Here is a 56,224-nt window from a genome sequence, read left to right as displayed (position 1 = left end):
TAGGGCCCCATGATGGTTGCTAGGGCCTTGCTAGGGTACCCACGTGTTGCTAGGGTAATCAGGGTGGTGCTAGGGCGGTTGCTAGGGTCCCCATGATGGTTGCTAGGGCCGTTGCTAAGTACCCAGGGTGGTTGCTAGGGTAATTGGGTGGTTGCTAGGGTGTTGCTATGTGGTTGCTAGGGTACCGGGGTGGTTGCTAGGGCGGTTGCTAGGGTCCCCATGATGGTTGCTAGGGCCGTTGCTAGGGTACCCAGGTGGTTGCTAGGTATCGGGGCGGTTGCTAGGGTGTTGCTATGTGGTTGCTAGGGTACCCGGGGTGGTTGCTAGGGCGGTTGCTAGGGTCCCCATGATGGTTGCTTAGGGCCGTTGCTAGGTACCCAGGGTGGTTGCTAGGGTAATCGGGGTGGTTGCTAGGGTGTTGCTATGTGGTTGCTAGGGTACCCGGGGTGGTTGCTAGGGCGGTTGCTAGGGTCCCCATGATGGTTGCTAGGGCCGTGCTAAGGTACCCAGGGTGGTTGCTAGGGTGATTGGGGCGGTTGCTAGGGTGTTGCTATGTGGTTGCTAGGGTACCCGGGGTGGTTGCTAGGGCGGTTGCTATGGTAACCTGGGTGGTTGCTAGGGCCGTTGCTAAGGTACCCAGGGTGGTTGCTAGGGTAATCGGGCGGTTGCTAGGGTGTGCTATGTGGTTGCTAGGGTACCCGGGGTGGTTGCTAGGCAGTTGCTATGGTGACCTGGGTGGTTGCTATGATGTTACTAGGTGGTTGGTAGTTGTTCACAGATGGTCACTATGTAGTTATTATAGAGTTCTTAGCCCATTTGAGCACTTAGCTAATCACTATTAGCATGTAGCTAATCACTGCTAGCATGACTAGCATGTTGGAAGTCCAGTGTGCTAGCATGAGTCAAAAAATCCAACCGCCATGTCTGTACGATGTTCTGTTGCAGAGATATAGGTAGTGCAAAACGGTTGCTAGGGTACTCCGTTTGGTTGCTATGGAGTGGCTTGGCAGCTGCCAATGGTGATATTCCAAAGGCTGCTCACCAATATAAACCAACCCCCATGCCTCTACGATGTTCTGATGTAGAGATATAGACCTTGCAAAACGGTTGCTAGGGTACTGTGTTGGTTGCTAGGGAGTGGCCTGGCAGCTGCCAATGATGATACTCCAATGGTTGCTTGCTAATATAAACCAACCCTCATGCTTCTATGTCTTTTAGATGTTAAGATATCTCTATATACTTTGGGTTGCTAGGTAGCTCTTAATGGTTGCTAGGGCGTGGCTAGGTGGTCTTGAAGGAGATACATGATTGGCCGTTTGCTGCCCGAGTCAAACGAGCCCACCCTCATGTTTCTATGACACTTCTATCAAAAGTTATTCATTTTATATTTTTCAATGGAAGTCTATGGAGCTTGTTGCTATGGTGCTCTATATGGTTGCTAGGGCGTGGCTTGATAGCTTCATAATGATCCTGAGAGTCTGATTGGTTGCCTGATTCAAATGAGCCCACCCCCTTGTCTCTATGACTATGTGATCCATAGTTATGTTCAATGCAAAATCCCTATGTAATTTCCCACAGTAGGAAAAACACATTGTTCATGGGGGATCCCTCCCCATTGGCTTAGTATGGGGCAACTTTGGGGGGCTCTTGCGCCCCAGGGGTACAACTTATACCCCATTGCGGGGGTATGATCGCCGCACAGCCTGATAGCCTCTCCAAATGTGGTGATTCACATGTTTCTGCGAAATTCTCTCTCGGAGCTACGATCCGTCAAAGTTGGCCGTAATGCATTGTCTATGCGATTTTTCGGCCGTTATTTCGCCCGGTGTACGAACATCGTACGCCCGATCGCTTATAAAAGTCATAGCACACCATTCCCGATTAGGCCGCACGATTTGACGCCTGTTTCGTTGGTCTGTGTCTAAAACTGCGGGACAAGTTACGCGCCGAAATTTTGGCGGAAGAAGAATAAGAATAAGAACTAGAAGGTACATTTCCTGAAGAAAATGTGAGTGGTGCTTGCAGTGGCAAAACTCGGCGCCCTGTTGCTAAGGTGTGGTTGCTAGGGTCCCTAGGAAGGTTGCTAGGGCCGTTGCTAGGGTACCCAGGGTGGTTGCTAGGGTAATCGAGGTGGTTGCTAGGGTGTTGCTATGTGGTTGCTATGGTATCCGGGGTGGTTGCTAGGGCCCCATGATGGTTGCTAGGGCCGTTGCTAGGGTACCCACGGTGGTTGCTAGGGTAATCAGGGTGGTTGCTAGGGCGGTTGCTAGGGTCCCCATGATGGTTGCTAGGGCCGTTGCTAAGGTACCCAGGGTGGTTGCTAGGGTAATTGGGGCGGTTGCTAGGGTGTTGCTATGTGGTTGCTAGGGTACCTGGGGTGGTTGCTAGGGCGGTTGCTAGGGTCCCCATGATGGTTGCTAGGGCCGTTGCTAGGGTACCCAGGGTGGTTGCTAGGGTAATTGGGGCGGTTGCTAGGGTGTTGCTATGTGGTTGCTAGGGTACCCGGGGTGGTTGCTAGGGCGGTTGCTAGGGTCCCCATGATGGTTGCTAGGGCCGTTTGCTAGGGTACCCAGGGTGGTTGCTAGGGTAATCGGGGTGGTTGCTAGGGTGTTGCTATGTGGTTGCTAGGGTACCCGGGGTGGTTGCTAGGGCGGTTGCTAGGGTCCCCATGATGGTTGCTAGGGCCGTTGCTAAGGTACCCAGGGTGGTTGCTAGGGTGATTGGGGCGGTTGCTAGGGTGTTGCTATGTGGTTGCTAGGGTACCCGGGGTGGTTGCTAGGGCGGTTGCTATGGTAACCTGGGTGGTTGCTAGGGCCGTTGCTAAGGTACCCAGGGTGGTTGCTAGGGTAATCGGGGCGGTTGCTAGGGTGTTGCTATGTGGTTGCTAGGGTACCCGGGGTGGTTGCTAGGCAGTTGCTATGGTGACCTGGGTGGTTGCTATGATGTTACTAGGTGGTTGGTAGTTGTCACAGATGGTCACTATGTAGTTATTATAGAGTTCTTAGCCCATTTGAGCACTTAGCTAATCACTATTAGCATGTAGCTAATCACTGCTAGCATGACTAGCATGTTGGAAGTCCAGTGTGCTAGCATGAGTCAAAAAATCCAACCGCCATGTCTGTACGATGTTCTGTTGCAGAGATATAGGTAGTGCAAAACGGTTGCTAGGGTACTCCGTTTGGTTGCTATGGAGTGGCTTGGCAGCTGCCAATGGTGATATTCCAAAGGCTGCTCACCAATATAAACCAACCCCCATGCCTCTACGATGTTCTGATGTAGAGATATAGACCTTGCAAAACGGTTGCTAGGGTACTGTGTTTGGTTGCTAGGGAGTGGCCTGGCAGCTGCCAATGATGATACTCCAATGGTTGCTTGCTAATATAAACCAACCCTCATGCTTCTATGTCTTTTAGATGTTAAGATATCTCTATATACTTTGGGTTGCTAGGTAGCTCTTAATGGTTGCTAGGGCGTGGCTAGGTGGTCTTGAAGGAGATACATGATTGGCCGTTTGCTGCCCGAGTCAAACGAGCCCACCCTCATGTTTCTATGACACTTCTATCAAAAGTTATTCATTTTATATTTTTCAATGGAAGTCTATGGAGCTTGTTGCTATGGTGCTCTATATGGTTGCTAGGGCGTGGCTTGATAGCTTCATAATGATCCTGAGAGTCTGATTGGTTGCCTGATTCAAATGAGCCCACCCCCTTGTCTCTATGACTATGTGATCCATAGTTATGTTCAATGCAAAATCCCTATGTAATTTCCCACAGTAGGAAAAACACATTGTTTCATGGGGGATCCCTCCCCATTGGCTTAGTATGGGGCAACTTTGGGGGCTCTTGCGCCCCAGGGGTACAACTTATACCCCATTGCGGGGTATGATCGCGCACAGCCTGATAGCCTCTCCAAATGTGGTGATTCACATGTTTCTGCGAAATTCTCTCTCGGAGCTACGATCCGTCAAAGTTGGCCGTAATGCATTGTCTATGCGATTTTTCGGCCGTTATTTCGCCCGGTGTACGAACATCGTACGCCCGATCGCTTATAAAAGTCATAGCACACCATTCCCGATTAGGCCGCACGATTTGACGCCTGTTTCGTTGGTCTGTGTCTAAAACTGCGGGACAAGTTACGCGCCGAAATTTTGGCGGAAGAAGAATAAGAATAAGAATAATAAGTATGTGAGATAATAGTAGTAGTGCTTTGCCTCCGGCAAGCACCACTAATAATAAGTATGTGAGATAATAGTAGTAGTGCTTTGCCTCCGGCAAGCACCACTAATAAGATTAAATAGTAGATCAGTAAGTTGGCTTTTTCAAGCCAACTTAATGACCCCTCAGAGGAATGGACGCCCCATCCGCAGAGGATTCAGAGGATCTGAGAGATCTTCAGCAAGGCAGAGGTAGATCTCTTCGCCTCAGGAAACAGCTCTCACTGCCTAGTTTTTTACTCAAAGACCAAGTACGTGTTGGCCCACGATTGGCCCAACCTCCTTCTTTATGCAATTCCCCCGATTGCCCTAATCCCACAGGTTATCAGGTGAATCAGTGAACAAAATCACAAGGTTCTCCTGACTCAACTGTTGGTAGCAGCTGCGGGCCAATCGGTGGGCAGAAACAGCATCAGAAGGTTGAATCCGCCTCTTCCCCTAACCATACCTTTATGGGAACTTCCCACTGTGCTTTTGAGCCACTACAGTCTACCAACATTCAGTCACTATCGCTGAAGACTGCTCAGCTTCTGGCACTAGCATCAGTAAAGCGAATAGGTTTGCTTCAGTCGAAGTAACCTGAGAATCCTGTGGCGGATGCCCGCTTATATACCCAGATGACGTGCCCATTCTTTATCACCATAGACTCGTGCAGTTCTGCCAAGCCATTGGTTCATTTTTTCTACACGTCACGAAACAATGTATGTACTGTGGCCATGTTTTTTTCTCTCAAAATATGAATAGAATATGCCAATGCATAAAGGACAGAAAATAAATGTGTGTATTTGCTAAAAAAATATGACTGTACTTTCAAAAAAATATTTTTATATTAATGTAATATTTTATAATATAGCATCAGATTTGGAAAAATTACCATAAAATTTTGATTTCTTTGATCCTAGGGTAACTACAGTATGATATCATATCAACGGTAAAGGCGCCTCTTCTATATACTGTATGTCAAGCATTAGCTCAAGTCTGTGTTGATAGACCCTAGCAGTGGGTCTTGCTTGAGAACGCATACTCAGTATGCCTGGCAGGTATTTTTTTTAAACACACTGGGGCCCCTCAGCATGATGCTTGTAAGCTGTAAGACTCTTGCTCTACATGGGTCATGATAACAGAGAGTCTCAGTGAGAAGCTGCTTACATGGTGAGACATGCTATATTGTAGCATCAAAGTTAAAATGGAAGAAGTTTTGTTTATCATGTGCCTATATCACAGAGCATCGGATTGGTAAAAATTTAATGTTACATTAACTATTTATTTTCCAGAGTTCACATCTGAAATGTCTATATGAAGAGTTCATTTGCTAAATTAGATTTTTTGCTGTTGTTGTTTTCACATTTTTTAAATCATGTTTTTTTTATGATGTTATCATGTTTTCATTGTGTTTTATTGTATTAGTTAGCTGCATTTTTCTTGCAAATATTTAACCATGAAGTTTTTGATATATGATATGAATATGTGAGATAAAAAGTCAAAACTACAAAAAATAACGTTATATATTTTTGCTTTTATTTTATTTATAATTTTTTAATTTTTGAATCACACATTGTGTCATTTCAGAACTATCAAAAAGGGTCAAAATTATTTATATGTATTTCAGTTGGCGTAGATTTTGACAAACAAATGCAAATCTGCTTACTGGATAGATGAAGGTCATTTAAGAGAAGCTTTACATCTGTGATAATAGATAGACTGAGGATGAGAATTTTTTGCCATGAGTGGTAGAATATTTATTTGCTTGAATGCTTATACAAGTTCAGATATTAAGCCTTTTTTTAACTGGACCATTTGACACGTATATTGAGGTCGCTTGATTAAAAGATATTTTATGAAGCTCCATAGAGGTCAAATACTTTATCTCTCAGTGCTTTTATATGATTTGACCATATTTATTGATTTCAGAATAACATTCCAGCAGCCTCCACATAGTCTAAATGTTAATGTAAATGTGTCCTTGAACACTAGTGTACATTCAGCACAGGTAAATGCTAGTTTACAGGTGAACATGTCCTTTCTCACACATGATTTATAGCACAGCTGAGGGCAACATCTGTCTTTTTTCATGTTTCCCTTTGCAATGGCAAGAAAACAATATTTAACCCCGTTCATTAGATACCCATAAAATTTTCTGAAGCCTTTTAAAACTTTACCATAAAATGTGTTTCAGACTGGCAAAGTGAGGAAAATTATTATCCCAGTTGCAGGGCACCCTCACGCTCGTAAAGCAGAGACAAATATCAGATCATTGCAAGTATCTTGGTAATGATTTTATTAATTAAATCAAGAGCGAATTCTGCCAAAAGTCTAGTTTTATTGCATCTCTGGCCTCTAGAGCATGTCAACATGACAAGAAACTGGATGGTTTTTAATGCTCCAAACACTCATCTGCAAACGAGTGTGTTTTATAATGTTCCACGCTATATTTCTCGTAATTCTATAGCTTTCACAGAAGATGGCTCAAATAACTTTTTAAGAGTGCACAATCATCCACATAAAGATGTCATTGTCAAGCTTGAAAGAGATGGAATGAAAGAAACGATGAACAGAATGAGATGATCCACACATCTATGTAAAGGGATTGGACAAAATAATATGAACATCCATTATTATAGAGGTTAATATAATTTGTGTAGGTTGCCATTAAAGGGAATGCTGTGACTGTACTCTTTCCATATGTATTCTTTATAATGTACAGTGTCTAGCTGTGTCTAGCCTGTTTAGCAGGAGCATCTCTAACCTTAACAGCCCAAATGTTTAAAGTTTTAAGAAAAACTTTAACGTCTTTTCATTTTTGACTGTGTACAAAAAGCATGTCAAGCTATGTTCAGCAAAGAATAATAATTGGCATAAATAATTGGATGAAGGTGAATGATTGAAACCATTGGACATTTAGAAGGATTGTGTCCAAACAGCACAGAACTACTGCAGCAAATTGAAAGCAAACTTCAATATTCACCCTGACGACCCTGTTTGCACAAAAACTGACCATAGAAAACTTTACAAAGCCAACATCCATGAAAGAGCCGCAGTCAATAAAACTCTAATCACAGACACCAGTTCTGAAGTATGAAAATGATAGTGTCATGATGATAAAATCTCTGGAGCTGGAGCACCTAGATGAATTTCAACATCTACCCTGGCCATCTCAATACCTGACTTAATTATTATTCAATTATTGTGGCCAGTTCTGGAGAAAAGAGAAAGAAGCTGATTCCCAGTCCTCTAACAATTCTGAAGTAATTGGCATTTGTTCTGATAAATGAAATTCTACTGGAGACTATTTAAAAGTTGTATTAATCTATTCTAAGAAGGTTGGAAGCTGTATTAAAGGTAAATGGTGGTAACTTCACTTCAACAAATAAATATTGCCCGTTTTCTACAGTAGGTGTTCACACTATTTTGTTCAACGCCTGTATCTGTCTTTCAGCTAACGGACAGTGGAACACTTGGGCTCCGTGGAGTGGGTGTTCTAAGTCCTGTGACGGTGGTTGGCAGCGGAGGGTGCGCATATGCCAGGGGCTGGCGGTCACGGGGCAGCCATGCGATGGGAGTGGGGAGGAGGTCCGCAGATGCAGCGAGCAGCGTTGCCCAGGTAACCTGCGAATAATTGAGCCCTAAGAGTCAATTATGTCAGAATGGGCAGAGAGGGGTGAATGAGAGACGGATGCAGGGATAATTATCTTTTCCGTTCAGAAATCCATGTCCAGTGTTTTTTTGCACTAAATCATTATTTGTTTGGGAAATAATGAACATATACCATAATTGTATTTTCCTGCGAGGAATGGTCAACACAATTTTCACCAGTAATGGATATTTAATGTCACATAAATGATGTCATGCTATTCTCATCTGTTAGAAGCAATTTCCATGGAAACAAAGCTTTATGTTCATGCATCTACATGCATTTTCATACATGCATAGGTTTGTCACAAGGACAGTTATAGAATCTCATAATGTTGACTGAATTAACCATTCCTGTAATCTCAAATGCTTTAAATTAGCGTTGCGGTCAAATAGATGGAACTAGGTCTTGACAAACATTTTTAAGTAAGGATTTCCAGAGATGTATGATTTTCAGTTTACAATATAATTTGTATGTTAAAAACAATCCAGTATCATTATCAGTAATCCAGTAATATAATATAATATAATATAATATAATATAATATAATATAATATAATATAATATAATATAATATAATATAATATAATATAATATAATATAATATTTTAAGATTTTGTATTGTTAATATTATTATTAATTCATAAATAGGCAATGTGAAATTAACATAACCTTGCACTATATTAACATTAAAAATTTTAATTGTATATGTGCATTAGAAATGCATTAGTATTTCCTTTTATTATATTGCAGCATTCATATGACCAAAAATGGTGTGGCAATTATATCTGGGCAACTACAGTACAATTGATTATATTCTGATCCATTTCCCCCATTCTCCATCAGCATCCTTTTTTTTTTTTTGTCATCTTTCTAATATCCTTTTAATAATAATAACGGTCTGCAAAAATTACAAATGTGTGTTTTTATTCCTGAACCATAGCTCCTTATGAAATCTGCCCTGAGGATTATGCTGTGTCCATGCTGTGGAGAAGAACTCCCTCTGGGGAACTGGCCTTCAACAGGTGTCCTCCCAATGCCACGGGTAAGAAAAGCCACCACAGTCAGCCGTTGAAGAGCACTCAGCCTAACAAAAAGACACAAAGAAGCAATAGAACTGCGTCACCGAAAAAGAACACAGCTTATGTTTTTTTTATCAGCTTTTCTTTTGCAGCACATTTATTTCAATGATGTTGAATTTATTCATAAATTCAGAAGGCTACTATGACAAATGTTTCTCACTAGTATATTCAGCACTGCTGTGACTGCCTTTAAATGGCATATGCTGTGTGTACCTAGAGATTTTTGTCATTTGCATACCACTGAACCCTCCAGCGTTTTGTCAACATCTTTGCGAAGCTGCAGAGGAGACATAAAGCAATAAAATCCATCGGGTATATTCTACTTTGACACTCTAAAGGTGTCCCTTTTCTTTCTCTCTCTCTCCCTCTCTCCTTGGACTGGTCTGAGGTGTGAGCCTTACTGATTGTGGTCTGAAATTGGCAGAAGGTGCTGTACTGTTCTCTGTTGAGATCCTGTAACCTCCTGCTGTCTCCTGTTGTGAAGATGCTCTGCATCGCCACTACAGTGTCCTTGAAATGGCAGATGCTAGAAGAAATATAAAAAATGCGGGCAGCACAGACTCAGAGATAACAGCGAACAGTCCAGCATAACTAGAACTAGGCGAGCAGAGGCTGATGCAAATGCGTGCATAGATGGATTAATGTCTTTTGTGGATACATTTCATTATGTGGGTGGACTGCCACCATAGGCCCGAATGTACTTTTGAATTTATAAAATGTTTTATTTTGGTTTGATAACATTTAATTATTTCATTTATACATAAAAGACAAAGTGTGTCAACCCGTGGGTGGAATTAGTTAAATTTACATTTACTTGTTTGTTTTCCATATAACTCACATTGAAATTTTGGGTCGTGCAAAAGCACTGGAGTGGGATCTGACGGCAGCAGCATGAAATGCTGGAGAAACTTCATTCATTATGAGGCAGGAATTAAATTAAACTCCAACAAAAACGAATGAAAGCGACAAGAATCAAACGTTTGGATGTAGAAGAATGACTGACGATAAAATGTACAGGATGAGATCTTTTCACTTTTTCCTTTTCCTATTTTGTGCGCAAAGGTGATTGGACAAGGTTTGTGTGATCTTTACATGTGTGTGTGAGATTCAATCTGGTCAGGCCCCTCTGCGGCAGCATGTGTTTTAATGCTGAGTTCTGAGTGCGTCCGCTTTGATCCGGCTCTGTGGGAGATTTCTGTGATCTGTGGGTTGGATGTCCCTGCTTGGATGCCTCAGCTTGAGGGCAGACGGCTGGCTGCAGCTGTGTCTCAGGTGGGCTGAGTGTGTTTCGCTGCTGGCTGGGTTGCAGGCGGTGGAACCGTGTTAGAACGAGAGCTGATAAGACGTATGTGGTAGAGGGGTGCGGGTGGGTGTGATGAGGTTGTTCTAAAGGCAAGGAAACGTCTTTAATGGGAGACGCTACTTGTAGGACACGCTCTGACGAATCGGAGACGAGGAATTTTGTGCATTTGTTTATTCGCTCTCAAATGTGGGCGGCAGACTTGTAAGTATCTCAGGTTGCAGGGTTCGGTTCGCATTCGTCATACAAAAAAGTTAAATTGGTGCATGACAGCTGGCTTCAGTTAACATTGTAATTCTGTGAGCGGGAATTATAACCAGTTGTTTAAAGCGCATAATTACAGTTTGGTTTGTTCGTATGCATATACGGCAGTGGCACATGTGAGGCACATGTGATCTGGCAACCGCCACATCTAGGTGATGATGAAGGCTTTTGCTTTCATCCTCTCCCTGAAAGATGTGTGGGCTGACAGGTGGAATGAAAAAGGAAAAAAGACTTACAAGAACAAATATAAACCTCCTCTCTGTATCTCTCTTTTCTCCCTCCTCCTTCTTTGCAGGCACCACTAGTCGACGCTGCTCACTGGATCACCGCGGGGTGGCCTATTGGGAGCAGCCCAGCTACGCTCGATGCATTGCAAATGAATACAGATACTTGCAGCAATCAGTAGGTGCAAAGTCAGCTTCCCGTGCTCTGCTTCTGTTTGTGACGTGCCATAAATTACCCCCGCAGTCGTCACGATCACCCAAACTATTTCCGCCCATTCCCTTCCCACCCGGCAACGCAGACCACCACACAGGTCTGCAAGATAAACTGCTATCATCGGAAAGGCAAATTAAACCGCTTGTATTGCAGTTTTTGAGACCCCGCTCTAATGGAGGACTCGCTCTAATTTCCTGTAAAATCTTGGAGATGGTAGTTCCAGCTTCACCGGAGCTTTTTCTGGGAACGCACCTGCTCGACATGAATGAATGATTTTCGTTCTTGTTTTCATCTTCCTCTTATTTGATTCTTTCTCAAATGCAATAAGTTGGGTTATTTCCAAGCTTTTGGGTGTGTCTCACACACACAAAAACACACACACACACATGCACATTTACGTAGCTATCTAAATGAGGACATTTAATAGACTTCTATTGTTTTTAAATACAGATAGTTATACTCTTTTTAACCTAAACCCACCCCTACCCCTAACCCTAGTTTATTTACTTTATTTTTATACCAGTTTTACAAATGAGGACGTCCCCAAATGGAGGTGTTTTGCGATTTTGTCAGGTTTTGTTAATTTTTGGGTTCAAATTTGTCCCCAAAATATGGTTAAGTAGGTACACACCAACACACACATGCAAAAGCATGGTGGGGACTTTCCATTGGCTTTATACTGAGGTCATGATATTTTCTATCCTCTAGCTCGCACACCTTGTTGCCGTTAAAAAATTTAATTAAGGCATTATTTATTGTTTTTTATTAAGAGGTCTGCAATCAGGGTTTACTATCCTGATGGGGGCTTTTGTTCTTCACAGTGCAGGCAAAACCTGACCCGCACACACACACATTCTTCTGTCTACGCTCTTTAGCCTCTTTCTCGAGTCAGTGTGTATTACATCATGCCTGCGTGACTTATGCATGCTTTTTCATCCTTCTATTGCTTAAAGGTGAAGTGTCATTTTTGATGCTCTTATTTCTGCTTAAAATTTAGGGCAAAACACTACTGCTCAAGTGTTTGAGGTTGGTACGATATTTTTATGTTTTTGAAAGGTGTTGAAGGCACTACTCTGTGGCGGGTTTATCTGCTCATACGACTAATATCAGACAGAACAGTGTTTGAGGAATAATAGAAGTTGTGTTTAATAATGCTTTGAGGAATTACACACTTCACCTTTAAAAACTAATGGTAGTTCTTTATATTATAACTTTGTGTTAGTGTTGCATTCTTTGAAGGGCACACAGAACCCAGTCTCTTTCCCTGTGTCTGTCTTTAGGTCCAGGGGCACCTTGCTAAAGGTCAGAGGAATCTGGCAGGAGATGGCATGTCGCAGGTTACGAAGGTCCTCCTGGACCTCACCCAAAGACGCAATTTCTATGCAGGTGACCTTCTCTCTTCAGTGGAGATTCTTCGAAACGTCACAGAAACCTTCAAAAGGGCCAGCTATGAACCCTCTTCTGATGACGTTCAGGTAAAAGAGAAAATAATTACATTTCTTGCTAACCTCAATGATTATATCCATCTTGTAAATGTTTTAAATTGTGTTAAATTTATCTTAGGTCTTGAATGTCAGTAATGCAGGTTAAAAGTGATGCCACACAGAACATTCCTGCACTACAAGACATCAGATATATATATATTTTTTTCTTACTAACAGCAAATACTCTACCACTCAAAATTTTGGAGTCAGTAATTTTCACACATAGATACGAATACTTGCATTAACCAAGAGTGCATTAAATCAATCAAAAGACTTTTATAATGTTACAAAATATTGTTAGAATGTATATATATATATATATATATATATATATATATATATATATATATATATTTTTTTTTTTTTTTTTTTTTTTTTTTTTTTTTTAAATGCAGTTTTTGAACTTTATATTCCCCAAAGTATGTATTATGGTTTCTAACACAATTTGTTTTAACTGTGGTAATAGTAAGACATGTTTCTTTCACCGCAAATAGGAATATTATAATGATTTCTGAAGTCAAATGTGACACTGATGACTGGATAATAGAAAATTCAGCTATGGCATCAAATAAATTATTTCATATTATTTCTGTTTTTATTGTATTTTTGATCAATTAAATTCAGCCTTGTTGAGCATAAGAGACATCTTTCAAAATCATTACAAATCTTACAGACCCCAAATGTTTGAATGGTAAAATTAATTGGGAATATTTCATTATATGATTTTCAAGAAAAATTGAAATTGGATATTGCAAGCATTTAGAGCAACTGTATTTTTCTGTCTTTGCTGTCTTTGACATCACAACTCAGGATAGACGCTAGTAAAGGACTTGGGACTGTATGCAGTCTTATGGAGCCATCAGCTGATTAGAGCTGTCATGACATTATTTTCCACCAGAATGATTCGTCACATGGCTCTTAAATGCATATCTCCAGAACTGAATGCCTGTGAGCAAAGAAAGCAGCATGCCAGTCACGTGTTTCTAGAGGGTGACATGCAAGTCAAGGAACTGCCGTTGAGATGAATGGGAGTACTGACAGGTCTCTCCAGACATTCCAGCCATTTGGGTGAAGTTAGCGAAATGGCGCTTAATCACTTACAGCACCTTCAAAATGGCAATGTCACTACTTGGGACCATGACTGATACATATTTTGGTGCTGTTGCCCCTCACAGAGAGCTTATGGGATTGTAACACCGTGTGCCAGCTGCTGATAGGAGATAGTAACTAAGTCTATATCATTCCATCTCAAAGCCTTGTCATAACCTTCCCAATGCCGAAACAAACCGATTTTTCTCATGACCTGTTTGTGAGAATCTGAGTATGTTTACATAATATGGAGTGTAATGTGATTTTGTGCGTGTATGTGTGTGTGTGTCGGGTTGGTGTAGGAGGATTTATCTAGGCCCTGATGTGAACCGGTGTGGCCTCTCCTCCCCACGCATGTGTGCTGGGGTGGGTTGTGTGTTTTGGAACGTATTAATGCTGTGTTTAAGTGGACACATTACCACAAGAGGGAGCATAAGCATTCAAGTAGAAAAACAAGCGTGCCGGAGCCAAGACGCTGCCTCTCTCCTGCCTTCCATGGCACAGAGCAGCAAACAAAAAAAAAAGACAGGCACATGTCCAGCTGGATATCTCATTCAGCCCAGTCACCGCATCAAACATCGGCTCTCTTTGCAGTCTTGTAGAAGACAGCTCTCCCAAGCTCTTTCAAATTCTCTGTTCTTCCCCTTTAATTCTGTGCACATTTGAGTGATCAACCAATCCCTGAATTGAAAGCAGCAGGAAATCCCAGGTGCGTTTTAGAGCTGGACGTTTCCCATCATCTCACTGTAAATCAGTGCTGTGATCCTCGGTGTAATTCCCAGAGACACTGTTTGTTTAGACTTTTGAAATGTAGGGGAGATTCTTCATCATCGCCTTTTCAGGGAACACTGAGTAGGTTTTTTTTACCCTCAGACAATCCAGATATGCACATTTCTAGTTAGCTTTTTCCAGGACTAGGTAAAATTCCAATTTTAAGTCAATTTACTATACTTAAGCAGTATAGACCATGCTATTTTTATGAATACAGTCACTGCAAAATTCTCACAATACCACAACCTCAAGTACATTATTGCTTTTATAATGCTTCATAATATAAAAATTAAGGTCACAAATTGTGTTTTATTATGCAAATTCATTAAACATTACCCATCCGTTATGCTATGTACTCCTTGACAGTTCTGTGGGTGCTGTGCAGTGATTTATAAACATAACATTTTCTCCAATGTATTTTAAAGTTATTCTGAATGAATTCAGTCATTCATAACAGCTTATAACACATCTCAGAATTTGTTTTCAATGTTGTCATGATTAATTAAAGCCTTAGTTATCATGCAGTTTTAATACATTTATATTCCTTTAAAAGCACAGTTCTTTAAAACACATGGTCAACAACCACATCCATGTTTAATATAATGCATTATATTCTTTAAAGGAATAAATCAAAATGATCTATTATGTTCTTTTATAATTTTATTTCACTTTTCAAATTCAATATTAAGTTTTTTTTTTTAATGAAAAGGGTTGCAATTTAATATATTCTTAACTTTAAAAAGCACACACACACAAAAAAAGTTTTAAAACACCATATCCATCTTTTATATGCATGTTTTAAAATGACTTATAATGCATTAAATTCTTTAATGGCATAAACAAAGATAATGTATGTATATCAGATTTCTCTTGAAATGTATTCTTTTCAAACTGTATACATTATACAGTTGTGGTCAAAAGTGTACACTTTATCAGTATCAGAAAAATGATAATTATTTTACCAAAATAAGAGGGATCGAAATACATGCTATTTTTTTGGATTTAGTACTGACTTGAATAAGATATTTCACATAAAAGATGTTTACATATAGTCCAGTTGAGAAATTAATAGTTGAATTTATAAAAATTACCCAGTTCAGAGGTTTACATACAACTGATTCTTAATACTGTTATTTGGATGAGCCAGAGCTGTTTTTTTTTTTTTTTTTTTGGAGCTCAAAACATATTTTTTTTGCAAAAAAAAATAAAATAAATAAATAAATAAAAAATAATAATAATATAATACAATATTTTTCAGGTCAGTACTAAATAAAACATAACATGAATTTTGTATTATCCCTCTTATTTTTCAGATTTTTTTTTCAAATACTGCAAAGTATATGTAACCTTTTGACCACAACTGTGTATTATATAACTTTCAAAGCATATTGACTGAAATGAGATGTTACCAGCCTGTTCCTGTGACAGCCGCGTTTTACTAAGTGCAATTTCTTCTCTTTACAGAATTTTTTTCAGATCATCAGCAATCTCCTGGAAGAGGAGAACAGAGAGAAATGGGAAGACGCGCAACAGGTGGGTCTGAACATTGTGAACGGGTGCTTTTTGAATCTTTGGGGTCGAGATTGCTTTATTATAGTCACATCGCAGAGAGTATCTGGTGTTGTGTGTCACTCTGAGGCTGTATATTGTGTGATGAGCCCTCGGCAGTGGCGTAGCCAGGGGAGGGGCCATGGGGGCACTGGCCCCTCCTGAAAACTGATTGGTCCCCCAGTGTGCCCCCACATTTCTACTTGTCTGTCACTCACAAATTCAAATTATAATCTTTCAGTTTAGTAAATAACTCATGATTGAGTCGCGATGCTTCTCAACGAGGACTAAGAATAGCGAGCTGCTGTTTTCCAAAAAAAAAAGCACCTATTTTAAATAGCTGATGTTTTTCGATTAGCGAGTTGTTGCAGTGCAAGAAGTGTTTGGTACTAACGTTAACGTCTTTCGGTGTTAGACAGACCAGGTTCGATGACGATGTTATCTCCTAGAGCAGACCAAGATGCTATATTATATTTACTATGCTCCTCTGATGCTGAATTTAAAAGGGGTTTACTGCGTTACGATTTCGGCCGAACGAGCCGATAAAGGCAACAACGCAATTTAAAGCAATGGTTTTAAAAAAACTATAATAGCAATTCTAATAAAGTCATTATTGAATCATGCAGTCGATTAGCGACTTTTTTCACTCAAGTGAGGTGACGAAACAAATCGTGTAATGTTTATCTAACGCTCCACACTTAAGACTTTTTTTTTTAAAAGTCTATATGGGTGAGACACATGCAGAGGTGGGTAGTAACATTTACTTCGTTACATTTACTTGAGTAATTTTTCGGGGTAACTAATACTTTTCGGAGTATATTTAAAAATGGGTACTTTATACTCTTACTTGAGTAAATTTTTTGGGAAAAATCTGTACTTTTACTTCGTTACTGTGAGCGACGCACCTCTCGTTACTTTATCTTAATGCAATAAATGTTATAAATGCTTCAGTTTATTCCAAACGCGCCGTCTATTTTTCTCTGGGCAATGAGCGATGCCCATTCGCGAATGATTCATTCTTTTGAGTCAATTCTGTTCAAAGGCTTGATCAAACCAATTGGCAAACAAGTGAATTGGTTCATGAATCAGTTTGAAGGAGTCGTTTAGTTCCCTGAAGCAACGCGCTGAGCGTCTGAAGCGGTTCACTCAGAGTTGTAACGTTTATCATCAGCAGCGTTGAAAACGTGGCTATGGAACTGCACTGAATTGAAATCAAATCTGCAAAGGCTATTATTTGCTTGCGATGGAGATCCTTATTAGATGAACGTGTGTGCTGTCTACTGTTTAACAGGTAATTCACAGTGTTAACAGTTTCAGTGATTTTAATGGGAGTTTCTGAGAGTGATTGCAATCTAGACTGTCAGTGAAAATTATCTTTAATAATGTAAATGTTATTTGCTCTCTTTCTGAACAATGAAAGATTAGTAGCAATATTTATATCACATTATATTAAATGTGAATTTAACATTGAAAGTTAAAGTCAGTCGTATTAAAAATATGTTATGGCATGAAACCTATATCTGTTACTTAAGTAAACAGACAGGGTTTTATAATAAATTGGAGTAAAGGCTGATGAAATATATACATTTACACACGCACACATACATTACATACATTTATCTATATATCTAAATAAAAATAGGCTCCGTATATATGACCTAAAGTAACTAGTAACTAACTACTTGAGTAGATTTTTTTATCCGATACTCTTTTACTCTTACTCAAGTAACTATTCAAGACTAGTACTTTTACTTTTACTTGAGTAAATATTTCTAGAATTACTTTTACTTTTACTTGAGTAAAGTTTTTGGGTACTCTACCCACCTCTGGACACATGCAAAAACATCGTTTTTTTTACTGGTCAATTTTGAGATTTTGGCCTGTTTGTCTTCAGTAACATGTCTTCTTTCAGACTTGTGGTGAAAAAAAAAAAAGTCCAAAATACACATATAGGTCTTTATTTTTCTACACCTTTAGTCTATTTGCGTCTGTAGATTCCTAATAAATTCAGTTGGCGTTCTAAATCACCATGGTGCTCCGCGATTGCTGTCTGCCCCTGCAAAGCTCTCTCTCCCTCCCTTCACAGAAGTTATTGACAAAACGTCATTTGATGACACCCAGAAACATTCTCAAAAAAATCATACATAATTATTTAATGCATGATTAAATAGCAAAATAAATAACTAATACTAAAACAACACTGGACTAATTAAGCTATTCTAAACTGTTTTATAGGATCCACATATTTTACATGTTAAATTAAAGCTACCTTTTTGAACAAGTAGCTTTCTAACAAAGTATGGATATATGATATTTTTAAATCAATATGCTCAAGATTAATTAGCCTTGACATAAGTAGATTTTGTTTATTCATCAATGCAAATTTACTGCAACTGCTGCTATGCAAATTGAATGGGATGTGGATAATAAACAAAAACATTATGAAATTATATTAAATTTATATTAGTTATATTAATTAATTAATTGTGTATTTATTTCTATGAATTATTAATGTTATTCTGCATTTATATAAATAAGGCTATTATATATATATATTATATAAGGCTATTATAAATAAATTATATTATTATTATTTGTGAGTTGTACACTATTCATACATTGGATTATTTTATTTATTACAGTTTTTCTTTCACTTTTGTAAAGTGAAAAGTTAATACAAATTGTATTTGATTTTTTTTTTATTTAGAGCAGTGAATAACTGCTATTAAAATATAATAGGGTATCACTGTTTATTACTGATTTTAAAGGTTACTGAACTCTTGAAATGATTTGGATATACAGTTCAAACAACACAAGATTGGCCCCTCTGTATTAATCGTGGCCCCTCTTGTGCCCCCCAGTTGAAAAAATCCTAGAATCGCCCCTGGCCCTCGGCAAATCGATTGCCATCACCGGTGCAGATGCTTTAGGTAATTGTCAGGTCAAAGAGGTGCCTGTCTCCACAGGTAGGGCTGTGTCAAATCAAACCTTCTCTGCCAAATACTGACCTTCCCTGCTGTGTTTATTGGTGGAAGGACGTTTGCAATATCCACTGCAGCCACTTGGTGGCAGCAGCATTGGCAGCATATGTCCAGCCCTCATGCCCTCCCTCCCTCCATCAGCAGTCTTCTCTCACTCTCACTTCTCTCAGAGAGACAGTCTAAAAGCAGCCTGAGGGATTTGGACTTGAACAGGCTGAATGTTCTGCAGAAACTCTCCAACTGCATTATTATTGCATTGAACCAAATTGCGTGTCTTAAATGTTTCTTTCTTTCCTTTAAGCCTGAACTGGTAATGCCTCTTAAGCAGACGGTGGTAATGTTACTGTCTGTCAAACGTAAGCTGCTTTGGAGCTCCTTCGTCTAATGTTTATCACCCGATTTCTGGTAAAACGTGTCCTTGAGCGAATTGGGGTGCTGTGTGTCAACCGAATTAGCCCTTTACAAGAATTTACAGTAGAGAAGTGTCACAAGGCTTTTAAAGGAAAGTAGTATGTTTTTCAGTCAGGAGTGTGTTCGGATATCAGGTCACATAGCCGGTTGCTTGTTTTGCCAGAAGAGTTTTGCTTGGTTAAATCTGTCCTCAGAACAGAGGGGATTCCCGTTTTCCATTCACATTCCTCCTCTGCTTTATCACAGATTGGATCTTCAAGCTCCTCAAATTCATTAAAGGACATCTGAGACGGTTTTCACCAGCTCTGTCAAATGATTGACCTTAGAAAGCCCTGACGTTTAAAGATCACCAAGGATTTGGTCTTCTCTGTCTGCCTTGTCTTCTTCTTTAGAGTCAGCTTCATTAGTTACTTTAACTGATGCTGTTATTTGCTTTTAGATAGTAGTGGGATACATTTTATTTCATATCCTAATCCATAGGATAATAGTAAATTCATATAAAAAATGTTATGTCATATTATATATATATATATATATATATATATATATATATATATATATATATATATATATATATATATATATATAATGTGGTTATATATGAATATGCATTTAAATGTAATTTATACTTTTATAGGTCCCCCTTCAAATTTTCAATTCGATAGTCCGGCCCTGAAAATTGCTTGAAGTTTTAGGGGGTCTTTTAAATCTCATTGGGTTCAGGGGAGGCGAGAGAGACACGGACTTCCCCTGTAACTTTACCTGCTGGTGTCAGTAATGTTCAGTGTTTCTTTAGAAAAACGAGTGATTTATACACGTTTTAATTATATATTTTGTAAAATTTGCATTGTTTTATTTTTTTTTCTCATCCATCCATAGCAAAGGAGTAATACTACATTATATTATATTATATTATATTATATTATATTATATTATATTATATTATATTATATTATATTATATTATATTATATTATATTATATTATATTATATTATATTATATAAAAATAAAATACAAATAAAAATGTAACAATAGAAGTTAGTTAAATATATGATAATAATAGCTTTTGTAATATATTATACCGTATATTAAATAAAAAATAAAATGAAATAAAAACATAATGTATTATAGTTATAATTTTCTTTCTGGAAAAAAAAAATATTTTATTTATTTAGGAAGTTGCGTTTAAAAGTAGAGTATAATGGATCCTAATCTGTAAAGTACAGAGTTACAATTTAGTGAGTTATATAAATAAACAAAATAAAATATTTATATTTATAAAAATAATTATATATTATATTATAAAAGCCATAACTATACATTTAATATAATACAAACATTTTAACACAATTTATATATATATATATATATATATATATATATATATATATATATATATATATATATATATATATATATATATATATATATATATATAATATATATATATAAATACAGATATATTGGTAAAATTATTTCGTTGTGTTTCTGTTAGCAAAGACAGTTGCCTTGGTATTTTGGTGCAAATGTACTACGTTCATACAGTACCTGTTAGCATATACTAGTTGGATATACTTATGGCTGAAATATAAATAGCAGAAGAGTACAACAGGGCAAGAAATATAAATATGACAGTAGAGAATATATATGACAGCACAAAATTTACTGTATTTGCATGTTACTCAGTGCAGAAACAGTGCTGGTTCATCTAATGGCCGTCAACCTCGGCCATTTCCCGCATTGCTGTCTTCCCTGCACACTTCAGCAGCCCAGCGCTGTTGCCATGGAGAGGGATGCTCTCTGCTGTCCCCCAGCAGTCTGACCGAGGGAGGATGGGCTGATCTGCCTGCGTGCCCTCAGCATCTCTCTCCCTGTCTGCAGCCTGTCTGATTGGCTTGGCCCAAGATCGGCCCCCATGTGAATGCAGAGCCTGACTCCTGCCAAGAGGATTATTAGATATGTGACTCCTGCACCTCACTAAGGGTGCTAATTATGAAATGTCACTCAGTGCTCTTTTTCTGTACCCATGTTTGTATTTATTTATCAGTATTTTTTACTTTTTCAGATTGGCGGCAATGTTTTTCTGTGCTCTGTTTGTTGTCACGAGGAAAGGGGGTTCAGATGCTAATGAGATGAGAGAAATAGGAAGCACTTTGTCATATGGCATGTAAATCCATACTGTAAATCTGCTGAGTAAAAGAGTTAAGACAACTTGGCATGTGAAAGTCTTGATTAAACTACTTTATCAAAATTAAGCAGTGTTATTTTATTATTATTTATAATGTATTATAGTGTTTTTTCTTTTACATATCTAGTTAGCTTTTATATGTTATATTTTCAAATTCATAATTTTTTAGTAATTGTTTGTTTTATTTTATTATTATTATTAGTTTTTGCTTTTTTTTCACGTTTAGTAATTTTAGTACTTCAGCTTAAACAATTTATCTCATTTAGATGCCTAGGCAGCATTTCTAATTTATTTTATTTTACTATTTTAAGATTACTATTTTAATTAATAAAAATATTTAAATAATTTTAGTTTGTTAACAACACTGACAAAGATCAATATACAACAAGGTTACAATACAACCTTGCAGTAAGGATTCATTTAATACCATAGTTCATACTTTTAATCTTATCACCATTTAGTAATACATTTTTAAAAATATTAAAAGTTATATTAAAGTATAGTAATTGTATTAAAATATGTGCATTATTTCATGCATTGTAAGCTAACATTTTACATACATTACATTACATTTTACTAACAAAGGTTAAATGCTGTAAAAATTTCACTGAATATTGTTGGCTCATGCTAAAATCATTAACAAATTATACAAATGTGATGGCAGATGTAAATAGCCAAGTTCAGTTACCTGAAGGTTAGCTGAATAGTGATGCTATTGACTGCAAGAGAGCAGGTGCTTTGACTATCTATCTATCTATCTATCTATCTATCTATCTATCTATCTATCTATCTATCTATCTATCTATCTATCTATCTATCTATCTATCTATCTATCTATCTATCTATCTATCTATCTATCTATCTATCTATCATCTTCCATCCATTCAGCCATCCATAGTTTGTTCTATCATTCTGTTCTGTTGTTTTATTAATGTTTGTTCAAGTTTGTTCTATCATTCATACACTTTTTTTCTTTGTCTGTCATTCGTTGTATCATTTCATTCATCTTTTAGCTATAACCTTTTAAACCTTCCAGTTTGACACGAAAAGTTTTCTTTAGTTTCTTGTAATTAAATATGAATATGAATTTCAAATCCATCTAAAATCCCTCAGATTTGTAATTGTGTTTGATATGCATTTGCAGGTAAGAGTAACATTTCTCTCCTTTGTGTCCTATGTCTCTTTTTCCCCAGATTTACCCGGGGTCTGTGGAGCTCATGCAGGTCATTGAAGAGTTCATCCACATCGTCGGGCTGGGAATGAAGGACTTCCACAATGCCTACCTGTTGACTGGAAATCTGGGTAACAGAGCCGCAGAAACCTTCCCACAAGCCACTCATCTTGCTGACTCTTCAGTCAGTTCTGTGTGTCGTCAGTAATTGAGGATAAATGGTGCATGGAGGGGGGCTAACAATTGCCAGTCGATAATGTTAATTAAAATCAAGCCCTTTCCACTTAATGTGCTAAATTCTAATGCAAACAGCCTCATCTTATTTCAGCTCGGGTAAGAGGAGACTGTGTTAGGGTTTGGTTATATCTATAGCAGCGTGCTTTGATTCTCATTTTCAAAAACTAAATATTTCGGCCTCTTACCTAATTGCTTTTTTATTTCCGTTTCTAAAGTAAAGGTTTTAAACATCCATTTTCCCATAAGAATCCAGTGCTAAATGTCAAATTCTGATTTCCTTTCCAGTCATTTGAACTAAATCAAAGTTAAATAGCTAAAACGTTCCCTTTGCTTCCAGTGATGAAGCACATTTGCTTAGTTTTTGTAATCCGAGCACACAGAACGTTGACCCATGAAATTGCAATCTGCATGAATTGCAGAGCTCAACAAATATGAAATGAATGGATAAAGAATGACCTTCCTATATGTCAGCAGAGTCTATAATGTTTGGAATGGTGCTTACACCCAACTATCATTAAAAAGGTAATTCTACTGAAGGGCACCTTTGATATCTTTTTTAATGTTAACTTATTTTATGTGTCTTGCCATAAAGCATTGACAGGATTGTGCTGTCATTATATTATGTACAGTACAATGAAGTATCAAGACATTTAAAGCTTTCTTAGTATGGGCAAAAAATCATTGAAAATTATGCATTGCATTATCAGATTTTGTATAAAGTTTTCTTGGCACTTTTCATGAATACAGTACACTTTCATGACTTTCTAAAAAGCAGTTTAAGTATTAAATTTAATGACCTTGACCTTCTTGGTTGTATCCAAAAAGCTAAGAACCTTCTGAAATGTTTAAAGTTCAAACACTTTCATTGGCCATATTAATAAAATCGTTTTAGGTCCTATTTTTTGTCCCATTATGGAAGTGTAATTTAAATTAATTTAAATGCTGGCTGTCAAATTTATATAAGGAAAACCACATAAAATGTTCGCATAACAGATATTTAGATTTTTTCCAGGCAAGAATGAATCTTCATATGAAAGTTATCTTTCATATTAAAACTGATGAAAATACACAACATAGTAAGTTGGTTCACATATGACAGCCTCTGAACTAGGTCAATACTAATCTTATATACAGGCACTGGAACTAAAAATCGCTCCCAAGATGAATTCAACGGGTCATCTTGTTAATGGTATAAATTAATTACACCAATAAAATAAAATTTAATCAAGAACATGAACAGCAATATCACATTAGAACACAAAAATTCCAAAATGACATTTCCCTTACATTCAACTTCCGAAAGTGCATTCATCTTTGCCATGTAACAATCATTTAGTTGACTAGTGCTTTGTGCTGTACTAGCAGAAACATAAATTGCATTAATAAAAACACTCACACAGACAAGCTATGCAATATTGCGTTCATAATCGAATGTTATTCATCTAAAGAATTTTCAGTAGGTACGTTTACATGGACATTTTTGGCTTCCATCGGAATTCATTCATTCTGATTGACGAATCCGAACATAGTGTTTACATGAACGCTGAATAATGGAATCGGGTTGATATGGGCTTTTATATGTTACAAGCTTCTGGTCGGATTTATTCTTTTGACATACGCACACTGCATGGATATGTAGAGTTTCCCGGCTTTTGTCGCATACTGTTTTAAAAAGCACAGGTGCTATTCATCTATTGGGTTCTAATTAGGTGACGACCAGCACATTAACTGTTGTGCAGTACTGCCTACATGATAAAACAGTAAAACGCCCCTTTCTGCACCCAAACAACTTAAACAGTCTTAAACAATGACTGGTGGGATGTTGTCCTGCTCCACTTCACAGACGTTCACAGAGTGAAAAGGGGAGTTTTATGATGATTAAACACTCATTTATGACACTTTATTCACCAGGAAGAACAGCTCATTCCGCTCGTCATACGTCTATTTTTACGTCACTGCTCATGCGCAGTACTTTCCAGTTGTGGTTTTCAATCCGATCAAGTGCTTACATGTCCTCTCGGTCAGATTAAAAAAAAGGAATAAACAATCCGATCTAAATTTTTGTTAGATCTGGCCAATTCAATCCGATTGACCTGTTTACATGTGACTTTTAATTCTGATTGTGTTTCTAGTCCTATTAAGATTGCAATAGTAGGGTCCATGTAAACGCAGCTAGTGATCTATGGCTCTGTGTAGTAAATGTCGCTCCATCTAAAAGCATGTGATGGAGATTTACCGGTATTATTAATCAAAGAACTGGCTTTACTGACGAGATGCGGATGACAATCACATGGGATTTATCGTGCAGCCCATGTTTGTCGATCAAAAAGTACAAAGTAGATGAGTAAAACTAAGAAGCAGAGTGTACTATCTAGAGTGGGTGGGATAGTGGGCTGTGATTGGTTGTTACAGTTTACAGTGCATTAAATGTTGTGCTGTGATTGGTTGAGAGGATATATCACATTCTGCAAAAAAAGGGACACTGGCGTTTGTCGTGGTTTTGAAAAAAAGAGAGAAAACATGACCTAATAACTCTGCGAATACCAACACTTTACCAACAAGAAACAATACTGATTTTGGCAGAAACTCAATAATAAGAAAAAAAAGTGTTTATTGCATTTTGGAACCAAACTCTTCATATAACCACACACACATCTCAAGGCTCCATTACTTAAAGATTTAGAGGTGATATTGAGACAGAACCTTTTTGTATTAAAAGCTTCTGTAGAACATAGTAAAGAATTCGGAATCCAAGTTAAACACATTTGCCTTTGTAATGGTGTGTGTTTGGAGTAATTAAGGGCCAGATTTACTAAACAAGGCAATTCCATAAAAGTGCCGATGGGAGTGGAAAGTTCTGTGGGTGATCTTCTGACAATGTGCAAATTAAAGACAGCAGACACAATATCTAATTTCCATAATGACCAACGCAATCTTCCAAGAGTAGTGCTAATTAGCATAAGGATATATTTGGATAATGTTTTCCTCTGGAATTCCAAATATATTAATATGAGTGGAATAAATTATCTCCCTTCTACCATGCTCTATTCTCTGCGGGCTTCCTCCTGGCAGCAACGATCACAGCCATGTCAAGCGCAAAATGGGTTAAGACATGCTTTTATGGGGGTGGTGAATAATGGCGCAAATACCAGTAAATAGACTACTGCAAAACTTAGTAAATCATGTTGCATGATTCATTTAAATATGAAGAGATTGATTTCAAAATTCAATAAATCAATTTTGATTAATTTGAGTAAAAATTAGTTTTCTTTACCAAGAAAGTGGGTAGATGAAAACCACTATTTTCTGTTTCAAACTTTCACATAGCATCTTTAGGTTATAATAACATTACAAATTCAAATACAGAAAGCTTTCATAATCGAATGCGATTCATCTAATGAACACGATATTGTGTTTCTTGTCAGTGATATATGCCTCAGAGTATTAAATGCCAGTCCAACTTAAAGCATGTTATGGAGATTTATCAGTAATATATATCACAGAACCGGCTTTACTGACAAGATGCGGAAGACAATCACATGCGATTTATCGTGCAGCCCTTTTTTGTTGATCACCAAAGTGCAAAGTAGATGAGGAAAACTAGGATGCTAGGTCTATTTAAAGCACCGCCATTACTGTCTAGAGTGTGTGGAATTAAGGTGATTGGTTGAGCGAATATAGCGCATTTTGCAAAAAAGGGAGACTGGCGTTTGTCGATGTTTGGAAAAAAAGGGAGAAAACATGACCTAATAACTCGGCGAATACTACATTTGGTGTACAATACAAAACTGAATTTTCAATACCAACCAGATTTCATATTGATTTTGTGAAAACTTTTTTTTGTAAAAAAAAAAGGTGTTTATTGCGTTTTGGAACCAAACTCTTCATATTCTCTTTCCATACATTTTGTGTCTGAAAGGGACACTCCTGCAAATACATATGCAATAAGATTAGCCTTAAATATGACTGTATCCATGCCTTTTCGTTTCTAATTTTTCACTGTGTGTCTTTAGTAAATCCTGACAGTCATTTTTTAATGACAAAAGAGGGTTTGCTCTGGTGCAAGCTCTTAATAAGTCTGGCAATATGGCTTAAAATATTTGTGCATTTTTCTGTTTTTTTTTAAAGTAGTCTTTTATGCTCACCAAATCACCATTTATTTATTTATTTATATTTGAATACAGCTTCATTTTTTTTATGCAATAAAACAATAATATTGGGAACTATCATTACAATTACAATCTTGTAATAATGTTTTTGATTCAATCAATTATAGGCTAAATGACAAAAATATAAAGTAAATCCGGTAACACTTTTGTATAGGGATTAATACTCTCTATTAACTAGTTGCTTGTTAGCATGTCTATTATTAACATATTGGTAGTTATAAAACACATATTATGCATGACCATATTATACATCCCTATACGCAATACCTAAACTTTAGTAGTATATTGCCTAATACCTAAAATTAGTAGTATATTGAGGCAAAATTCCATAGTTTAGATAGTTATAGATAGTTTGTGAATGGCAGGACATAGACTTTCAAATAAAGTGTGACCATAAATCCTCATTTTGACATAAAAAAAAAACTTTTTCAGCTTTTTCAATTTCCTTATCAGTGAAATTAAACAACCATCTTAGCCAGCGTATGCTTTCTTTGATTAAAAGAACAAAGCGGAACTGCCCTGTACTAGCCAAGTGAAAATCACCTGTCATAGTAAGATATTGCAGCATCATTTCTATCTAAATTTATTGCACATTCTTGACACCACAATAAATGCCTTCTGTCAACGTGACACATTGTTGTGTCGGCTTTTAGCCAAATAACCTTGATTGCAGTGGCTCCCTTTTCCGTGGCATGTCTGCTCGTAGAATAAACAATGACTCCGTCTTACTTGCAGCTCTTTAAAGCTAAAATTTGATTTTTTTTAATGTGTTTAATGGACATTGATTTGTGTGCATTGATTGCTTAGATAAGTTGAGAGACCCTGATGTCTACTCCAATAAATAGTCTAACCTTCACATTTAGCCGAGATTGCACCGAAATTTTTGACGTGCCAGAAATGGCCTGTTATTCCTCGGTAGGATCCAGTCATTAAGCTCATTAGTTACAGGTGGGCGCAGGTGCCGATGCCTCCTGGCTGGGTTCCCTGAGGACCGTTACTCACAGCGGCATTTCAAAAAACAGCTCTGAGCACATCCCAACTAAAAAGATCTCACACCAGAGTGAAACATACTGAATAAATCACTGTTGCACGAGATGTTTAGAACTTGTGTAAGAGAAGCCCTGTTTCTTCAACTGTTCTTCAACTTTTTTGATGTGCATACTCTTCTGCTTTTCTAAAATTGATTGTTCATTTTGCTTTTGGTAATTTTAGTTTGGAATGCAGTACTACTGTTTTATTTATTTATTTATTTTTTAATCAGATATTAGTTAACAACAATATAGATTTCAAACAGAAATTTCAGAATGTATGTTAATACTTTGCTTTCTATTTTACTCCTCTTCAAAACCAATTTGGCTGCTTGAGCTTAAAGGAACACTCCACTTTTTTTGAAAATAGGTTCATTTTCCAACGCCCCTAGAGAACAACAGTTGATATTACCATTTTCTAATCCATTCATCTGATCTCCGGGTCTGGCAGTAGCACTTTTAGCTTAGTTTAGCATAGATCAGTGAATCTGATCGATTTTTTTGAATCCGATTTTTGCTAAATTGTAGATATTTTACAAGTTGTAAAATTTGATTAAATTTGTACGAATGACCTGCACCTAACCCCGCCCCTAAACCTACAGCTTAGGAAAATTTGAATACTTTCTCAAAGATCAATCAAAAAAAGGGTTTACAAAACAGAAATGTTCAATATCTCCAAAGCAGGTTTAATTATGCTGTCAATACTTGGTTTGGGCTCTTTTGCACAAATTACTGCTTCAATGTGACATGGCATGAAGGCAATCAGCCTGTGGAGCTGCTGATGCGTCACTGAAGCTCAGGTTGCTTTGATCGCGACCTTCAGCTCCTCTGTATTGTTTGTCAGATGTTACTTATCTTCCTCTTCACAATAGCCCATAGATTCTCTGTGAGGTTCAGGTCAGGTGATTTGGCTGCCCAATCAAATCCGGCTTCAAACTGGGCCTTGTTTGTAAAACAAGCATCTTCGAAATGCAGGGAACAAACAAAAACACTTGCACAACTCTGTTGATGCTCTGTAAAAATAAACTCCATCCACTGGTCCCTTAATGCTGTTTTTTTTTTTTTGGTAATCTGTGCAGGGTTGTCTTGCCCTGGCAACCAAAAACACACTTCTTTTGTGACTTTTCGCGACGCTCTCGCTCTGATCAGTGAAGTCTGTTGTGCTCTCATTGCTCTGCTATACGGGAGCGCGCTCTCTTCCGGCAGACGTGCCCTTAAGACCCATATAAGGAAATTCCGCTCCATCTAACGTCACACAGAGCCCATACTCAAAAAAACTTTCCGAAACTTGTGACAAACCGGAAGGAGTATTTTTGGAACAAAAATACTCCTTCAAACTATAACTTAATTTTTGAAACTTTGTCCATGTTTAGCATGGGAATCCAACTCTTTAAAAGTGTAAAAAACTCAGTATGCATGAAATAGCATTTCACCCCCCTTTAACAATTAAATTCAGTTATTTTTAAGTGATCCAAAATAATTTCACAATACCATAATATACAGTATTTGATAGTGTTATTGAATTATTAGTGTTTTTAAAAGATTAACTGTAGCAAAAACATAAAATAAAATGGGCATAGAAACAACTTTCACTCACGCAAAGAGATGACAGATAACATGTTTAATTAAACTTTACTTTTTTTTTATCTTATTTACAATTACAGTTTTTACAGTGTAAATGATTAAGTTTAGATTTCTTCTGTGAGTAGAGAAGCCTGGATTGAGGTAAAGCTCACTAAATGGCCTGTGATCTCATGCTGTAGTAGAGCTTAATGTGTGAGCTGCTTCACCCACAATTCTTCAGTTCTACCCCATGTGCTCCTGTGACTAATGCCCTCCGGCTCCCCACACACAGCAGCTGGCAGCACTGCCACTGTCCTCCTCCTCACACACACACACACACATACACACACTCACAAACACAAGAACCCTGTGGATAGACCAGTCATGCATCAGGGTTTGCACGTTTAAAATGGTATTTAAGTCATTGTCGATATAAATAGAAAAATCATGGAATTTTAATTGAGGTTTCAAACATGATGTTAAATTGTAATTGATTTGGAAATTGAGTATTACAGTTAAAATTGAACGATTTTCAAAGATATTCATTTAACTGTAGGTTTTTTTTATGCAAACAATAGAAATTAGCATTTATTTTCCAATATGTTTCTTATAAGAAAAATTTCAGTATATAGACCATTGCAAAGAAAACTTAATTATGTTATGTTTTGTAATGCTTTGTACTTTGTACTAAAAAAAACAAACAAAATATAATTAGGTGATAAAAATGTATTCTACATATTATGAAATAAATAACAGTCAAAATTATTGATTTAATTATGTATGTTTTGTCACAAACCTTGTGTTTGAGTTTCCTGTCTTGAAAGTGCATGGGGAATAAACTTTTCTTGTTTTTTCTTGTACTTTTTTTTTTTAGTTGCAAGTATAGAGCGGTTGCCTGCGGTATCTGTGACGACTGACATTACCTTTCCCATGAAGGGACGGAAAGGGATGGTGGACTGGGCCAGAAATTCTGAGGACAAAGTTGTCATTCCCAAAGGAATCTTTGTGCCCCAGACAGCAGGTAATGTACATGATGCTACACTGTGGAAGTTGATGATACTATACAATAAGGGCTACATACAATAAAACATAAAATACAATAAGGCTACATTAAATAGATTGTAAAAGCCGGTTTTCATTCAGCACCATTTACATTCAACAAAGCAGGCCATCAGCATGAAAATCAAACTGTCATATATATATATATATATATATATATATAATGTCAACTGTAGCATATTTTGTGCATATTGACCAAAAGTATAAAGGTTTGGCAGTATTATTTATTTTATCAGTTCATAAAAATGATGGCATTTTTTATTCCGGATCATCTGTGGGATATTAAAAGTTTTGTGATCTCTACCGTATGATTGTGTTAAGATTTCAAAGTGGTGACACGGTGTGACCATTTAATGGAATAGCTTTAAGATTACAAGATTATATGTCAACCGCTTGCCATTTGCCTGTTTTAGAGGAGACTGCACTTGGTCGACCACATCAATTCAGATGACACAGCACTCACTGTATCCTCTCAAACAATGATAGTAAAGAGAGCTAAGCACCAGCGCACCAGACTATTTACTTAATTAGTGTGATCGGTCTTATCTGAAGTGTATCAGAGGGAAGTAATGAAGGATTGATTGAATACATAACTCACTCCAGCCTGCCTTGAGTTTGACTGGAGGGCTGTACAGAGCTGTTTGAACCAGGATTAGCCTTCCTGTCAGCAAAGAAGACCTTTACCTTCTAGTTATCAATAACCTTGCTAGTATAGCCTGATCTACCACTTTATTCATTATTGGCAGGAAATTTATGATGGATTAGCTGTCAGGAATATTGTTTGGCAAGAGACCTGATATTTAATGAGAATTTTGCCGGTTTGGAGGTTAATTAATTTCGTAGCTTTGAAAATATAAATCTTGTTAAATTTCTTTGGATTTAAAGATCCCCACATGGAAGTGAGAAGGTATGAAGAGAGGATTTCTACTGTCTAGCTATGGAAAAAAAGGCACTCCAGATGATCTAATAACCATCCACATTGCTGATTGAAAAGTTGAAAAGGGAGCTGAGCAAAACACCTTTGTGTGGAGATGCTATTTGATATGATTAGGTAATGTGATGATCGTATCATCTAACCTAGACTGTTTTCTGACAGATACGGATGGATCTTCTGTATTCATTCTTGGAACGGTTCTCTACAAGACTCTTGGCCTTATGCTGCCTGCTCCTCGGTAAGACTCATTCATCTCCAGTCATTTAGATATCATAATACAAAGATAAGAAGAGGATATTATAGAGGAGAGATTCCCAACTAAGGATATGTGTACTCTAGGGAGTACTTAAGAAGGTTCCTACTTGGATTTTTTATTTATTAAACCTGTAATATATATATATATATATTCTGTAATATAGTCTTGATTCAAATAACTTACCGTATTCATTTTATCAAAGTTCCCTTTTATAGAAAGAAAATCAAAACATGATGAAAATCAAACCCATAGCAGAATGTATTTCTTAGTTTGTGAGTTATTATTATTTTGCTATATTTTTCCCCCTTTTTTTATTTGAATGGGTGCAATTATATGATTATTAAAATATATAAAAAAGTACTTTTTTAATATATTTTTAAATCAGAAAATTGCTTGTGCAGTAAAAAGTGATTGTTTAAATTTGTTTTTATTTTATTGTTGATTTAGTGATCAAAGTTATCAGACAAATTTCGAAAAACTAATGAATTTATATTTTTTCAATGAATTGGTTGCAACCAAATATTATCAAAGACTTTTGACGATTAACATTTGAAAAAAAGAAGAAAAGAAAAAAAGATCCGTAATTGAAACTTTCAACCTGATTTTAAAAAAGTGAAAGTGACGTGACATTCATCGAAGTATGGTGACCCACACCCAGAATTCGTACTCTGCATTTAACAAATCCAAATTGCACACACAAATCATGAACACACACCCGGAGCAGTGGGCAGCCATTTATGCTGCGGCGCCCGGGAGGCAGTTAGGGGTTCGGTGTCTTGCTCAAGGGCACCTAAGTCGTGGTATTGCTGGCCCAAGACTCAATCCCACAACCCTGGGGTTAGGACTCAAACTCTCTAACCACTAGGCCACGACTTCCCCCTAAAAGTCATTTTTCCAGTTTTATGTATTAATTTGATAAATGTATATAATTATATAATCAGTAACCTTTAATTATAAGGAATTATGCTACATTTATGTCATGTTGGAATTACTGTAATTTACTTTTCAGTGACTTTTAATAAAAGTAATGTAATAAAAAATTAATTAAAAAAAGACAGTGGCCTCAACAGGGCTTTATATTAAAACCAGTGTCACTATTGATTTTAACTAATATAGTGATGGAGATTTTGCATGGTGGCTAAAATTGGCATCATGCATGTTGCCTTAGAAACAAATAATTTCTGTTTCTAAGGAAAATAGAACTGCTCAAAGGAGAATCTCTTAATTACAGAAATTCCAACATGTCGTGATTACAGCTTTATTCCAGGATTTTGGTTCACATGTCATTGTTTATTTTGGTATTAATAAGGAATTTGTCCTTGTATGAAACTAAATTATGTGGCTAATGCCTTAAAGCCTGTTGAATACTGTACACAACAATTTGGGAGCTGTTTTTTCTCAAATTCCTTGTGATTTTCCTCTAGTCTTAAAAAAAGAAGCTGATACAACAAACTACAGTGTTTTCACTCCCAAGTCAGAATGAATATTCTTGGTTATTCTCAGAGTCCGTCTTGAAGCTTGGGATCAAAACCTCCTTTCCATTTTAGAACTTCCACTCAAACCTCCGGAGACACACAGGACAGAACAGACCTTTCCTGGTGTGGCTCTGAGCTGTCAGTCGAATCTCAGCAAACCTGAGTATGATTCCTCCATGGAATCCCTGCTGACAGGGAGACATGGAAGAACAGAGAAAAAGGGCGGTCCTCTGTTCTTGAGCTCTGTTGGATCCACTGAAGCCAGTAGGGAGATGGAAATCAGTACAAACAGTGGAAGATAACAGAAGAGAAGTGTTACCATAAAACAAGCAAACAAAAACAGTGTAACATAGCAGAGGGATTTGTAAAGACGGATTGTTGTTGAACATTTAATCACAAGACAAAATACTCTGTTGATCATACTACAAGAATCATGCATGAACAGTTACTGTATATAGTATGGATCCATGTTTTTAATATGAATGGTAAATGTGATAGCTTTTGAGTGACTATGGCTAATTTATAGTGTAAATAAACATTTCAGGCAGTTCTATAGCTCCAGTAGGCTTGGAATATAATGTTGTGTGCAAATATAGTCATATGGACCACTTTAATAATATTTTTATCTTTTTGGAGCCCCTTACTTTCATTTTACGGTAAAACATGTTCACAAAACATAAAACACTGTACAATAAAAATTCAGATTAGGAAAGTTTTCTTCTTGTTAAAAGTTATTAAGTTACTTTAGTTGTTAAATTTAGGTACTGGGTTGGGTTAAGGGATCTAGAATAAGGTCATTCAGAATAAGGCATTAATATGTGCATAAACAAACAATATGTTGGCCCTTAAAATAAAATATTTTGTGTTCCAGATTGGCGTGCTCCAGTAAAATTCCACTGAACCCCAATAAATTATTATAGAAATTCTTCAAATCAGTGAGATTTAAGTATACCAACCTGAGAATCATTTTCTCTGATGTTATTTCAGCAATTAAGTATGTTTTTTTAGTCTTTTAGAATCAGAAGTTGCAGGTTTGAATCACTCTTTTGATCTAATAACTGTAAGGAATCCTTAACAGGACTGCTATTTTCCTCCTGGTCGGCAGGTGGCAACCCTCACCAGACTCCTGCTGAACCCTACCACTCATTATGCCTGATGCCTCACACCTGTGTCTTGCCTTATTTAAGTGTGTTTGTGCCATGCCTTATTGTTCAGTCTTGAGCCTATGTTACCTGTTGCAAGCTAAGTCTGCCAAAGTTTAAGTTTAAGTCTTTGGACCCTTGTGTCTATTTTCATTTGTACTGTTTTTTGGAAGCACAGCTTCTCTTGTTTTGTTGCACTTTCCATTAGTAAAGTTTTGTCTTGTTGAAGACCCACGACTCCTGGCCATTTGATCATCCCTGCTCTTGGATTCATTTAGTGGGGAGTTAGCTCAATCCATTAATTCAGTGACTTCGGACCAAACAGACCCGGGTTCAATCCCCACCTAGAACAGCCCCGTTACAGCAAGACTGAACCAGAAAACATGAATCCAGCGGAGGAGAGTCCACCACCATCTAATGTGGATCGCATTCTGTCTGCCATATCAGGCCAAGCGGCTGCCATTCAGCAACATGAGCAGATTCTTACTGAGATTCTTCAACGTTTAAATCTTCAGGCTCCAGCTTCTTCGTCACAAGAGCCTCAGCTGTCACATGGTAATCCGTCTCAAGCAGTGGTAGCCGCCCTGTCAGAACCTAAACTACCAGCACCAGAACGATTTGATGGCAGTCCTGAGAAGTGTCGTGGGTTCGTCACTCAATGCACCCTAGTATTTCAGTTACAACCTGGCAGCTTCCCCACAGAGAGTAGCAAAGTTGCTTACATCATAACCCTTCTTACTGGCAAGGCTTTAGACTGGGCCTCGGCTTTGTGGGACCAACAGGGACCACTCACTGCAAACAGTAGCAGCTTCATCTCTGAAATGAAGAAAGTCTTCCACCATCCAGCCAGCACAGGTGATGTGGATTACCGTTTGCTTCGACTCTCTCAAGGCACTCGAAGTGTGGCAGAGTTTGCCATTGAGTTTCGTACCCTAGCTTCAGAGAGTGGCTGGGACCAGCGAGCTTTAAGGGCCACATTCCACCAGGCCTTGTCTCCGGAACTTAAGGATGAGTTGGCTTTTAGAGACCCTTCTCCGGATTTGGAATCTTTAATTGAGGTGGCTATCCGAATAGATCATCGTCTCCGAGAACGACAACAGGAACGACGTCGGGAAACCAGTGTGTATCGTCCTCAGGAATTTTCCAATACTTTTGAACCACTCGGGAAACCCAGTGATCTGGAGGAACCCATGCAGCTGGGTCGAACAAGATTAACCCAGACAGAAAGGGATCGACGGATGAGGGAGCGACGCTGTCTGTACTGTGGAAGGTCTGGCCATTTCCGCTCCAACTGTCCTGAATTGTCGGGAAAAGCCAGTTCTCGTCCAGGAAAGGGGGAACTGGAACGAGAGTAAATATCTTCCCTCATCCTACAACCTCTGGAGTTACTATCCAAGCCACCATCTTCCACAACAACCAGAATCACCAGCTTGGTGCTTTCATCGACTCTGGGGCTGCTGGGAACTTTTTAGATCTTGATGTGGCCAGACGTTTGGGCATTCCTTCCATGCTCCTCCAGAAACCTCTAACCATCACAGCTCTCGACGGCAGACCTCTGGGGTCAGGACAGGTTAGTCACTGCACTTCGTTTATTCAGTTTGAAGTTGGGGGTCACAAGGAACTAATACAGTTTTTTCTTATCCAGTTACCAGAACTCCCCTTAGTTCTTGGATTTCCATGGCTAACTTGTCACAACCCAAATATTGACTGGTCTAGAGGCGTAGTTAAAGGTTGGGGAACTAACTGTTGTGTTTCTGCTCTTTCTTTTTGCCATTCTACTGAGAAACTGGAGGTATACCCAGAGCCAATTTCGAGACTATCCAGGTGCCCTGCCAATCTCAAAACAGACAGGTCTGATACTCAAGAGCTACCTGTATCTCAGTTTAAATCTGCCACCGCGAAGTGCACAGCATTTCACCCTGAGTCGCCTCAAGTTCCCCAGGCCACGGTTGCACTGCAGCTTCCCATTTCAAAAACCCAGAGTATTATGCCTCCTGTGTGTCTCCCTGATCTGTCCAGAGTTCCTCCAGAGTATGCTGACCTCAAGGAAGTCTTCAGCAAGTCCCGAGCCACCTCCCTTCCCCCTCACAGACCATATGACTGTGCTATAGACTTGGTTCCTGGAGCATGCCCACCGCGGGGTAGGCTTTACTCTGTCTCTGCCCCTGAGAGGACCGCTATGGAGAAGTACCTCAAGGAAGCCTTGGATAATGGTTTTATTCGTACTTCAACCTCACCTGCTGGAGCAGGGTTTTTCTTTGTTGAGAAGAAGGATGGTGACCTCAGGCCTTGCATCGACTACAGGGGTCTCAACCGCATCACCATCAAGAATCGCTACCCCCTGCCCCTGATGACCTCTGCATTTGAGATCCTGCAAGGCGCCACCATATTCACCAAATTAGATCTCCGAAATGCCTACCATCTGGTCAGGATTCGAGAAGGGGACGAGTGGAAGACCGCTTTCAACACCCCGACGGGCCATTATGAGTACAGAGTAATGCCCTTTGGCCTGGTCAATGCCCCAGCTGTCTTCCAGGCACTGATTAATGATGTCTTGCGGGAGATGCTGAACAAGTTTGTTTTTGTCTACCTTGACGATATCCTTATTTTCTCACGCAACTACCAAGAACACGTCCAACATGTTCGACAGGTCCTTTCCCAGTTACTTAGACACAGCCTCTTCGTCAAGTTGGAAAAGAGTGAATTTCATGTGTCTTCAACCCCATTTCTTGGCTTCATCATTTCCAAGGGCAACATCCAGATGGACCCTGGCAAGGTGCGAGCAGTGCAGGAATGGCCTCAACCTAATTCCGTGAAGCAGGTACAACGTTTTCTTGGGTTTGCAAACTTTTATAGAAGATTTATTAGAAACTTCAGCTCTGTTGCAGAACCTCTCTCCACACTCACCAAGAAGTCTGCCCGATCATTCATGTGGACTGAGAAGGCCAATCAAGCTTTTAACAAGCTCAAGAGACTCTTTACATCTGCCCCTATCTTAACCCTTCCAGACCCAGAGTTGCCCTTTGTGGTGGAGGTTGACGCTTCTGATGTAGGGGTAGGGGCAGTCTTGTCCCAGAGAGCCAGGGTCGACAACAGGCTTCACCCATGCGCCTATCTGTCTCGACGACTAACTGCAGCAGAGAAGAATTATGATATTGGAAACCGAGAGCTGTTGGCAGTAAAGGTGGCATTGGAGGAGTGGAGGCATTGGTTGGAAGGGGCCAAGCACCCGTTCCTCATCTGGACCGACCACAGGAACCTAACCTACATTCGGGAGGCCAAGAGACTGAATTCCCGCCAAGCACGCTGGGCACTGTTTTTTAACCGGTTTGACTTTGTTCTTTCTTACCGCCCAGGTTCCAAGAACTCAAAACCAGATGCACTTTCGAGGCAGTTTGACTCCCCAGAAGAGGAGGCCAGACCAGAACCCATCCTTCCCACCACCAAAATAATAGCAGCTATCCAGTGGGGCATTGAGACAGCCATTAAGAAGGCCCAACGGCATCAGTCGGATCCAGGTAATGGTCCACCAGGACGTCTTTTTGTCCCTAACCGCCTACGTTCTGATGTGTTGCAGTGGGCACATGCATCCCTCCCCTCTGGTCATCCTGGGTCCTCTAGAACTTGCAAGCTCATCCAGAGGAGATTTTGGTGGCCAAAGTTGCAAAGGGACGTCCGTGATTTTGTCGCCGCTTGCACTGTGTGTGCCCAGAACAAGGAGATCAGAACCCACCCTCAAGGACTACTGCATCCTCTACCTATCCCTAAACATCCTTGGTCGCATATTTCTCTGGACTATGTCACAGGTCTGCCTGAATCCCAAGGTAATACTGTCATTCTTGTGGTGGTGGATAGATTTTCTAAAGCCTGTCACCTCCTGCCATTACCCAAACTTCCCACAGCTAGCCAGACTGCAGAGCTCCTAATGCAGCATGTGTTCAGGATTCATGGATTCCCCCAGGATATTGTCTCCGATAGAGGTTCCCAGTTCACCTCCCGGTTCTGGAAGGCTTTTGGTCGTCTCATTGGATCTGACATCAGTCTGTCATCTGGTTTTCACCCCCAGTCTAATGGGCAAACAGAGAGGGTGAATCAGGAGATCGAGAAAACTTTGAGATGTTTGGCAGCAGACAATCAGACCACTTGGAGCTCTCGATTAATCTGGGCAGAGTTTGCACATAATTCTCTCTACCATTCTTCCTTAGGCATGTCCCCTTTTGAGTGCCAGTACGGTTTCCCTCCCATTTTGTTCCCTGGTCAGGAGCCAGAGGTATGTGTCCCTGCTGCTGCTCAACTAGTTCGCCGTTGTCAACAGGCTTGGAAGAAGGCCCGGACAGCTTTACTGAAGGCAACTCAACAACAGCGGAGGCATGCAAACCGGCATCGGAGGTTGGGACCAGTGCTTCGTCCGGGTCAGAGGGTGTGGCTCGCAACCAGAGATCTGCCTCTGAGGGTGGAATCTCGCAAGCTGGCTCCACGTTATATTGGTCCTTTTAAGATCCTCAGGAAGATAAATCCAGTAGCTTACCGCCTACAGCTGCCCAGGTCCATGAGGATTCACCCAACGTTTCATGTCTCTCGGCTAAAGCCTGTTGTTTGTTCTTCTCTGTCCCCAGCTCACAAGACCGCCCCAGCTGCCCGGATTGTCGATGGACAACCAGCTTACACTGTGCGTAGGTTGGTGGATTCTCGTCAGGTCAGAGGAAAAGTACAGTATTTGGTCGACTGGGAGGGTTACGGCCCAGAGGAGCGCTCATGGGTGCCTGCTCGAGACATTCTGGACCCTATGCTCATCACGGATTTTCGTCGCACCCAAAGACTCCACCAAGTGAACGTCAGGTGCCGTTCTTAGAGGGGGGACTCCTGTAAGGAATCCTTAACAGGACTGCTATTTTCCTCCTGGTCGGCAGGTGGCAACCCTCACCAGACTCCTGCTGAACCCTACCACTCATTATGCCTGATGCCTCACACCTGTGTCTTGCCTTATTTAAGTGTGTTTGTGCCATGCCTTATTGTTCAGTCTTGAGCCTATGTTACCTGTTGCAAGCTAAGTCTGCCAAAGTTTAAGTTTAAGTCTTTGGACCCTTGTGTCTATTTTCATTTGTACTGTTTTTTGGAAGCACAGCTTCTCTTGTTTTGTTGCACTTTCCATTAGTAAAGTTTTGTCTTGTTGAAGACCCACGACTCCTGGCCATTTGATCATCCCTGCTCTTGGATTCATTTAGTGGGGAGTTAGCTCAATCCATTAATTCAGTGACTTCGGACCAAACAGACCCGGGTTCAATCCCCACCTAGAACAGCCCCGTTACAATAACTCAAACAGCTTTGTAAAAAGAATGGTTCACCATTCAGTTTGACTCATTCGGACAGTTTACTCATGCACTGAATCGTTTGCAATGGTTTCTCATGCTGCAATAATAACAATATATTATCATAAGACAGAAAACAAAAAGAGCTCTGGGTGAGGTAAACATTTACCTACAATCCATTGTAGGAAACAAAACTTGAAGATGTCTTCTATCATTTGTCAACGACAAAGCAGTTCTTATTTTGCACATGCATCTTGTGAACAGCTTTTATTCAAATCTAAAACAGAATTAAAAGTAGGTATCAAAATATGAGCTCACTTTTTTGATGGTGAGCATGTGCCCCAAGATGAAAGGCTAAAAACGTCCCTGGTGTTCCATGATGACATGATGGACTACATAAGAACAGAATTTCAATATTGGATGAACTTCCCCTTTAAGAGTCTTGTGTTATTTCATGCCTTTCAGGCTGTGTGGACAATCATGACACCATACAACACCACTTCTGCTTGATTAAATCAAACTAAGAGTCTGGTTAACCATGCACAGATAATGTCTTTTGACATTCGAAAGGATACATTTTTGGCTTTAGGACAATCTGCTTATTTACAAAGACACATTTATTTTCCATGGCTTAAGTCCAGGTGTTCTGAATACCATAATCAAAAATGAAGATCGACAGACTGTAAAATAATGTCAAAAAAACATGTGGCATCTTTGTCGTTACTTTAAGAAATTATTATTTTTCACTCTGGACTCTTGAGAAGCTTTTTGCTGGCCATTTATTTTCTGTCTTTGCTTCTTTTTAAATGGACCGTGAAATCATGCCCTAAACCGTTCAAGTTGACTAATGTTATACAAGGAAAATTGGTTTAGTTAGAGGAGGAAGTAAGGAGAGAGACGTTTTGAGTGTACTTGAATCTTCATATCAAAAAGATTTTTGCACCCTTGTTGCATTAGATAGGATCACTTGAATATGTTTAACATTTATTCATAGCCAACAAATAATGTTTTTGGTCATGAAATTAAAAAGTATTAAAGTGCTTGAAGTAACTTTTTTTGAGTGTAGTAATGACAAATTGACGGCTTTTTTTTATCTCATGAGAGGGGCTCATTTGGATTTAATCAGAAACTAAACATGTTTCAATTTGTTGTGTTGAATATACTGTAGCTCTTTAAAGTTCTTTATATTCTCTTTCTATCTATTCATTATTTTTTTTTTTATTTCACTCTCTAAAATTCAAATCATCAAGCATATAATTTCTGGTCACTGCTAGCAGAAAGTATCTAATTTGTAGTGAAAAACCAAATATCACGACCTCACAGCAAGTCCAACCTGGAAAGACAAAGTTCTGTGCTAAATGAGCCATTTCCATTAAAATGTGCAGAATGGGGAGTTTAAACAAAAATCAATGCTGGTGATAATGGAAGAATTGAAATGAATGAAATGAGCAGTTCTTCATTCAAGCGTGAACTGACTGTTGTGTGTGATTTGATCTAACCCACAGGAATAACACTGCTGTGAACTCAAAAGTGATTGGTGTGACTGTCCGACCAGAACCCAGGGTTACAGAAGCCCAGCTGGAGATTGAGTTAGCTCATCTAGCTAATGTAAGCAGCAGTCAGATCTCAACACGCTTCACCAAAACAATCCAGAGGGGCTAATTAATGCTGACATGGAGGTCACATGTATTTAAAAACTTCCTAGTTTTGGACACAAGGGAAGGAATATACATATACAGCCTTTATATAAAAAAAAAATCCTCCATTTGTGGATGTCATCAAAATCCTTTAAATAGATCAGGTGGAGAATGATTATGAGAGATGAGTCCCCTCCTGCATCTCATGTGGATTATGTGGATTATTATTATTATTATTTTCAAAATACATATTTATATATTTTTAATTGCAACAAAAAAAGAAGCTTTTTTTCTGTTTAAAAGTTCCCAAATCTATTGAAAATGTATTTAATTTCCCGTAAAGAAGTACACAGCTATCTGAGGTTTGTTCTCTTTAACACGATATCTATCTCACAGTAATCTATTTGCATCATATGCATCGTAACCAGTCAAGCTATAGAAAACAGCAATTGTAAACACATAAAAGAAATGCTGATTTCCAAAATAATATGTTTATGTATATACTTATATACATGGTTCTGCAGCGTACAATACTGTCTGTAACATTAATCAAATTGATATAAATCCTCCCTTGTAGTTGTGTAATTGATGTAAAAAGTAAATACATTACTGTAATGAAACACATGGGCTTTTGAAGAGAAGCTAGAAGAAGGAATCGTAATGAAATGTGTTCTGTTCCTCTTAGAATCACTTCAGCCAATCAAAGGGAGCTCTACAATGCCTCTGTCATTTGTTTCAGGCTCATTAATCAACAGACAAATAGCAGTAATTAGTCCAATAATTAATTTGCCATCACCAGTTATTTCTCTCCTCACTGTCTCATCAAGATATGGCCCAGATGATTACAGCTCTTTTTTCCACAAGGCTTTTCCCCCTTTCTTGTTTGTCTTTTAAATTTTGGGACTTATGTTTTGCGATATCGGCTATCGTAGTGTCTGTTTATTGGCATGTACTGTGATATGTCTAATCATTGTATTGTGTGTCCATTCACAGTATGTGTTTATTTTCTTGCAGGGAACAATGAATCCATTCTGTGCACTGTGGGACAGCTCTATTATGTAAGTGAAACTCATTTTTATGTGTGTAAATGGTATGTGTCTTAGATTGTGTTTTGATTTGTGAAAATAAGCCTTTAATACAGTAACCTCATGGTCAATAATAAATAGTGGTGCTTGTTGAAATATCCAGCCATTGTATCCATTTAAGTGTGTTTCCACGGCAATTGAGTTTAAACAGTGGTTGACATAAGCAGGGCCGTTTTAACCATTGGGCTAGGTGGGGCTGAAGCCAAGTAGGGGGCCCGTGACTGGCTGTGGGGTAAATTGACTGGCACGCCGATTGCCAAAGCCAACACGCCCCCAACTTATTGGCGCTGTTATTTAGTTGAGCTTTTCTGTAAATTCCATGCAATAACATTAGAGATTGAAGTCTAAAGTCTGAATTTGTTTTACCAATCAAATACATTTATTCTATGTGCACGTATCTATCAGGTGATTGCTGCCCAGTAGCCTATGTCTGCATTCACCTCTGGTCTTCACTTCGTTCTGGAGTAATCTGGAAATGGTTGTGCAAAGAACAATATTCAAAAAATGAAAAACTTCAAATACAAACAACAGAAGGAAAAAACATAGGTTAGTCAGTAAAATCTCCAGCTATTAGGTTATTTTACTAAAGCTGATGATGGAGTGGAAGTAACTTCAATCAGCTGTTGTTGGAACAGCAAGTGAACCAGGCACATGGAGCAGAAGTACACCGTGTCATTTTCTACACAGATTTTAGTTTTTTTTTTTTGTTTACTTTCGGCTTCCTTCGATTCTATTCAGAACTGTACAAGTGACATGTCTTGGGTATTCTATATTTTTTGTTACCAATCACATTACAGCCTTGACCTCATTTAATTTTTGGCAGTTGTGCGACACTCAGTTGTCGTTTAAGGATACCATAGGAAGGAATGAGAAGTGCCATGAGCTAAATCCCACCTGTCGCAAAAAGTCAGTGACTTCTCTTATAAAACGACATAATTTTTTGGTGTAAAATCAAAAAAGTTCAGTCCAAAACTATTTTGAGTGTAAAACATGTTGAAGATTAGCTGATAGGCTGTTGATTAATTAAAAGATAAGCTGTTTTTCTCACAAAAGCTGTTTATTCAGCATAGGAAAGCCTATCCTCCAGTGACAAGCATACATACAAAACGGCCTCTGGTCTCCATCCCTGCGTACCACCAAAGCTGCAGAGTTAGCATTAGCTGTTACGCTTTTTTTTTTTTTTTTTGCAAAAGGTTGAAGGTTGGTCTGCACAGCGCCTCTTCAAATCGAACACACCTTATGAAATGTACAATTTATGTACTTAAATCTGTCTGCGTTAATTGTGTTCAAAATTTGGATTTATTTATTTATTTTTATTGATTTCATTTAATCCAAACATCTTTTCATGTTGATTTTGAGAAAACTGACCTTGTATTACTGAGAAATACACTTAACTACTTGGAAAGCATCAGTATCCAGAAGTTCCTGTTACCTCAACCCACCTCAACACGAGCTTCTACAAGAAACGGAACTGCAGAATGAGATTGTCACTTGCACCAGTGGCCTTTAAAAGGCTGTTTGAGAATAATTACTCCAGTGTCACTAAAGAATGAGTTAAAGATGAAACGGACAAATCCCCAACCACCACAAGGCATTACAGCTGGCCCTGCCGCAATCATTTTTATAGCAGGAGAAAATTATATGTGGGGTAACATTATGATGCTATATAGGAGCTATAAAATTTCCCACTTCCCAATTTTGAAGTGTTTTTTATTTATTTATTTTTTGAAGAAGTAGTAGTAGTACAGTACTACCATTCAAAAGCTTAGTTTATTTTTTATTTTAAGAAATTAATGCTTTGATTTAGCAAGTTTACATTAAGGCGATCGAAAGGTACAGTAAATGTTGCAAATGATTTATATTTCAAATAAATTCTGTTCTTTTGAACTTTGTATTCATCAAATTATCTTGACATAAATGTGTCACAGTTTCCACAAAAATATTAAGCACTGTTTTCAACACTGATAATAATAATTGTTTCTTAAAGCAGCAAATCAGCATATTAGAATGAGTTCTGAACGATCATGTGACACTGAATACTGGAGGAATGACTGCTGAAAACCCATCTTTGCCATCACAGGGATAAAATACATTTTAAAATACAACAATATTTGAGTTTTTATTCTATTTTAAACAAATTAATGCAGCTTTGGTGAGCATAAGAGACTTCAATCAAAAATATGTAGTCCTCTTGGATGGTAGAGTACATGTTGAACCAAAGAAACAGGTTATGATACATGACACAGGAAGTAGAAACAGTGGTGGCCCAGTATTTAATACTTGTTCTTGAGATTTTGACATTCCGAAATGGTTTTCTTATTTAAAGGGACGTACAGTACATTTTCTACTTGGAAGATTCCCTAAAGGCATAGTTGTGACGGTTCATGGATCAGTGCTTACCAGCATTAAACCTACAATCTTTGGGCTCAGGTCTTTAAGCACTAAATTACTATGACCAGAGCAGCTTCTCTGGCAGTATCATGCAACTTCTCTTTGTATAGAACAAATATTGTGTGATGGATTTTGTGGTGGATCTAATATCCTCTGTTGTCACTTGTGCTTGTGACTATAGCTCGTAGACCCTCTTTAGAGACATTTCGTCTTGTCTTTGCTTTTCATCTGAGTCCATTTGGATTTGGCAGGCTTTTCCCCTTTGTTCCCTAGCGTGCAATTAATAAAGCACATATTTCTTTTGGCTGGCTGTCCAGAGACAGGTTCTGTTGAATGGATGTTTTCTAGAAATGGAGTCAGGTTTAGCCACACAGAGATGTCTGGAGCACTAACAAGTTTTATTTAAATTAGTAATTAGTACCCTGTGTACCATGTCATGTGCATTTTTTGTTGTTGTTGTTGTTCTTTGGTATTATTACATAGTTTATTTCGGTAGCACTTTGTTTTACAGTCCTGTTCCCCATGTACATACTATGTACTTATTACAATAACTATGTAATAACTAGGTACTAACCCTGAACCTACCCCTACACCTAACCCTAACCCATGTAGTTACCTTGTATTAACAAAACTTTCTTAGATAAATACACTGTAAGTGCACTATAAGTACATGGAAGTACACGTACTGTAAAATAAAGTGCAACCTTTATTTCTATACAAGACTCTTTTTTTTTTGTTGTTGTTTTATTCAAGTTTTTTTATTTATGATCTCTTTCAATAATTATATGATATCTGTATAATTCCAGTCATTTCATGGTTTACTTACTTAGTCCTGTCTGGCCCATGCTGTAAATTGAAAATGGCTTCTATTTAATCTTAATCATCTTCAAATATGAAAATTACATGGTGCTTCTGAGGCAGTAAGGGCCAGGCCTCTGTGCGGTGACCGATAAGAACACAGAGAAATCGTATTTACCAAATTCAATTTTCATTGAATGCAGCGCCACACAAGTCTGTAATTTGAGCCACTGGAATGGATTATAGCTCTGTGGTATTATTATATGCGGCTTATGAAGAGGGAGGGGTCTCTGCCCGAAACGCTCAGGAATATAAACAGGCTTTATATTTGCTATTAAAAGAGAGCTGCACTTAATGGGCTTTAATAATGTGGATTTCATGCCTATACATGATAAATTTGAATAAATGTGCTGTTGAGTTTAGTCTCTAATCTGTTTGCATGATTATGTATGTGAACGCATGTTCATTAATAAATTTGTTCGTTAACGTGTTTACTCTTTGCAAAAAATCTAAATTGGCCCGTGCAAGCAAACAATTACAGAAAACAAATGCACAACTCTATCAGCTCTCTCTGGCATGATTGTGCATATTTTGAGGTGCAATTTTAATTAGCCCCAAGAGATTTTTCCAAACAACAAGGGAAAACAGCTGCTAATTTCGATGGCATTCATATCATAACCCTGTGTGCCTCTTTTGGAAGTCATTATATATACGCTAGTTTATACGAACTCAGTGTGAATGAGAAATCTCATATTTTTTAACCTCTGACATTCTGGGTTCAGGCAGAGTGGAACATTTAAAAGACTAATATAGCACACTTTTTAAGAACAACTTCTGCCTCCTTTTGAAACTTGAAAGCTTTAGTTCCTCTTTCATTGTAATTGCATGAAAAACAGGGCTGGCATAGCCTATTTTATTTATTTTGGTGTTCCACTAAAGAAAAAAGTCATACGGGTTTGGAAAAACCAGTTTGAGGACAAATTGAGGTTAAACTGTCTAGACTGGATTCTCAATCATGTTGACTTGAATGCACATTGTTGAACGCCATTAACACTGTATTTGTGGGGAAAAACAATGTTTATTTTGCAAGAAATTAGTAGGTGCACAGAAACACTGTTTTACAAAAAACAATTATGGTAATGTGTAACAGGAAAGAAAATGTTGCTTAACTCTGCATGGTCATGCAGATTTTTGCTTGAATACTTACAACTCTATACATTTTTGTATGTATGAAAAAGCACAGGAGGGCCACAGTTTGGCATAAATCTCAATTTTTCCCTCAGAAATTTTCCTCAAAAAGGATAGAGGTGTTTATTAGGATAGCAAAAGTCTGGTAATGGTTTGACGTTAGCTCTTTTTCTAATAGTATCCTTATGTGCCTCTTTTTATATAAAAAAGAATAAAATAAAAATCTACTTCATTCATTCATTCATAGCAGAATTCCTGACCATGTGTTTCCATCAAAAACATAAAAAATACAGAATCTCAGAATCTGTATTAATTTTGATGGCCTTATATGTCATTGACATTCTGTTTTGGTTTATGGATATCTAATATGCAATTGACAATCCTGCAATTTGCAATGCTGTACTCAATCTTAAGCTATTTTAATTAGTATTTTCCCAGTTGTTTTATAATTAGTATGACCATTTATGACCTTAACATTAATTGAGAGAATATATGGAATATTAAAAATATATAATAATAATTTGTTACATAACTAGACCATTACATTTAAAATTAATTAGTGATGTTTGAAAATGGAAGTAGATAGATGTAAAATGGTGAATTTTTTTTTCTGTTTTCATGTATCCTGAAATTTTATTTAAAATTGTTCATGGTAAATTTGCTAAAAACATAAAAGTATCTTGGAAATGATTGTGGTATATTACTGTACATGTTTCAAACATTTATGGATAATTTTTTTCATGCATTTATGGAATAGTTACTTTACCTTCAAAAGAAGTGCCTTTTTTCCTTCATTTTTATTTATTTATTTTTGTTCTACCTGTTCACATCTTGAAGAAAATTGACATCAGAATTATTAAAAATTAACTGCATGTTTAGTGCTATATAATGTTAGTTTTATGCATTTTAATATATATTTATTGAATTTTTTATTTATTTATATATATATTTAATATCTATATTTATATCTGTATCTATTTATAATATTTATATTTTAATATCTATATAATGTTATTGATGTTGGAATCAAGGACTGAAGATGTGTGGTTGATGAGCATTTTGTGCTGTATTTTTGTCAGGTGTATAGTACTACTACTTTTTTCATACAGCATTGAATTAGGCATATCCTGATTTGCTTTGTGTAATGGTGCCTTTAAAGTATTATTGTTAGACTCAAGGCTAATGTATAAAATGAACAGTCCAAAAATAACTGCAAAGGACATGAATAGACCACTGATTGCAACATTTTCACAATTCAAAGCACACAGTTCACTACATTAAGTGCATTACTGCCAGTAACCTGGCATCCAAACAGTACAACTGATATAAAATATAAAGGATATATTTAATAATTTTAAGTGTAAGACAAATTCTCAAATGACAGAATTGTATGCAAATCTGATTACAGTGGGATTCTGCTAGCCTATATGTAGGGATTCAGTACCATGGACAGCGCCACATCTTGGGTAATAAAAGTCATTAGTCTCTACTCTTACAATTGCCTAGAAACCGTGTCTATCTTGAGCCTAGCATAATTCATACACCCACAGACTCCTCCACAGACTGTGTGTCTTTCGAATTCCTCCCAGACCGGAAGAGCCAAGTGACTAACAAGAGAACAGATGCAACTAAACAGAAAATAAATTGCCTTCTCCCTGGTAGAAAATATATCAGACTTCCATATATAAGCTATGTACATTACCAATGTATTACCCAAGAATGAATTACCAAAGTAACAATATGCAATTTACTTTAACAAAGCCATTTTATTTATCATATTATCATAAGGTAATATTGTTTCTTTAATTTCATATACAGTCAATGATCAGCTGAATTGACTGCATATTGAGTGCATCAAATCAGATTGGTTTGCTGACACAGTAACCCACAGCAATCCATTCCACAACGTCCTAATAAACGCCTGGAGTCAGTCGCTATCGGCTTGCTGTCGACTGGACAGGACCACATTCCGTCTTCCATGAGTGAATCAATCCAGTCTGATTTATGTTGTACACATATCTGGAGCTAAACATGATCCAAAACCAAGAGTGATTTGCTATGCATGCAATGCTCTTGGATCATTAGAGATCCTTAGGTAAAGTGCATTCAAGTACTTTACCTACATTGAAGTACATATGAATATAAATGAAAGATATGCTATTATCTAATGTCTATTACTCTCTTTTAATAAAAGTTATTATGCATGTTATCCATGCATATAAAAAAGAGTGAGATTTAAATCTTAATTAAACCTCGAAAAGAGAGCAGTTGCTGCGGTTTAATTATGGAGATCCTCATAGTCTTCCTCAGGGAAAAGTTACTTAGGATGTCATGTCATACAGCCTCCGGAAAAGTGATGCATTTGTTACGCAACTTTTGGAGGCACCATCATTTAATGTTGCTTCTAAACTACAGTAGCTGTATTCAGCTTGCTAATCAGCTTGCTAATAAACTTATTTTGTTATTCCAGAGGCTCAATTTCATTATTTTACACAAGATAAACAATGTTATCTTAGTAAATGCAAACTTGGATGATGTTTATCAGCTTATTCAAATATTGTATTTTATTTTATTTAATATTTATATAAATATTCAATATTTTATTTATTTATTAAGACATACTGTATCACACTGATCTTTTGATGTAACCACTGCAATATCAGCCAAGATGTGTAAGCATTAATAAATAGGTGAGATGTCTTTTCTATCATTTCGCTAGCCAGAGAAGGAGAAATTGGTTGCTACCATCCAGCCCGTTTTCACGGGGTGGTTAACAGTTACTCTCCGTTTCCCCCTGCCGTTTACGTCTCAGGAAAAGCATGTTTTGAAATAAAACGCTATAAAATCGGATCAACTGAAGATTTTCGCCAACAAATGCCGAGATCAGGATGAACGAACAAGAAACGGGGACTCTTTCTGAGGTATCTCCCCCTCCGCTGCAGCGCGAGGCAGGAGAAGAGAGTATCAATCTGATGCCGTCCACCGTTTCTAGGCTGATTTTTTCCCTCAGGAAAGCTTCCAAAAGGCGCTGATTAGAAAAGCGTGAGGAAATACATAACGATAGAAAGCGATGACAGAAAGCTGAAGCAAAATAAGAGGAAAGGTGTCAAAGGAATCGCAGGTTCGGATTTATTTTCTTGTGTGCTGTGAGTGAATCTGTGAGCGGTGAGTCGTTCAGCACCACAGAGCCTCAGCGCTTCAGTCGCACTCAGCACGAGCTGCACTGAAATGCGTTGCGTTTACTTTCTGTCGCTCAAGTAAGAAGTGAAGTGGATGAGATGATTCCACTGAATGAGCGCATTGTTGGGGATTCAGAGTGACGGATTCACAGAGAGAGAGAAAAAGCTTGTTTAAAGCGATTTAATCTTGTCTGTGTTGTGTAGGAACGATTCTTGGGGCAGCTGGAGCTCTAAAGGATGCAGAACTGTGCTCACCGATGCATCCCACACCAAATGCTTATGTGATCGGGTATCTACCTTCGCCATTTTGGCTCAACAACCCAGAGAAATAGTAAGTATTGGAATTGTCTTCTGCCGGGGGATCTCTAGGGATGCTGTATTGATTAAAATGTGGGCTGTATTTAAATGGACGTTTAAAATGTAAAACTAAAAAACTATGTCACATTTGATTAAAATCTACCTGTGCAAAGCTTGTGTGCGTGTGTATGTGAGGGAGCTCGAGCTCGAGCTCAGAATCTCTTGTTTTACTAATTGATATTAAACATTGATTAAAATAGTGAGATATGTATTAATATTATATATATATATATATATATATATATATATATATATATATATATATATATATATATATATACACACACACACACACACACACACACAAACATTTGAGATGCAGGAGCTATGGCTTCTTCATTTTCAGTATTCAATTTGCTACATTAATAAAATAATTCTTAGCAGGGAGATATTATGCAGCTATACCAGGATTGTGCATATAAATTATGGCTTTCATATTATGTAATAATGGCTTCCTCCTCTAATACAGTTCACTGTTTTGTTGATTTAGATAAATGTAACAGTTTAATATTAATCTTTCTTTTATCTTGAAACATTTAAATATGATTTACATTTGTGATATAATGCCATCAGCTGTGGTCCCATTAGTCAATTCAGTAGACAGATATGATTGTTTTACCCTACAGAGTAAGAGGCAGCCATTTTTCTCTGCCCATGTGACCAGTCAATGAATAAATGGCTCCAGTGTGAAAATGATGGTGTTGTCTCTGTCTCGGTGATGCAGCAGGGGCAACGTTTGATAACTCCTATCATTGCAATGCATGGTTGATATGTCACAATGACTTGTGACTCCTGGGAACTGGATTGAGGGGTTGTTAGATGGAATAGATGGAAAGCCATGAATAAATGTGCTTTATGAGAGCTTTTTGTTAAGGCCTATGCACCTCATACAAGCAACAATTTAAGATGACAGGTAGCCATATGTGTTCTGATGACCAATTAATTCATGATCGTTTCTGATTCCAATTATGTTCAAAGACGACAGAACGGGAGACATTATAAGTGCTGGGACAGTCCAGAGAAAATTGTATCGGACAAATTTTAACACTCAATATGTCCACAAAACTCCCAGAGTAGTTTAAAGAGCCAATCACTTTTTTTTTTGATAGACAAATGAAAGTCCCGCCGACAGTTAAACACATTTTACATAGAAACTTTGCCATTTTGTTCACTCTTAAATGTGCATTAATAATACCACTATTATGCATGATGAATGTATGACAGCATAGTTGTCTTTTTTTATTTTTTTATTAGAATTTAACATTAACATTCAGTTTTGAAGAAGCTGATCTTGCATGACTGGAAATACCTGCCTGGGGCTTTACAAACATGTCATCCTGAATAATCTAACTTGCTTTAGAGATGATATATTTAAGTTAATTATGCTTTGTGGCATTAGGCTCCTATCTGTTAATAATAAATACTGTGCATTTGAATGGAGGCTAGATAGATTTTATTTATGTGAAAGGGATATTGAATAGGGGGGAATTAATTACAGACAAAAAAAAAAAAAAAAAAACTTGTGCTTTAATCCTCTAAATTTTGGCAGTATAAATGCCTTTGCTGCAACAAGCAAGCATCCTGTAATGTGCTTTATTACCAGGCACTGAAGTGGCTTTTTATTAGTGGTACGAGGGTTGCTCACTGAAGCTCTTGTGTGCAATTCACAGGCTATGGAGTACTCAGGGGTTCCATCTGTGACACTGATAGTGGGCTGTGGTCTTTCCTGTCTGGCCTTGATCACACTGGCCGTGGTGTATGCTGTTCTATGGGGGTAAGTGCATAGATGTACAAGGGATATTACAAATAATGCCTTTGGACGTCTGGGGGAATGTAACTTTAATAAACAATTTATTTTCAGGTACATCAGGTCGGAGAGATCAACCATTCTGATCAATTTCTGCCTTTCAATCATCTGCTCCAACATCCTGATCCTAGTTGGACAGACGCAGACACACAATGCGGTAAATATAATTCTTTTTTCAATTCTAATGTGTTGTTACTTGAATATTGCCAGATTAGATTGACTTTGTGATACAGGCCAGCCAGCATTCATTGAGAGTGAACTTTGATTTGTACATGAACGAAACGTCCACTTTAGATTCTCAATTTTATTTCTCGGCCTGCGTGTGGGCTGATTCTGCAAGCTTGTGTTCAATGCCAGGCAGCATCTCTGCACTAATATAATGCTGATCTAGATGTTTCAGGGTTTATAATGTAAATGAAAAACTGCTTTTACTTAAAACTGGTGAAGATCTCTCTGTCTGCTGTTTGTATATCATACCACCCCATCAGATTGTTTTAATTCCTCTATTTCGAGGTAGTGTGACTCACTTAAATTCAAGCTGCCTGTCCTATATTTCTCTGAAGTGACCCTACCTACCCTATCCAGATGTTCGAGTCTTTGTGTAGCGAGCTACGTATTCTGTTACATGCTTATATTGTTGGGAAGCAATTTATGTACCTTAAATATGTTTATATGCTTATATTTTTATACTCCCAGTCGGATTGGACACTGTACCCCTAAATTCATTTAAAGAAACAGTTCATTTTGCAACTGGTTTATGAATCGCTTGTTAGAGATTCATTTAAACCGAACCTAAAGAACCAGTCGCTCATTTATAAAAGCATTTTATGTGGCATTCGAGCTAAAACAGCAACAAAATATGATACCTTTGTGTTGTGATTGTAGTCCTTTCTTGTTGATTTGTAATATGTAAGACAATCTATAGTGTTTTCTTCTGTGCATTCTCTCCATGGTTTATCAGTAGAATAGATTATGTACAAGTCTTAAATTAGTAACTTTGACAAGCCATAGACATTAGTTTTAGAGAATGAATACATTACTCTGTGTCCAATGCCAAGGAGAAATGATTATGATGCCTCTTTGTTCAAAGCAACTAAATACATAGCCAGAATCCAGCTGGATGCATTCTGAATTATACAGTGCAAATGCAAAATGGACAGACACATGTCAGAGACACAAACGATTGTGTCTACGTAGACCACAGATAGATTACAAACAAGAGACAAAGCTTACACCAGAAATGTTCTTTGAAAAATTGGCATTGTTACATGCTGCAGTTCTGTTGTTCATGCTGAGTTTTGACGTCAAAATCTATCCTAACTATCCTAACCTCTTTCCGAGTTATCGGCTTCCCTGAAGAATAAACAGTCCTTTCATCATCAAACAGGTTTTTGGCTGAGCGAAGATGCTGTTTAGACAGGGAAGCAGGGAGTGAGCATTGTTTGATATATTAACATTATTTGCAAGTCTTTAAATAACATTTGTCCTGAATATGATGATGATCAGTAGATATGCATCACAGTAAAAGTCCTTGAAGTAAAAGTCATTTTGGTGCCATGGTGAATGGAACATTTAAAGTTCAGCATCTTAAAGCTCTTTACATTTCTTCAATTTAAAAAAAAAAAAAAAGGACTAAATGGTCTCCCAGCTAGATTGAAATGCTCAAAAAATATATATACATATATATTCAGCTCACAGTGAGCAGATGGTGTATATAAGTCATTCAAGATGTAATTATAAATGCAGATCCTGATCAGTAGATCCTAGAATCAAATTTTCTCACATTCACCATTTGAAATTCAACATCAGAGATGATTGGATATGGGAAATTGTAGAACTTCGGAAGAACAAAGATTAATTATTCACACTCATGCTTACAAATGACGCTCATTTGCCCTCGTTTGAGTAAACAAGATAGAAGAGGTTGATTTCTCACTGCTTACTGTCTCACTGTGCTGGCACAGCTGGTGCTTTTTGGTTATCATCTGAGGAGGGCTTACACAGAGTGGAACGGTACTTTTTCGCTGCCCACACAGATAGGGCTTCGGAGTGAGTCAACACCTTTGTGGGAATAAGACATTACTCAAGTCACACAATCAGACATTTCAGTACAGGCAGCACAGGCCACAAGCTTTTTCCAATTCTAATTCTAACACGCATTCTGGGATGGAAGGAAATGAATTCCCAAGGTTAAAACAAATGAATTTCCTGTAACAGTAAACTTCTGAAAAGATGACTTTGACTATAGCTCCGTTCCAAAACCTGGTTAAATGATTGGCTGGCATTCCTCTGACTGCACCTTGAGGTTGTATGGGTTATAAAAGCATGCATTTAGGACAAGCATAAAGGCTTTAATTAAACTGTTTATTGGCTCTATAAAACATTTTAAGAGACCAATTTTTCTCTTTTTTATAGTAATGTTTCTTGCAATGGTTCTAATTGTTTAGTACTAAATTAAAACATTATTAAATAATTCCAAGCAACCAAAATAACCATTACTATAAAAAAAAAAAAAAAAAAATATATATATATATATATATACTCATCAGACCATATATATTATATATATGGTCTGATGAGTCTCGTTCTGCGACATTCAAATGGTCAGAATTTGGCGTAAAGAACATGAAAGCATGGATCCATCCTGCTTTGTCTCAACAGTTCAGGCTAGTGGTGGTGGTGTAATGGTGTGGGGGATGTTTTCTTGGCACACTTTGGGGCCCTTAGTACCAATAAACACCACAGCCTACCTGAGCATTTTTGCTGACCATGTCCTTTTCATCAGTTTACAGCCGACAAATCTGCAGCAACTGCGTGATGCTATCATGTAAATATAGACCAAGATCTCTGAGGAATGTTTCCAACACCTTGTTGAATCTGAGCCACAAAGAATTAAGGAAGTTCTGAAGGCAAAAGGGGGTCCAGCCCAGTACTACCAAAGTGTACCCAATAAAGTGACCAATGAGTGTGTGTATATATAACATTTATTTATTTTATATAAACAGTCCCATACACTGTCATGAAATCTTCATATTTATTTAAACAGTAATGCTTCTTCGGGTATAGAATGGTTGTAAGACAGATCATTCCTGTTTAAATAAATATTAAGACTTGGAGCATGCAGAAAGTATTCTCACCATTTTTATTATTTTAGAGACTCAATAATTCAAAATTTAATTTGAAATAATGAAAACAGAGGTTTAGTTTAAAAGCACTTTTATGAACGTAAAACTGTTCAAAGAAAATGTATTCAATAATTAGTTTGAGTTACAGTACATTACTCAAATCAATATTTTGAATATTTTTTTCGTTGCATAGTGTAAATTTCATTTTGTATTAATGCTTTTCAGTTTTCTTTCCATTCATCCATCAACCTTGTTGAATAACTTACTAAGCACATTAGAGTGCATTGCACTGTCTGTGATACAGTCTTTAGACAAAATGAGATATTTTAGAAGGTAGAATAGTTTTGCTGCCTACATTTTGGAACAGCTTTTGTGTTTGGGAGCTGCCTATAATGCCTTAATGTTTTGGAAAATAACTTTGGTGGGTTTGCTTACCATTAAACATGCTATTTACATTGTTATTTTTATTATTTATTTTTTATTGTTGTGCTGGTTGTGGTACACAATATATACTTATTGACAGGTCAGATCCACATTAATGGACCATAATTACCTCCGCTCTGTCCAAATCGAAGGCATCAGTACAGCATTTTTAAACGGTCAGTGCGTCTGTGTTACCATGACAATAAAATGTCATTCTCCAATGTATCACTGTCTTGCCAGTTCTTTTTGCAGCCATTTGCCACGCTCCAAAGAAGCAATTTAGAGTAATTCCTGCTTCATCGTGCTGGTGAAGAAGATGCATGCGTATTTCAGAGGGTGCAGGTTTTCGCCTCCAGATGGAGGTCTCACATATGACGTGATTGTCATGCGAGGAAGAAGCCCTCAGCCTGCAGCTCCTCTAAATGTTGAGCTGATCTGAAGTCCTGTCAGGACTGATCATACACACTCCATCTTCCACTTTAATTCCACA

The 56,224-nt window shown here is 37.8% G+C and overlaps 1 protein-coding gene across 1 annotated transcript; it reads left to right on the top strand.

Annotated features, from left to right (window-relative positions):
* Window positions 1–6,321: 6,321 nt before the first annotated feature.
* On the top strand, window positions 6,322–52,343 carry LOC113069328 (adhesion G protein-coupled receptor B3-like; the record flags this gene model as incomplete). The annotated part of the gene is made up of 13 exons (XM_026242332.1): window positions 6,322–7,814; window positions 8,788–8,889; window positions 10,786–10,892; window positions 12,209–12,403; window positions 15,737–15,805; window positions 22,595–22,703; window positions 30,444–30,590; window positions 31,725–31,800; window positions 41,250–41,352; window positions 42,396–42,439; window positions 50,227–50,353; window positions 52,050–52,153; window positions 52,241–52,343. Coding segments are annotated over exons 2-13 (1,248 nt in total), but the record flags the coding sequence as incomplete, so codon positions are not given.
* Window positions 52,344–56,224: the final 3,881 nt, after the last annotated feature.

The sequence above is a fragment of the Carassius auratus genome, unplaced genomic scaffold, assembly GCF_003368295.1.
Source record: "Carassius auratus strain Wakin unplaced genomic scaffold, ASM336829v1 scaf_tig00001464, whole genome shotgun sequence".
Classification (NCBI taxonomy): Eukaryota; Metazoa; Chordata; class Actinopteri; order Cypriniformes; family Cyprinidae; genus Carassius; species Carassius auratus.
This window is presented reverse-complemented; position numbering and strand designations above follow the sequence as displayed.